This window comes from Sceloporus undulatus, chromosome 1, assembly GCF_019175285.1.
Source record: "Sceloporus undulatus isolate JIND9_A2432 ecotype Alabama chromosome 1, SceUnd_v1.1, whole genome shotgun sequence".
NCBI lineage: Eukaryota > Metazoa > Chordata > Lepidosauria > Squamata > Phrynosomatidae > Sceloporus > Sceloporus undulatus.
Window position 1 is genome coordinate 86100962 of NC_056522.1, and position 63555 is coordinate 86164516.

Genomic DNA, 63555 nt, shown 5'->3' on the forward strand with positions numbered 1-63555 from the left:
ATATATATATATATATATATATATATATATATATATATATATATATATATATATTGTGTGTTGGTGGAGAGGAAGTGATTTAAATGTTAATCTCTGTGTTGATCTGTTGTTGAATTTTTAATTTTTAATTAAAATAAATTATTTTTTTTAATTTAAATTTTATTTTTTTAATTAATTTTAATTTTAAATTCTAGTTTAACTTATATACAGGCACAGGAAGGAATTGTAAAAACTGACTTTGATATCTGATAATTGTGATAACTTTGTTATATGCTCAACAATATACATAATCCAGAAGGAGGGGGGACCATGTAAAGCATCAGTCTGGAAATAATTAGTGCACATATAAGATAGAGCTACATAGAAAATAAGAGAGTGGACTAAGTAAAAGGTATATTTATGACATTTTATTTGAGACCCTACTGAAGACAGGAAGGGAAAATGTTATGTCTAGCGTGACTGAATTAATGATGATATCCAAGGCTTCTAGATTAATAGTGACGTTGTTGTGCAAAAGGTGTTGTGTGTGTATGTATATATATATATATATATATATGCTTGTTTCTTGTATTTTTGGTTTGATTGTTTTATGTTCTGTTAAAAAAATTTAAAAATAAATTAAATTCAAAATTTAAATTAACAATAACATTTTAATTAAAATAATTAATTTTTTAAAAAATAAGTTTTTATTTTTAAAAAAAATGAATTTAAACTTTTAATTAAAATAATTTATTTATTTATTAAAATTATTTTAAAAATATTTTTAAATTTTAATTAAAATTTTAATTAAAATAATTTATTTATTTTCAAAAAATTATTTTTTATTTTTTAAACAAATAATTTTAAATCAAAATTCAAAACTTTGCTTAAAATAATTAATTTTTTTAAAAAGTAATTTTAAATGTAAACAACGACAACCTGGGGCCTCTCCTTTCTCTTCCCAGCTGAGTCTGGCCCCACTCTCACCAACGCAGGTGCAAAGAAGGCAGACGCTTGAGAAGCAGTGCTGTCACCCCCCCTCCATACACTCACTTGGTGCGCTCCACACACTCCTGAATCCCAGCACTGGACGGAACTACTGCACTCAAGAGGGGTGTCAAACCAACGCCATTATTATCCTTACTACTTTGGAACCACCCTCCTCCAGAGAGACAGCTTCACTGTAGCGTGAGTACGCCCCGCCCCGCGATGACGTAGTCGAGAGCTGATTGGACGAGATCGTAAACAGTAAAAAAAAGGATGGGAAGGAAAAGAAGAACAGAAGCCTGAATACAGAGGCGGAGGGGAAGCGTCATCATTGAGCGTGCTGCGTACGTGCGCGCGCCCTCCCGCCCGCCCGCGTCGCTGCAGCAGCTGCAGCCATGAGCGGGCCGTGCGCGCCCCCGCCGCTGCCGCCGTCGTTGTTTCCTCTGTGAGGGACGCCGAAGCTGCGTGAGTGTTTCCTTGGGTCTTTCCCTCCGTCTTCGTCCAGGCAGAGCCAAAGGGGGAGGCGCCGAGGGTCCCTCTCTCAGCCTCCCGAGACCCCTTTCCGCCCCCTCAGGTTTGAGAGCCACGGGGGCTGCATCCACACTGGAGAAATAACCCGGTTTGGCAGCGCTTTAACTCTTTGTCTCGCTCAGGGCTATGGAATTCTGGGAGTTGGAGTTGGTTGTGGGTCCCAAGCGTCCTCCCCCCCGGACGCGTCCTACATTTCAGCCTTCTGTCCAGGAGGAATTCCCAAACGCCCTCCATTTTGGGCAGGACAATAATAATAATAATAACAACAATAACTATATTAATAATAATAATGATGATGATGATGATGATGTATCTGAGCCCGCCTCTCTCCTGCAGATCAGGGCGACTTACATTCATAAAACATCTTACATGATCCATAACATTCATTAAACTACCAGTAACCCCAATCAAAGCCTCCCTATCCAGACAATCCATAACTTAAAATCAACACAATAACAGCTGTAGACGCTTTAAAGTGTGTTAAGTGTGCGTTAACACTTTCTAGGAGTGTGTTCGTTTATTTGATTTACATCCTGGAGGGACCCAAGGAGGATCATGGAAATATTAGGATGCTAACCATCGGCGTTAATGAGTTTTGTATCTTTTCAGTCCTGAATATTCTCTCTAGGCATTGAACTAATGACTGTGGTAACACTGTTTGCCATGAAAAGCGTGGAAGGAGGAAATGCATCTTCCTTCTGCGGACTCTGGATGAAGGCGCTTTCGGCCACACGTTCTGTTTCATTATTAGCTCTGTTTAAAAATAAACCCTGGTGCAACTTTGCCAGACCTACAGGTCATTCTAGTGATTCAGGTTGCAAAGCATTGACACTGAGGAGTAGAGTCAAGCTATAAAGGTTTGTAACAGAGGCCCCATGCAGGCTGCCAAAATAAAGCTGCTTCAGGTCACTGTCATACTGCTTGGGCTATGCTGCTGAAATGATGCACACGTCCTAAGAGTCTGGAAGTCTTTAGGACTGGAGCATGGCTTTCATCATTTAAACAGCAAGAGGGGAGGCACTGCTGCTCCTCTCCCTCCTCAGAGTTTCCTGAGCCCTTTGGCACCATTTTCCCTCCTCCTCAGGTTTGCGGGAGATCTTTGTCAGTAACCCTTTCCGCCCTCAACCCCCTTTCCCTTCTGAGGCTGAGAGAGTGTGACTCCCCCAAGGTCACCCAGTGCATTTCTGTAGCCAATTGGGGAATCGAACCCAGGTCTCCAGAGTCATAGTCCAACGCTCAAAGCACTGCACCAGTCTGGATCTAAATCTCTGTGTGTCCTCAGGGGGAAACAGTGCTAAAAATTTTGAAGGAAGGGGGAAAAGCTTGTGAGAAGTTGTAGAAAGGATAGGTAAAAGTAAATAATGAAATGTATATAGTTTGAGCGTTGCATTAATTTGATTTCCTGCTCAGCCATGGAGTCCCACTGGATGCCACACACTCTCAGCCTCAGAGAAAGGCAAAGGCAAACCCTCTCTAAACAAATCTTGCCAAGAAAACGCCATGCCTTGCGGTCACCATAAGTCAAAAGCAACTTGCAGGCACACAACAACAACAAATAAATGAACTTAAATACAACGCGAGTTACTTAACTTCATCAAGCAATATCTGTTGATAATGTACAGTATATTGTTCTGCTGTTAAATTAGAGAGAATGTCACAACTGGCTAGCAGACCTTAATGGACAAGTATTCATCCATAATTTGTGGGCCTTTTGCTTATTTACGGTATGTTTTTCCATTTCTGGAGTAAGCTGCTTAGTTTTATACTCTAGTATTCTACCCCAGATTTTTGGTCATTGCAAATAGATTTTGGTGTATACACAACATGGGAATAGGTTCACACATTCTACAAATAGCTTGAAATATATTTGCCAAGAGGCAAAACAGTCTAGGATTGCAAGCTTTTTGAGGTGTCCAGATCTCTTCCTCTTCATCAGGCAAGATATTACAAAAGGCGAGGGGACAGGATGAGTGGGAAGGGGGAAATGTTGGCAGACCTCTTCTCACCCGTTGTAGCTCAAGACTGAGACACTCATTTTCCATCTACATCAAGTCAGTTTTCCCCACTTCTTTGGCCCACTTCTTAGTCTGCCAAAATTAACACAGTAGTCTTGGAAACAGCTATGCTGCCAGCAAGCATATTTTAGTTCAAAGAAACATACTCCCAAGTTTTCAATGAGCTCTCACTTCGATGTTTGGGATGGGTTAAGAGAGGTTCTCACACACGATACACCTGTTTGCCATTGCAAACTGATGACTAAACTGGTTTGAAATTACAAGTTTGGCAAGATTATGAGAACAATTAAGCAAGCAATGACAAGTCTTAAGCTGATCTAGGTTTTCGGGTTCCAATCTTTAAATGAATCCCACAGTCTGTATTAGAAATAAAAGCATGAAAATAGAAAGAGGGCTATCTAATGGTACCTTTATTATTGACAAGCTATCAGAAAGGAAGGAAGAAGATCATACTAAGTTGAACTGGACTAGGCAAAAGACATACAAAGAGAAGAGAATGTGAAATGACAGAGTTCTGTACATTAAATGAATTCTTCCATAAAAATACACAATGAACCAATCTTTTTGTAATGTAGTCTCTACTGGTATGTGTTTAGTTGGGTTCTTGTTTCAGGGTTTAGAATTACAGGTTGAGTATCCCTTATCTAGGATTCCAAAATACTTAGAAACTGTCCGCATGAGTGGCTGAGATGGTGATATCTATGCTTTCTGGTGGTTCAGTGTACACAAAATTATTTAAAATATTGTGTATAAAATTGCCTCCAGGCAATTTATGTTTAAATTTGGGTCTCAATTCCAAAATGTCTCATTATGCATATGCAAATACTTCAAAATCTGAAAGAATCTGAAATCCAAAGCACTTCTGGTCCCAAACATTTCAGATAAGGAATACTCAACCTGTAACACATTTCAGGAATTCTGTTTGTAAGGCATTTTTAAAAAAACAATGATAGATATTTCTTAGGTAACATAATATTTACAGATTCCTTTTCTTTTAGGAGGGTTAAAAGTATTTCTTCTGTTTTAGGGAAATTTCCCTCTCTTTTTAAAAAAAACTGCCAGTAAAAAGTACTATTGTAGTGAACAATGTAGCTACTAACAAAATGAGTTATGAAAATGCCCTCACTTTAACAAGTTCTTTGTAACAAGTAACATACAAATTTGATTTTGGAAAGTAACTTTCCAAACTCTGCTTTCCTCCTGGTATGAAACTGATGGGGCCACCATAAGCTGACAGGAGACTGGAAAGCACATGCAAACACGTTTGCTCTCTTCTCACCTTCAACAATGCCTTCTCTCATTCTGTACAGAATAAAAGATGAGGTTTTGTCTTTTCAGATTTATCATCTGTTTGTCCCCAATCTTTTTCCATTTCAGAATCTTTAGTAATCTGCATTATCAGCAGGAGAAAATTGGTTTTGGTGAGGCTGTGATCTTCTGTCCATCCTGCACCAGTAACAGCCAATATGACTGTGACTTTTATTCATTTAGGTTCTACGGCTGGAAATATTTTCTGCAGTGAACTTTAACATGTTTGTAAATAATGTAGTCATGAGCTGATTGCCTACCAACTCTGAAAATAATACTTTTATTAAGTTTACAATAATAGAACAGATCATTGTGTCAAACCCCTTTTTATCTTTGACTTCTGTTTTAAATGGGTGTATAGAATACACACAGAGAGAGAGATTATCAGCTGTGACCATTCCCTGAGTTGTGTTTTCTTATCTTTCGCTGTGAATGAGCAGAAATGAGAAGAGCAACATGTAGAGTCACCATTGAACTGAACACACTGCAGAAACTAAGAATTATCTTGCATTTGTTTTAAGTGCAATTCCATGCTAAATCCCTCTTCCCTGGTAATGGGATTATTTTATTTAGGGCATAGCACTGACACCTGTAACATTTAAAGCTATCTGAAGAATGGTCTTCTAGTGAAATGCTAAGTGCTATCAATATAATATATTGTGTTCACAAAGAGTGGCACTTATAGAGCTTGAAAAGTTTTGAAAGACATAGAACATTCAGTGAACATAACTTAAATGAGTAGATCATTTCTAGCTTGTTGTTTGAAATCCAAGTTTTCTTAAGAAATCACAATCTGAGCAAGTACAACCTGCTTTTTTCTTATTTATGATCAACCGTCCTCTTAGTAAAATATTTATAGTAATATGTGTCGACCGCTCTACATATTTAACACCTTTCTAGACATTTAGCTGTGGCAGGACATCTTCTGCCAGTCAGTATCCTATTATATGTCTGTGTTCAAAAGCACCTGGTTGTGCTCTTACATGCTGTAATTCCAGCATGTAAAATTATTATATTTTTAGTAGCTCACAGTGCCACTAAATGAGAATCAGGAGACACAATATACATGGTAAAATGTGGCAATCTCTGGTAAAACAGCTTGAAAACTATAGGTACAAACTTTCCCTCCCCTGTGGAGAACAGTCATTGTAGAACAAAGCAGTGTCAGCTTTTCTGCATTTGTGCATATTTTCCATTAGAAAAACATACTTATTGGCAAAACAAAAAGTAATAACAGAAGAGATTACAGTGCCCTCAAATCCTTTCGAAGGATCAGCATAATAATAAAAGTAGAGGAAGCTAAGTCACATCTAATCATAATTATAGTTTAATTATTCTGTTACTCGGTTTATACTATCTTATTATTTGTGTTATGACAAATACACAGAAAATGTGCCAGATGTAGATTTTTAAATCGTCAAACCATTTAAAGGATGTTCTAAAAGAGAGAGAAAGAAAAATACAGCACCCTTCTCTTAACCTTTCTGTTATTTTAATAGCTGACATATTTCGCAGGTTGACTGTTTAGCTTTGTAGCTTTACTAGCTTACATTTCCCACATGTCTTTATTTTCACCCGCTCCAGCTTATGTTGACCATGAGTCTTGTCATGATAAGTGAGAATATAAAGCTGGCCCGTGAATATGCCTTGTTGGGTAATTATGATTCTGCAATGGTCTACTACCAAGGAGTACTTGATCAAATGAACAAATACCTCTCCTCTGTCAAAGATGTGTATCTGCAGCAGAAATGGCAACAGGTGAGTGCTTTTATTTTTACTGATTTTCTTGCTTTCACTTTCTGTAGAAGGATGTCAACAAAATGTTATTGATTATTCTTTCTCTTTTAACAGATACATTAAAGTTAGTAAAATGCATATTACTGTGGATACTTCTTAAATTATTTATAGTAGTGTAAAATAATTTTTATTTTATGAAATAAGCTGCCACTTGTTGCTAAAGAGGAAGCTATCTCTATTACAGTAACCCTAAAATAGACCCCAAAATAGTGATGCCCCACTTCATTAAACTGTGCTGTCACCACTTAATTAATACCTTAGAGGTGAAGCAGATGAGCGGCCTCTGGCAGCTACAGCTGTGATCAGGCCCCAATCAGCCTGGGACCACAGCAACTGGATGACTCAGTCTGAAAGTGGGTCGCTGCCGCAATCCCAAACGAGCCACTGCCAAGGAGCAGGTTTTTGCTGCTCTTTTTGCCGAGGCTTAAGCAGCCTCAGAACAACTTCTGGCCACTTGGGATGTGTGTCATCTGCACACCATGCCTCTGAAGCAGCTGGAAACTGCATCTTTTGACCCATCTGTTTTCAGCCTCAGTTGATTACTCAGATTACTGTTGTCTTGATGCATCTTAGTGAATCTGTAGATTTCACAAAAGTGTGTGAACTCTTCCTGGATTATTTCATTTCAGGCCACATGTTGTGGTTTTTAACACCCTTTCCTCCAGTTTTATTGAACTTTCACACAGAGAGACATAAGATTTCTGTTATAAAGATTCAAGTGTATATATCCTTAGAGTTTTTGAAGGAATAAACAGAGGAGCAGATGCTACCTTGCTGGAGTAGTTATTTTCCTTAGTACTAGTGGTCATGGTTCAAAACCACAAGATACAGCACATTTGCTTATGTTAAATAGATGAGGTTCTGATCCATGTATGGACTGGAATGCTCTTGGGAACCTGTCTGATGGAAAGTTTGAATATAAATGCAATAATTATTAACTGTTAGGTCTCAGTTAATGCAGGACATTCCTTCACTGACTTAGGTAAGGTTGGGAGCTGGTGGTAAATACCAATGGAGAATTTTGTCACACATCTTTCACTCCTGCTATAAACTTTAGACAGCAGAGATTGTTCTGGGATAACTGTATTAAAGAAAGCCTGGGTTATCTTTAATGGGAGCTTTGTGACTCCCAGATAACGTTGGCCTAGAGTTCACATTATCCTTGGCTACTTGAGGCTTATGGGAGTAGGAGTCCAACAACACTTGGATTGTCCAAAGGAAGTAAAGCTATGCCCTCTAATATAAAATAATACTTTCAGATTAACATACCTTTCCAAATACTGCACATTTCAGATTTTCTGAGGTAGGTTACAGCCATGAAGGCATTTGCTTGTAAATCCCTGGGATTTACAGGGCATGAGTACTTCAGGCTGCTACCTCAGGATTTTTTTGTGTTGCCTAAGACAAGAGGCAAATGTCTGGTTTCCACCAGTCTCTGTTTCCAGAGATGAGAATATATCCTTTAGTTTTTATCCCAGGAGGCATCTCTGTACACCTGGGTTTGGCAGTTGCAGCCATGTTGTGGAAATCCATAGGAGCTGCACTTTTTTTCCCTTGTGTGCCTTGTTTAGCCATGTTTTAATCGTTCTTTTCCTCTCAAATTCAAGTTTAAACCAGAGGAGGCAGTAGTGGTGCAGTAGCACTGCAGAGTCCTTCCCAGAAAAAGACATAGTCCTACACTGTTACCACAGCTGACTATGGCCTGTTACAGACTGCCAAAATAAAGCTGCTTTGGGTCTCTTTGGAGGTATGCTATTTAAATTATGCATGGGTCCTAAGAGTCTGGAGGTCGCGCCAAAGCCACACTCCATTCCTAAGCACTGGAGGGCAGCTTTGGTGCAGCTTCCGGATTCTTAGGATGCATGCATCATTTAAACAGCATATCTCCAAAGAGACCCCAAGCAGCTTTATTTTGGCAGTCTGGAACAGGCCTATGTTTTATAGAGCCAGGTATTTTCTTGAATGTCTGGCTCTGAGTCTGTAGAGCCATGCTCTGTAGGAGGGAGTGGAGTAAGTAGGAAAATTGTCAGTGCTGCAACACAGGCAATAGTCCTAATTGTCCAGCTTTTCCTACAGAACCTGCCTCTGAAGACACACAGAATTGGGGCATTCAGTGTGAGCTGGGTGCTGGTCGAAGTACAAAATACATTTGGCTGTAACTTCTTTAGCCTCCCACTTCTTGGGGTGGGTTTGGAGTAATAGGGATAATTGGCTTGAAATTGTGTTGGGTGTGGCACAAGAGCGCCAAACGGTATTTTCTCTTCCTTGGAAGTGTAGCCGTATTTTGCTGCTGAATTTCCAGTTTCAATGACAGAAACTCACTTTTGTTTTAATTGCTATTAGTTTGGCTTGCAGTGAATTTTGGGCACATTTTGCCCATGTTTGCGTACACCTTCCTGTAACTCATCTAGTCTGTGATTTCCATTTTGAGACTGAACTTTACTGCAGATCTCATGGTTTAAAACATATAGCCAATTTTGGACTTCAGTGCTTCTTCTCCTCTACCAACCCCCACCTCAAGTTGCCATCACCTAGCCTAATTACGAATTATGGAAAACTCAGAATCTTCCACTTTATTGTGGAATTATAATTAGTCCTAACAGTGATCTAGTCAACTTCCTACAAACAAGTTTTAAATCAACAGCTCTACATATAAGAGAGCCCCAGAAAACTTTTTCCATTATATATAGTCAGTGAAGAGATTTACTGTACATCTTAACTTGACAGATTTCCAAAAGTTAACAATATATGTTTCTATTTCTTGATTTTAATCAGGTTAAGCAAGAGATAAGTGTAGAAGCTAAGCATGTGAAGGATATCATGAAAACACTAGAAGGCTTTAAATTAGACAGCACTCCTTTGAAAGCTGCACAGCAAGAATTACCAGCACACGATGGTGAAGTCTGGTCATTGCCTGTACCTGCTGAACGTAGGTAAGAGACACTGAGAGCCTAAAGCAGATCTGGGATTACTTTAAAATGAGTGAGCTGCCACTGATGGTCTGGGGGCTGCTTTTGCTCCAATTCACATACCAGGCCTCCATGGCTGCCCCACTTTGCTTTTCCAACACTTGAAGTAACCAGAAGGGCACTTAAAGTTCTGGAAAAGGGCTATTACAAGCCTAAAACAAGTTTGGAAGTGGGGAGATAGCTGTAAATGGCCAGCTGTACCCTTGTAGGCCTCTGACTGCACAGCTGGCCATTTTTTGGCCAATTTATGTTTAGTGACGTCATGGGGGAATATGGCAGGCCACATATAGCCCATGGGGCACACACCTCCCCAATCTTTCATTAAAATAATTTACTGGTTGTGAATATAGCTTGGCAGTCTACCAATCCAGAATTACATGTTGCAACATAAGTGGTTTGCAACTGTAAATAAGTGTCAAGGCCCCTAGGCTGGTAACGTATTCATATGTGGTCTCAGCTGTGTGGAATTGTGAGCCATCTGTACAGATACCTAGAATATTACCGGGAAGGGTAATTCCTGTTTTTCCCCTCTTTATTTTTATGACAACAAATAATAAAAAGTTACGTCTACAGTAATAAAGTTATCTCATGTAGCATATTCCAATATTCTTAAGTTATTTTCTTCAACATTAATTAAGTATATGTTCAATTATATTGCATTAATACTTCCCTTAGTTAATCTGGTTTGTAAAAAATCTTTATTTTATTTATTTATTTTATAAATAAAAATATTAAGTAATTCCCAGGAGATCTCTAAAACTTCATAATGCAGACTATTCTGATTCTTGTGAATCTGGTTATGCTCTTGATTATATGTGAGAAGTTTCTGTATTTTAGGTTTAATGTTAAACATCTTAGTGTGCTTAATCCTTTTCTTCTATATTTTCCAATTAATCAGATCTTCACCAGGACCCAGGAAACGTCATTCTGCTCAGTGTAGTGACTGCAGGGTTCAAAACAACCGGGCAAGTGTAGCACCTAGAGTTCCTCAACGTCCCTCTTCCCGAAACACAAACGATAAAGGCAAAGTAGTCCGTGGCCGGGAAAAAAAGGATCCTCAAAATAAAGGAAAAGAGGAAAAAGTGAGTTTCATAAGTGTGAACCCAACATTTTAAATTCTTACAGATACTCTTCTTGCCATTTGGTACTCTCAGTATGCACTGTGAACATCCTAACAGTTAGAAGTATAAAGCTTGCACTGAGAAAGAAGCCTAACAAAGTTATTCTGTATTTGTCTACTTGGAAGTAAACCCCATAGAGATCCATCCCCCATAATCCTCAACTAGAAGGATCATTAGTCAGGGACTACAGCAATTACAGTGATTTGGTTGGTAGAGGAAAGAAATTTTGTAGGCTAAACCTGGGATGTCAGTAGGGGACTTGGACATAAATTCTATTGTTACTTTGACTAGAGTAGACCTGCTGAATCAATTACCTGTGTGTTGACTCATTATTGTCACTTTGTGCCTTCAAGTCATTTCCAATTTATAGTGACCATAAAGACAAACCTGTCATGAGGTTTCTTGGCATGTTTTGTTCAGAGGAGGTTTGCCATTGCCTTCCCCTGAGGCTGAGAGCATGTGACTTGCCCAGGGTCACCCAGTAGGTTTCATGGCTGAGCTGGGAATTGAAACCTGGTTTTCAGAGTCGTAGTACAAAACTTAAACTGTTATGCCATGCTGGATCATGTCTTAACTCTCCCTTTATCAATCCACTCGATGGATCTACTCTAGATAAAACTACCCAACAGGAACCTTAAGTGCTCCAAGATTATGATTTCAGAAAATCTTTCTGAGATACACCTGATATATAAGCAGTGAGTTGCCAAACTGTTTATAGTACATTCTGTGATGTAAGAAAAAAAGAGTCTATGTTGGGATACAGACCACCCAAAAAGGGTGGTCTGTCGGTGCCTTGCTTTGCTCTGCGAGGAAGCAGCAGCGGACAAACCACGTGGCTCCCTCACAGAGCAAAAAGAACCCGCAAAAAGTGGATTCTTTTCCTGGCGCACTTGTGACGCCCAAGTGCACCAATGGCACACTTGTGATGTCACAAGTGTGTCGCTAGGCATCTGTTGCGTAAAAAATGGTGGCGTCCGTTTGTCACGTGCTAGGGGTGAGGCACATATGGGCAGTTCGCCCTCGGCCAACCCCTTGCACGTCACGAGGGCGCACTTTAGGCCGGTCAGAATTGGGCCTATATTATTTAATTTTACTTCATTAGACAAAGATGTGGTAATAGTAAACAGAGAAGAACACATAAATACTTACACTTAAATGCTTCAGGTTGGCAGATTAAGGTGAAGAGACTTCAGTGGCTACAGATTACAGGGGGCAAATTAGCTTACAGTTGTAAACCGCTTAGACACTGCTTAGGCTGTATGAAGCAATTATATACTGTATATGAAGCTTGTTACTGACATTAATAATTTGGTAGGGGTCATAGCCAAACACTTTAGGATATAGGCCTGTCTTTCACAATGGTGAACGGGGCAGAGAGAGAACCTATATTTCATATGTTGACTATTTACCTATTTATAGGGCAAAAATGTAACCATTTATTTACAGGAAAGAAAGAAAAAGGAGTAAGCAACAATATTTTACAAGTTTGAGCTAGAAATAATAGAATCATAGATTTGGAAGAGACCACAAGGGCCATCCAGTCTAACCCTAAGATTGGTTTTTTGCTCCTCGAACACTTACTTCTTTGCATAGAACTTATAAGGTCTTTTTAAAGCAGAAGCTGGTCTGGACTAAAAGATATTCAAGACAATATATATACACACACTCTTAGCAGGTATAAGAACTTTCTGGAGAAGATGTGCGAACACAACAGGATTCTTGAGTCATTTATTTGAATGACTTTTGAGTTTCATTTTTAAAAGCGCAGTTTTACAGTAGCTTCTATTAATGTGTGCATAACCTGGATCTAATGCAAGTGGCCTGTCACTAGACTTTAAAGATTTAGCTGTGTTAGTCTATAGAATCAGTATGTAGAACAATCTTGTAGTATGTAGAGAGACCTTTGAGACTAACTGAAGATAAACATTAAAAAAATTCTACTTGCCTCCTGTTGACAAACTTGTGGTGCTTTTTGATTGTGTTCTAAACAGTCATTATCATAGGCAGATTTGGCATACATTGGTTTCTTCACAAAAGAATATGGATTTTATTCTGTATAATTCTCATATTTCTGTCCTAAATTAAATAACGTGTATCTTCATGTGGATATAAATCAGGCCTGGGGAAAGTGCAAGCCATGAGCTGCATGTCATACCTAGGGTCATTTCTGTAGCCTTCCCCCCCAACCCCAAAACATTTTTTTGGGAAAAATATTGACCCCAGTGGCCTTTAGGGACAGGAAAGTGACGGGAAATGACTTCCAGATCACTTCTGTTGAAAACAAAGGCTTTTTCTGGGGCCAAAACAATTCAAAGGACCCAAAATGTGGCAAAAGTTTCCTCATTCTCTAAAGGGATATTTTGAGGTCAAAATTTCTACTTGTATTCTAATTATACAAGTATTAAATAAAGTCTGGAAATTAGGTACATGTTTAATATAAAAATATTGTTTGTAATGCAGAATAAGTCCTCACCGGATATTTCAGAACCTGAGCCAAAAAAATTTGATAGTACCGGGTATGATAAAGACTTGGTAGAAGCTTTGGAAAGAGATATAATTTCCCAAAATCCCAATGTTCGATGGTAAGTGAAAGATATTTCTATCTTTTTTTTTAACTTAGGTGATCTGTATATAAACTGGAAAGGCTTCTCAGAAGAATACCTAGCATTTCACTAAAAAATAAATTGAGTTTGTTAACAAACTGCAGATCTTACAAAAGGAAGTGATCTTGTGGCATGAGCCAAAGCTTGTGAGATCTAGCATAGCAGGTCCAGATCAATTAAATAACTTTTCTCTCAGACCTGGAAATCCCTGCAAAGTTCAGCTGAGTCAAGCAAAAGGCTTTTATATCTAGAGAACAGGTTATCATATGAGCTATGTATCTATCTTACTGCCAAAATCAGTAGTATGGAGCCCTGGTGGCGCAGTGGTTAAATGTCTGTACTGCAGCCACTCATTCAAAACCAGAAGGTTGCGTGTTCAAGACCAGCAAAAGGGCTCAAGCCTGACTCAGGCTTTCATCTTTCCAAGGTCACTAAAATGAGTACCCAGATTGTTGGGGCAAATTAGCTTACAGTTGTAAACCGCTTAGGCACTGCTTATACGGTATGAAGTGGTATATAAATGAAGCTTGTTTGTGTTTGTTTGTTTAGTATAATTGTTCATTGGTGATTAAAATAGATAAAGAACAGCTTCACAAACAAGTTGTTAATTATCCACAAAATTTGTATCTGCCTGCCTGCCTGCCTGCACTTACTATGCGAATGATTTTTGACACATTAGTGGCTTGAAATAGATGGGAGGAGAATACTCTTACAGAAGCTTCCTTGCATGGAAGCTATCCTTCGTGGCAACACACAACATTCTGTGTGGATGTTTACATGATACCTACATTATTTCCTATGAACAGGGTGCTCGGAGGCATAATTATTGCAGAACTTAACCCAGTGATGTTTGACAGTTGTTAGGCCTACTAATCATCTAAATAAAGGCAGTTTTGGTTAGTCTAGAAATGTAGACTTTTAATAGAATATTCTTGGAAACCATAAAAGTGAAGCTAAGGCATGTCATACATTCCTGAAGCAAGATTTGTAATTAATTCTGTCGAAAAGATGATGCATTTACCCCAATAGGTTTCCCCCCTATAATTTTACATGAAATGGTTTTACATAACAAAAAATTAATTTATGCATTTTTCAATTACTTTTTGTGTAGCTTTTCTGTGGAGAAATTTGTGACCTGAAAGGGGACAAAAAATACTTTTTCGAGTTACTGATCCTTCCTTGCTTAATTCTTCATAAGTGATCATTACTTGTCACATACAAGCAGCTGATTGGTTTCTCTTTTTCTCCTGAATCTTTCTTGTAAAAAAAAATATTTGGATAGTAATACCAAAGCACGTTGCTCTTGAGAGCATCTTGAGAGTAAGCCCTATTGAATTCAGTCAGGTTTACTTTTGAATAAGTACACATATGATTGGACTGTATACACCTGGAATTTCCAAAAAGCAGGAGCTAATACAGTCAGTCCTCCTTAGCCACAGATTTTTTTATCCACAGATGCAAGCATCCATGGCTTGAAAGTATTCCAAAAAAGTATAAATCCCAATTGGCAAACCTTGATTTTCTATTTTATATAAGAGACACAATTTTGCTCTGCCATTGTATTTAATGGGACTTGAGTATCCACGGATTATGTTATCCACGGGGGATCCTGGAACCAAACTCCAACGGATAACAAGGTTGTACTGTACTTATTTGGCAAAACACTATTTTCTCAGCAGTGAAAGGCTGAACATCCTGAGATGGGTTGATCTTCCTTTTCACCCTGATGGGCAGGAATGATGCAGACCTTTGAGAAGCACCCTTTAGTGGGAGCAGCAACTGGTAATGCCAATCACCATTCATACCTCACATCCAATAGGTTGTGCTTTTCTCTTACTCCTCTGCTTCACAAGGGCTTTCTCACAACAATAGCAACAACAATGACATAAGCATCAAGAAGACACTCTATCTTTCTTCTGTGCACTCCCCCCCTCCTGTGAGAATGTCCTCTCACATGGGGAGGCCTTTTTATCCACTATGGCTCATTCGTTGTGGGCCGAAGAGGCTAGTCCAGGTATGTCCAAGGCTTTGCCTTCCTCAGAGAAGAGCCAACGGGGGAATCTGTGCAGGACTAGCAAGTGAGAGAAAATCCCTCCCTTCTGCAGTCTCTGCCCTGCCAAGGCTCAAGCCTGTTAGGAGACTAGGGAGAGACTGAGGATAAGATAGCAGGAGACCTGCTGCCAACACCAGAGACCCATAGGGAGGGAACTGTCCAGCATGTTGTTTCTTCCTTCAACCTGGGCAGAAAGGCAGTGGGTCAGGCAGTCCTTCAGCCTTGGAAGCAGGATAAGCCCCTGCAGCCCCTGTGTTGGATTAGGTGCAATTAAACCCCTATTTCCAGACAGCAGCCATTGGAGTCCTCAGCAAGGCAAAGCATGGAAGGGTAAATTCACTATTTCTTATGGGACTTGAGCATAGGCGGATTTTTTTCTTACGTGGGGGGATCCGAAATGGATCCTTCGCGTAAGGAGAGGGCCCACTGTAATTCTGAGTACAGTTTTTGTTAACACAAGGTGCATTTGTATGGACTTACTAGTATCTACAGGAAGTACATGTTAACATAATTTCTCCTTTACCTAACCTTGGCAATTTGTTGTTGTTGTGTGCCTTCAAATCATTTCCAGTTTATTGCAACCTTAAGGCCTATCACAGGGTTTTCTTGGCAATATTTCTTCAGAGGGTTCTCCAGAGTCATAGTCTCATGCTTAAACCACAACACCATGTTGCCTCTCACTATGGCAATAGCCTTATTTTATTTACAGGTACATAGATGATCCAGTACAGAAGTTCTCACTCTGACTAAAATATTTGTTGTACATCAGGATGCGGTGGCTCAAGTGGTTAAGACGCTGGCTTTGTTGATTGCAAGATGGGCAGATTGGCAGTTCGAGGCCTGGGAGCAGCATGATGGGGTGAGCTCCCACCACTAGTCCCAGCTTCTGCCAACGTAGCAGTTCAAAAGCATGCAAATACAAGTAGATAAATAGGCACCACTCCAGTGGGAAGGTAAACAGCATTTTGTGCAATCATGCTGGCCACATGATCTCAGAGTAGTTTCTGACAACGCTGGATCTTCGGCTTAGTAACAGAGAGGAGCACTGCCCTCTATGGTTGGACACGACTTGACAACCTTGTCAACAGGGAATACCTTCACCTTATCTTTACATCAAATATTAACATTAATTTAGATAGCAGTGGGGGTAACTATCTCCTCCTCAAAAGTGGTACTCCTCATTGCTTACAAGATGGAGTGTCTGCAGTTAATACAACCAATTGATAATGTGTTAGTTGGAATAATTTCCAGGTTTTGGATCAGATTTCATTCTGATTGGTAGCAGAATCCACCAGAATGTATTTTAGACAAGTAAGCAGTCCCAAGGTTCAGTGAGGCCCTGCATGGTTTTCTGTGAGCCAGTTACCCTTCTAATCCTTGCTATATGAAGAAATCGCTCACCCCCTTGACAGTGCTATTACATCAGCGGCTCTTGCCAATATGGCTCTTCTGGTGGACATCTGCCAGAAAACAGCCACCTGGAACTCACACACAAGTCAAGTTTGATTGCATTAGCCGACTAGGCTTTTGTACACCTGGAAGTCATTCTCCACTTTGTGAGGTGCTGGAAGTGGAGTGTCTTTGTCTCTGCTAAACTTCATACAACAAGAGGGTGATCAACAGGCTGTTGGTAATAGTTTATGCCTAAGATACCAGTTAAGCAAGATACCCCTGGTTAGTACTTGAATGGGAAACCACCAGCAAATACTAGATGCTGTTCACTATATTTCAGATGAAGGAACTTGCCTAAGTGTTCCTTGCCTAAGAAAACCCTGTGAAATTTATGAGGTCACCATAAATTGACAGGCAGTGTGAAGGTGCACACACGTGTGTCTGTGCATACATGCCCCTTTTCTCTCTCATACACACACATATATGACATCAGCAGTTTGTTTTCCCACTTTTAATTTTGGGAACTCTAGTATGCCCTATCTTAGGATGTTTAGCCTTTCACTGCTGGGAAAAGAAACATTGGTCTTACCTTTGATATGCTCATTTCTAGCAGTGAAAGATGAATGTCTTCCTCACCCACCATAGAGATTCTTCTCTTACTGCTGCTGCTGGCTTATTACACTGCTTGTTGTCAGCATGGTAAAGCCTCTTCTCTTCTTGTGCTATGCCTTCTTTTTGCTTTTATTCGTTTTATTTTCTTTGGAGTGTTAATTGATTATTTGACTGGCCTTGTCAGGAGTTGCTCCCACTAGAGTGCTCTCCTCAAAGTTCTGTACTGTTTCTGCCTATTGGGATGAGAGGGAAAAGCAAACCATCTCAGGATATTTATCTTTCACTGCTGTCACAAGTAAGACCAATGTTTCTTTCTCCATGGAACAGAATGTAAAAGTGTTCATGCTTTTTATTTTAATATTTATAATCTATATTTCTAAATACATTAAACAAAGAGGTTCATTTAGTCAAATAAGTCACTTATTTGCCCCTTGTTTATTTGTAAAAGCAGGTTTCAAGTCAATGGTTCTGTTCACATGGAGAACACTAAGTCAGGTCTGGATGAAATAAAGTTATTGTTCATGAGATTTATTCTTAGCTTAATAAGAACTAAGTTGCAATTAGCCAATTTATTCACCACTCCTTTCTTGCTGCTATGCAGGATGCTGAGCAATCAGAAAGTGTTTAGTTTGTAATCGGAATTCGGGAATGTAGTTTGTTGCTTCCTTTAAAGCAAGGATTGATGACCCAAAAGCAATCGTAGTTTAGAATCTGTTTTACACATTTACTTGGCAAAGGAGCAGCAAACAGTCCATATAAGCAAAGGAGACAAAAAGCAGCACACAGCTTGTACCTGGTATGCTAGGATTTATCAGATTCCTGACTAGTCATTCTGAGTGAATGTGGACAGTAACAGGTATACAGTCAGCCCTCTGTATTCACAGATTCAACCGTACATGGCTTGAAATTTTTAATATTTTTTTAAAAAAATATTAAATTCCAGAAAACAAACCTTGATTTTTGCCATTTTATATAAGGGGCACTATTTTACTACAGAACTGTACTTAATGGGACTTGAACGTCCATAGATTTTGGTATCCATGGGGGATTCTGGAACTAAACCCCAGTGGATACCAAGGGCTCACAGTATTATTCATTGTATACTGTAGCCCCCCGCGAAAATGGTGACGCGCAAATATTCAAGTCCCATTGAAAATAATGGCTTGTGCGCCCAAGGTGCACCCGGGCATGCACTGCAATTTTGTCCCTTCCTGCTTGTCCCTCCTGTAAAGAGTGAGATTGTGGACTCCCAACTCCACGAAAAGGGAGGGACAAGTGTAGTTTATAATGTTGGCATTGTTTTACACTTGAATATTTTAAATCAGGCTATTTTAAAGGCACATTTGATATAACTGAAATGTTTAAATAAAATAAGCATCACAGTTTGGTATGTTATTACCAGTAGAATTTTGAAGGAAGTTCCAGTTATTTTGTTTATAGGTGTCTATTCTGTTCATAGAACTTTAGCAATTTCTTTGCATAAGTGTCTTCTGCTTCTAAATAAATTACAGACCAAAATGCAAATATATTTTTGATAGAGTGTTGCCCTCCAAGAGTGAAAGTTGTTTCAGTACAAAATAATTTCATATTCCACTGTGGAGCTTCATAAAGAGTGGACTTTTTAGATGCAGGGAAATGATCTATTACTATCTAACTCACAATGTCTGTAAAACACTCAGATTACACAGTCAACCATTATTATTATTTTTTAATTCAGGGATGATATCGCTGATTTAGTGGATGCTAAAAAGTTACTCAAAGAAGCGGTAGTTTTGCCTATGTGGATGCCAGAATTCTTTAAGGGCATTAGAAGGCCTTGGAAGGTAATACCATTTTGACTACTTTTGAAGTATTACTTACGAGATTCTTGCCTCCAGTTTCAGAAATGTGATATGTTGATGAGCAATCTTTTGTTATTTATAACTGTATTCATTTATTTTACTATGATTTTTTTATTTTAGTAAGAAACAGTAATGGAATTATTCCATTTATTTCATATATTGAATTAAACAAGAGTTATTACCTAAAGTACTACATACATGCTAGAACAGTTGGATGTCTGCTAGTCCATTAGCTCCACTGATTTTTTTTCTCTCCTGAGCCTTTCACATTGATAAAAATCTGCTCCAGAGGATTTAATAGCCCTCCGGAGCAAAATTTCAGGATTTATAAGGAGCCTTTTGGGGGTGGGGTGGTAGTGGGTGGGGTGGAATTTCATTATTGTAGCTAAACCTATGTTATTAAAATATTTCTAATTTTATAGTGGGAAATGAATTCCAGAAATTTTAAACAAATGGCTTTCTCATTGCTTTTTTCTGTAACCTTTTCAATAGGGTGTTTTGATGGTTGGGCCTCCCGGCACTGGAAAAACTCTCCTTGCAAAAGCTGTAGCTACTGAATGCAAGACAACCTTTTTCAACATATCTTCATCAACGCTTACTTCAAAATACAGAGGAGAATCTGAAAAACTTGTTCGTCTGTTATTTGAAATGGTGATTTAGTTATTCTTTTACAATTTTGTAGAAGAATAATAGGTTTTAGCTAACCTAAAGTGTTTTTAAGAACTTGTGATTTCACATAAAATTTGCTGTGTTTTCACCCTATGGAAAAATACACTTCCTTTTTGTATCTTTGGCCCCATTCCCATTGGGCAAAAAAAAGTGGCTTATGTTGCTGCGATTCTGACTCAGATTTTTTTCCCGAGTCGTATTCGAATCTAGTCCCTCATTCCCATTACAAAAGGGTGCAAACGGACTCAGGGTTTTTTGACCCATGTTCTCGTTCCCATTGAAATTTTCTCGGTTGTAATTTAAAGCGGACTTTTTTTCTCCCCGTTCCCATTGCCCTTCCGGAACCTCTTTTTTTTTAAAAAAAAAAAGCAACTGTCAATCAAGAGCCTAGGCGTTTGACATCACAGCCAATCAATCGCTTAGGCACTTTTGCCCTCTGGGAAAGAGAGAAGGAGCCTCTATCCCTCCAAGTCCCTTTGTCCCCTCGCTCTCCTGTGTCTTCCCAGAATCCCTCTGAGAAAAGGGAAGGAGTCTCTATTCCCCCCAAGTCCCTTTGTCCCCTCGCTCTCCTGTGTCTTCCCAGAATCCCTCTGAGAAAAGGGAAGGAGTCTCTATTCCCCCCAAGTCCCTTTGCCCCCCTCGCTCTCCTGTGTCTTCCCAGAGCCCCTCTGGGAAAGAGGAAAGGATCTTCTATGCTCCCTGGGCTGCCTGGGGGGTGATCAAGCAGGCATGTAATGCAAAGCCAATCTGCTGCTCAGGCAGAGGGGAAAAAAAAAAGGTTAAAAATGGTGTTCAATGGGTCTCCTCACACATCAATTTATGAATGTGGAGCAGGAGAAGGTTGCAGGGGGCATAATGTGTTTACTGCATTTGGAGGTCAATGTAGCAATTTGCTATGTTTGGACACCTGTCAGCGCCTAAGCAATCAAAAGCTTAATTTTTTAAAAAAATTGTTTACACATGCGATCGCCTTACCCTGCTTCCCACTCCACCGGGGGAAAGGCTATGCGAACGGGGGGAAATGGCGCTGGTAATGCAGGAAAGAGAACAAAGTGGGTGACACCCCCAAGCCAACCCCTTGAGCACTGCTCTTCCCATCCCCAAGTTCCCGAATCAGACACCCTTTTCGTTCCCATTCATTTGCCCCGAATCAGACTCGGGAGGTGCAAGAAAAACCTCTAAAAATGTGCAGTCAAATTAACTCGGATTGTCCACCACTGATTCGGGTTTTTCCAGGAAAAATCAATTACATGGGGATCAAATCTGAACTCCAGTGGGAATGAAATCGGAACAATGAGGATCGAATGCGCGCTCAAATGGGAACGATGCCCCCATAATCCGCGTCTTGATCCGCTTTATAAGCCAGTGAGAATGGGGCCTAGGATACTTACATTGAACACAGGAAATATACCTTAATTATATCATGACAAATGATCAATTTTCCTTTTGTCTGTATTCATATTTTCACAGGATGCAATAAATGGGCATTTGTTGTTTAAGAAACCCCACTAAACATTTCTAAATGAGTATTTTATATTCTTGTGAGCTTCCTGTTTTAATTTTTGAAAACTGCTTCTATTTCAATAAACTTGAATCCAGTATGCACACAGATATAAATACATCTCTTGGGCACCTGTTTGGGGCGGGCTGTACCTGCCCCTTTCCCCGGTGTATCGGGGCCTCAGTGGCCAGAACGGCAGCCGCTGAGGCCCCGATCTGCCACTTTTCAGGCTGCGGGGAAGCGGCAAAACGCCGCTTCCCCGCAGCCTGAAAAGGGGTGTCCTTGGGGCTTCAAGCCCCAAAGACACCCCGCAGCAGCAGGGAGGGGGAGAAAGGGGCCGTTTGGCCCCTTTCTCCCTTGCTTCACTGGGCGCAGCCGTCTGAAAGCTGCGCCCAGTGAAGCAAAGTGGCGCCGCAAACCAGGAAGGAGCTCCGAAACGGAGCTCCTTCCTGGTTCGCGCTAAGGGCGCCCTAGGCGCTCTGGCATGGAGCAAGGACGTCACGTCCGTGCTGCCCCGTATAGAGGCGGCGCGGCCGTGACGTCCTGATGACGGCGGCCGTCTGGAACGGCCGCCGTCATTTTTTACGCACCTCCCTAACCCTAGTACGCACTCTGCGCGTACTTTCATGGCGGTCTGTAACCCGCCTTGGTTTCAGCAGAAGGCTAAGTATTGCATGATATATTAAGATAAGTTGATTGTACTCCCCACCTCTTATTGAACCTAATCTCATACTGAGTTGCCCTGTTATAATAAGTTATCATTTCTAGATTATTTGGCTTGAATGTTAATTAAACATGTAGAGAAATAATATATGCTGGTGGCTACTGAACTGCGCCTTTTGCTACAGGTCAGAAATCTGGTTTAAAAATGTATACCTGTACTAACATTCAAAAATTAAATTAATACAAATAAATTATATGTGTTAAAAGGCAAGTTTTTAAAATTAAATGTATTATTCAGTATACTACCATGAACATCAATTGAAACAAACTGATGTTCTTTGCTTATATTTACCAGGCTCGATTCTATGCACCAACAACAATATTCATAGATGAGATAGATTCAATCTGTAGCCGTCGAGGAACTTCTGAGGAGCATGAAGCTAGTCGAAGGGTGAAGGCAGAATTATTAGTTCAAATGGATGGTAAGCAAGCTTAGTTACACTTTGTAGGAATTTTGATAGTGTTATCATAGCAGCAGTTTTATATTTCTAAAATTTATAAATTGAACTCATATGTGTGCTTGTTGAATTTGTGCCTTGCTGTTCTTTAAGGAAGCTCAGTGACATTTTTGCTTCATTGTTAGGTTAGACTGAGAGATGTCCTAGGCTGCCTATTGCACCTACATTTGGATTCCATTGAGAGAGAGATAAGAATGGGACTCATAAATGGAAGGATACATAATAAAAGATGTAGAGCAGGGATAGTTATGTTGTTGAGTTCCAGATATTTCATGGCTGCAGTTAGCATGATCCTTGGCTGTCTGTGTTGGCTAGGCTGATGGACACTGTAGATAGGCCAAAAACATGTAGAGAGTCAACATGGGCCATCACAGTGTAGAGGAAAAAATACGTTAGTGGGCAGGGAGCTGGGTTTCTGACATGCCACTGATTTTCTCTTCACTTTTGAGTTTATTTTTAGTTAAATATTTGTAAAATATTTTAGATGCAATCTAGGTGACCTTTTAATTAAAAAAAAAGAAAGAAAATGTGCCTTTCTTTGGACTTCAGAATAAGTGGAGCTGTGTAGACAGATGCAGACTGAAATCCCCAATATCACTTTTGACATTACTTTTTAATCTTGTATCCTGAAAATGAAGCAGGAAAGTGCTATAAAACAACACACATTTTGAGACATTTTATTCAGCCAAAATATGGCTATCCACCTTAAGAACTATTTCAGATGTCTTATTTCTGTGTTAGATTGCTTCGTCAAGTGGGGGCAGTGGCGTTCCTGCACTAAGTGTCATCTGGTGTGGAGGGCAAAGGTTGTGGAGCCAAAAAAAGCACCTTCCTTCCCTCTCTCGCGCTAGTTTATTTGGAAGTAAAATGGTGTGTGAGAGGGAAGCAATGTGCCCAGAGCACCCTACGTCCCTCCCACGCACCAGTTTACTCGGGAGTAAACTGGCGTGCAGGAGGGAGGGGGTGCATTCAGCTGGGTGTCACTTGGTGTGGTCTGCACCCCCCACCTTACAATGAATGGGAGGAAGTGTTGTTGTGTGCTGCATGTGTCCTCAACTCCCCAACCCCCAAGAAGTGAAATTGGCCATTTTACTGCAGTAGGGGAAATGGGTTTCCATGTTTGAAACTTAAACAGGGTTTTTTCACCAAAAAGTGGAAGTCACTGTAATTATCATTATTATTTTTTCTGAACAAAAAGTGAAGGCCAGAAATGAGCATAGAGTGTTTTATTGGTTACTGTTCTTTTGCCCACTTACCTAAACTTGTCAGAATGCAGTTACAGAAGGGGTGATTGTAACGGGCCTCTGTAATCTTCATATTTAATTAGAAGTAATCCTCACTGGGCTCAGTGGGTCATACTCCTAGGTGTTTCGGATAAAAACTTAAATTAAGCAGCTAGAGGAGCAGCCTCATTAGGGACATTAGAGTGCCCTTCATTCAGACAGTTAAGCAAAAGCGTGAATGTGAGTAATCAAAATCTACATTGATGATAATGACTTGGAATTACTTTCAGAAATGTGGACCTGAACATGTAACCTTTTGTCTTTTCTTTAATTTTCTCTTTTTCTTCTGATTTAGGTGTTGGAGGGGCTTCTGAAAATGATGATCCTTCCAAAATGGTTATGGTACTGGCTGCTACCAATTTTCCATGGGATATCGATGAAGCTTTACGACGTAGGTTGGAGAAGAGAATTTACATTCCTTTACCATCAGGTATTTAGCCTTCATTTCAATAAAACCCAAACTTTTTTTTCTGTCCTGAATGTCGAATACCAAACTTGACTTGATTGTTGCCATTTGCAGTGGGCGCTTGGTATCCACTGTGGCTTAGTTGTAGAGCCTCCCATGGATTTCAAAATCATTCAAAATCAATTTCCATGATATACAGTGGTATAAACATGGTGTCCCTTACATAACACAGCAAAATATTGTTTTGCTTTTTGGAATTCATATATTTTTGGAATATTGTCAAGCTGTGGATAGTTGAATCCGTGAATAAAGAATGCCTGGATATGGAGGAGGGCCAACTGTATATGGGCTTGGACAAGGGGAAAAAAATGCTTCCAAGAGGAATCCAGACAAAATATGTTTTCAGGCAGTTGAATTGTCTGTGTCCCACAGGGCTTACGTGGACATTGGTACAGCTGAATTATGCCACTTAACAAAGACTCGAGCATGACAAAGAGTGTGTGCTTAGGAGCCTGTGTTTAAATCTTCAGTGTTTTAATTAAAATGAATATAGGAAACAACACAAACAGGTTCAGTTTAACCAAATTCTGCCTATTATGTAGTGCAGGAACTTAACTTTTTTTTTTCTTCATGCGTCTGTGTACTCATTTCAGCAAAAGGTAGAGAGGAACTTCTAAGAATAAACCTGCGAGAGTTGGAGCTTGCTGATGATGTTGACCTTGCCACTATAGCACAGAATATGGATGGTTATTCTGGGGCTGACATTACCAATGTGTGCAGGTATGTTGAGACTGCAGCACTTATAACACCATTTTCACTAAGCATGTGTGTTTGAAAACACTGTTGGGACACTTGTCACAATCCAGACGCTGCTTATGTAAAGCTGGGGGGGTGGGGAGGCAACCCTCAACAAATGTTAAACTGCAATTCTCATGACCCTTCATCATAGCTTATTCTAGTCAGAACAGACAGTGGTGTCCCCGCTCCTGGTGTCACCCAGTGCAGAGGGTAAGGCTTTTGGGCAGGGGATGGGGCTTCTGGGGGTAGCCAAAAGGATGCATTCCCCCCATCTCCGCTCCTGCTACTGTTGCAGCACTACTCCATTCAGAAGTAGAGCAACTCTGCGGCAGTAGGATCAAGAGGGCTCTCTCCTTCACTGCTGAACCGTCCTCCTCCTCAGGATTAGAGCGATACTGTGGCAGCAAGGTTGGGGAAGGGGCTGCATTTGTTGCTCTCCTTTGCTGCCATGGTGAAACCATGAGGGGTGCACTTCCCTCTCCTCACCCTGCAGCGGGAGGACGAAACCAGGTATCACCTCTTTTCTGGGATGTCACTGGTGCAGGCCACACTTCCCTAGTGACACCACTGAGAACAGATGAGATTTCTCATCCAACAACATCTACAGGGCAACAAGTTGCCCAAACTGATGCATAGGTATTAATTAATCAGGGTTGAAAACATTACTTTAAAATATTTTAGTTTTTTAAAATTAAATCTTTTTTTAAAAAAAAGCCAGATTTAAACATTATGAAAAAAAGTCAAAGTCAAAGATGTAATCATGAATCCTAGTTATATTTCTTGGGTAGGTTAGCATTTATAGGCATGGGAATTAACCTGAAAACCATTCAGGATAATTGGTGAAACCTACATTTGAATATTTAAGATTATATTAAACACTAATATACTTCAACTAAAAATGACATCTGAAAGATAATCTTCCTTACTAGTGGGGATTTAAATCATATCAATCTGGGATATCAAACTGAGATTTAAATCTTATCAGTCCTATAGTTAATCACTGGTTTAACTAGCTCTACTATCACAATTTACAGCAAAATATTTTTGTAGTGAAACAGCTTCCCAGGTGTACAATGTTAATTTTACCCTCTGACCTTTAGTGCTAGAGAAGCAGCCAGATTGGTGTGAAGGCTAGGCTGGTGGTCTGAAGAACATACTGCAAGGAAAGCAGTTATCTGGGTTGCCTGCCCAGGAGACCTCATGTACAAAAACTACTCTTCTCTCAATGCAGGAACCCCATGCTCCTTTCCAAACAACTCCTAGAAGCTGTTAAAGTAGTTAGCCCTGGTGCTTCCTTGGGTCCTTTCTCTGTAGAAAAGCCATAAGTGTGAAGCTACTTCTTTTCTTTAATACACTAGTCTCTCCCTATTCATTTCCTTGAAAATCTGTATCAGGGGTAGGCAACCTGCGGCCCGCGGGCCGGATGCGGCCCGGCGAGGCCTTGGGACCAGCCCCAGCCTGGTCCTGCTGCCGATTGCCACCGGGGGCTTTGGCCTCTCGCACGCAGGGGCAATTGTCTATAGAAGCCTCAGAAACATGCTTTTATATTAACATATTTTTAAAAATCAGCAAATTTTTTCACATGTCTTCCACTTCTTTTTAAAAAAGTGTCCACCATTTGAAAATTTTGTCCTACATTTGTCCTGGTTTATTTATTTATTTAAATTTTTTTTAAAAATATATATTTAATTATTTATTTTTTGGCTTCGGCCCCCCAGTTGTCCGAGGGACAGCAACCCGGCCCCCGGCTCAAAAAGGTTGCCTACCCCTGATCTGTATTTTGTTCATCTCTCCTTTTCCATCCTACATCTATTTATACCCAGTTTTGTTTTTCAGCTTTTACCTTTCTTTGCCTCTATTCCTTCAGTTCCTAATCTGCTTAACTTAGACCATCCTCCCTTTTAAATAATAATAAAAATAAAATTTTTATTTATATCCCGCCCTTCTTATAATCAGGGCGGCTTACAACAAGGTTAAAATACAATCCATACAAACAAGAAGACAAGAAGAATTAAAATGCAAATACAGCAAATCATACAAAAAATCACAAGAAAAAAAAGCCCCATAGCCCAACCTCTTGGCCACGGAAGAGGAGGGAGGCCCACAGGATTTTATTCGGGGAATGCCTGTTGGAACAGGAAGGTTTTTAAGTCCTTCCTGAATTGGGCCAGGGTGGTGGACGAGCGGAGCTCAGTGGGCAGCGTATTCCAAAGGGCTGGGCAGCCGTGGAGAATACTCCTCGTTTGTAGTGGCGGCTACCTAGCCAGGCACCTTCAGTATTGCTGCCCAGACGTTCTGAGGTGCGAGGCGGAATGTCGGGGAGAGGCGTGGTCCTTAGTATCCTGGGCCAAGCCATTTAGGGCTTATAGGTGATTACCAACGCCTATATGAGCTCGGAAGCGGATGGGCAGCCAGTGGGTCTTTCAAAACCGGTGTGTAATATGGCTGGTCCTGGGAGCACCATGACCAGCCGGGCTGCATGTTCTGCCACCATTTGGCTTCGAGTTTGGTATAGGGTTTCCCCATGAGTAAGTACATGCAGAAATCCAGTCTCAAGTTACAGAGCATGTACAACAGTTTCTAGGTCTCTGGGCAGGTATGGGCGCAGCTGGCAAATCAGCCAAAGCTGATGACAGGTGCTCTTGACCGTCGCATTCACCTTGTGTCATGTGAAGCGACGGTCAAGAAGCACCCCCAGATGCGCACGGAGTCCTTCACAGGGAGCGTGACCCCGTTCAGGACAGGTGGAACCACCGCCATTCTGGACAGGGAACCTCATCTAGTACATCCGTTTCTCTGGCTTTTGAGTCGGTTTTCCCTCATCCAGCCCATTACTGACTCTAAACAGGCCACGAGAGGAGAGACGCCATCCCCAGTCACTGCATCAGTCGGAGACATAGAGAAAATAATTTGGGTGTCATCAGCGTACTGATAACCCCGCGCCCCATGTCTCCAGATGATCTCTCCCAGCGGTTTCATGTAAATGTTAAATAGCATTCAGATTTTCTCTGCTTTCTGTGATCTTCTTTTCATTTTTATCCCTTTTATGCATGTCTCTGTTCTCAGTAATACACATTTCTCTCTAGTCTTCATTATCTGCCACATTTTTGCATTTTGTTTTTTGATTCTTACTTTTTCTTTACTGTCTTATCTAAGGCCCATTCTACCTAAACAATGTACTGGATTTTTCTAGTTGTTTTGCAGAGGTGTGCTTTTAATTTGTTGTAAGCTGCTTTGATTCTTGAACTCAGATTTTGATGCATCCTTGTGCTTAGCCATAGTCCTGTGGTGACGAACCTATGGCATGCATGTCGCCTCTGCCACACAAAGTCATTTCTGAGGGCACGCAGAGAGACGGGAGGATGGGGGAAGAGTAGGAACAGGTGTGCACCCGTTCCTCCTCTTCCTCCTACCCTCCCAGGCTTTCAGCTGTCCCCAGGGAAGTCCCTCCCCTGGAATTCCGCCCCCAAAAGGTGGAAGTCCCACCACATCCCAACCCGGAAGCCCTGTCGCTTGCCCAGAAGTCCCACCCCTGGCACCAGATAACACCTGACACAGTGTTCCACCTTTGGGTTTGGGCACTTGGTCTCTTAAGAGGTTTGCCATCACTGCCATAGTCTTTCCTCATCCACTTCAGTTGTTTTCTGCTTTCTTCCTCCTCTTCTTGGTGGTTTTCTTTTTCCAAACAGTATTTCATTAGTTGTCCAACAGGTCACTTCACATACTTGAATCCATACAGCATGTTGCAGAATAAAATCGGTCTCAAAGTGGAAATGCATCCTGTACTAACATGCCTACAGAACTCCCCTGCCTCCCCTTCTCTGTTTGATTTTCTAGATATTGCTTAAAGCACTAGCAAGATGCTGAATTCTTCTTTCTGCCTAAAAACAGTTTTGGCTTTCTGCTGATGGTTGGTTCAAAAGGGAGAACCTAGAAACCTTATAATAATCCCTATGATTTCTGTGTTTGATTTCTGCAAAGTAAAATTGTACGTTAAGCATGAACTTTAAAAAAATTGCATTTACTTTGGTAACTTGATTTAGCACACTGAACCCATAGCATAGCCATCTTCCAGCTTCCAGCCATGTGTTGAAAATTAGAACAGCTACTTTCCTGATTACCTGATTTGATTTCTTGATCATTTCAAGTGTTCATCTATAACTGCTAATAAGCAATTGTTTGGCATTATATATTCTCATTAAAGCAACACTTTCATATCAACAGGGATGCTTCACTAATGGCTATGAGAAGACGTATTGAAGGTCTGACACCAGAAGAAATCAGAAATCTTTCCAGAGATGAAATGCATATGCCAACAACAATGGAAGATTTTGAAATGGCTTTAAAGAAAGTTTCAAAATCAGTCTCTGCTGTGGACATAGAAAAATATGAGAAATGGATATTTGAATTTGGATCATGCTAAGCCTTCCTAGCTTGAGAAAGCTGCCTCAGGTCTTCAAACAATTCCAGAAGTAATGAAAAAGTAGTGCTCCTGGGCACTGAGTACTATTTTTTTAACTTTTGTAATTACACCAAAAAGCAATACACTTAATAATAAAGTTAATTTTTTAACCTGCAGCTCACTTTTTTCCTCTTGGACCAGTTGTCCCCACTGTACAACTGAATTTTAAAATGTTGTTGAACTTTAAAAAAAGCCTTTTGTTTGCAAGATGCTTACTAGATAAATTGAATAGGTTCTGGCAGCCTTACCACATAAGCTTTATTTCTATTTACTTTGTTTGTTGAAGTTTCAGCATGTGCCAAAACTTTCCATTTTTTTCACTGGTTGTAATTTCAAGAGATGTTTTATGAAATTCTTACATCAAAATCTCTTTGCTGCAGATCAAAATGTCTTTCACTCCTCTAGCCAGTCTGTGGTAAGAAATCGTCTCACAACAGTGTTTTATCATGGGGAAGAAAGATCTCTCATATCTGTTACCCAGCTACAGTATGCTTAGTTTTGTGTGGCTTATACTCAGTGTGTTCTCCCCTTGATGGGGCAAAGTGGGTATTTCTGCCAAGTGAGCAAACAATGGACTAAAGTGCTGAGTTGATGTAGTAAGCACTCTAATAAGGGAAGCTCAAGACAGTTCTTTCATGTAACCTGAAAGGTAGTTGGTCACCAAATTGTGGCAAAGGGAGATGAACTTGGATTTAATCCGAAGTGCTGCCCAGGTGTCTGCAAAATTAAGTCAAAGCTGTAGATTAGGTTGGCAAAGTATAACCAATGGGCTGCTTGCAGCTCTCCAGCAGTCACAATTTTAAGCTTGGAAGAGACCTTTCTTTAAAAAATGAAGGTGACTTCTGTTTATTTTCTGTTGTTTAAAAAAAAGGACCTCTCCTAGACCCAAAATGGCAAGGGAGGCCCTGAGTACATGATGAAAATATTCCCTATGCCCACTAGAGGGCAGTTGAAGGCACACAAAAAATTGGGGGTGTAGTTGCGGATGGCGCAACAAGATCTCCTGGGGGCTAACTCAGCCCCATCGCCTCCCACATTTGCCAACCCGGCTGTGCTAAAAGCTTAAGTTCCACAAATGCAAGTTTGACTTATGTAAGAAATAGTGTACTAGATATGTTTGACTACATTAAGAATGAATGTAATGATTCTTGTTGACCATTAAAAATATATAGTTAGTAAAGATACAAAAAAGGGACCAAGTTAATCAGTATTAGGGAACTTTTCTGTGAAAAAAAAATCTTTATAACATGTTGCAGTTTAGGAAAAGTTTTCCAATGAAGGTGTGGTGCAAGAAGTTTTATACAACTGTGTAGTAAGGCAAAAATGAATAAAGGTATTTCCCCCTCCATTCTAATAGTATAGGGGTAATTCAGTGACAATGGGTAGGCACTAGTCTACTACCTCTCCATGTAATTGTATAACTGCCACTTCTAGTATTAGGAGGGACAGGTACAAAAACAAAAGGAAATAACTACTTAGCGTGCATGGAAGTCCTTAGAGAATTTACTGCCAAAAGATGTGTTTATGGCTACAGGATTATATGGCTTTAAGAAGGGATTAAAAAGCTTTACATGGATCAGGTCTATCATTGGACCCCAACAATGACAATAGTATGCTGCTGAAAATCAGCTGTGTGCAAGAATGGGAAAAACCTGCAAGCCTTGCTTTTGGGATGCATTTGGTTGACTGTTATGGAAATGAGAACATGGGAACCAGATGTGTGTTTGCTCTGATCCATCAAGGACCTTTATTTGTTGTTGCTTTTTCTCTCTAACACATCATACATTACGTAAGAATCCCACTAAAATCAGTGTTAAGATGCTGAATACTTGGGCATTTAGCTGTAAGTGTACCACTATAAAAACTAAATGACACTTGATAAATGGAGTGGATGAGTTGGACCAACATTCACTCTTCAACAAATGGACAGGCTCCATCCATTTGCAGAAGTGAATCTGTGGGGAGCATGAATATATGTTCTGTGTGTGTATGTGTATACACACTAGAAAGGATGCTCAATCGGACACAGCTTAGGGAATGCCAATGCATATCAGAACACTTGCTTTGCAATTCACTAATATGCTTCTTAGCATCTCTGCTATGTAGCTAAGTACAGTATGCATAAAGTTATGTAATGTAAATCGTAATAGAGAATTCTGGTCTCTTCTTTATCTGAGGTAAATCTTGATTTTTCTAGGGCTTTAAAAAGTTTTACACACTTATCAGTAGATACTTCTTCATGCCATTTTTGGCCTTTTAAAAATGTTCCCCAAACCAGCTTTGAATCTGTTGCTGAGGCTTTAGGTTGCTATCTGATGCTGTGAATTTTATATTTTGTAATCCTTGCTATTCTGGGGTGATTATTTAAAAATATTGTTATCTGCCTTCAGGAAAACCAATGAGGAAGATGTGATCCTTCAAATGTTCAACTGCAAACCCCATTATATTGCCATTGGCTCTTCTAGCTAGGGAAGATGGAAGCTGTAGTCTAACAACTTCAGGTCTGCATGTTCTCCATTACTGGTCAAAAATTGCTGTGAAATTAAGTACCCCCTTGAATACATACTACTTACACCAGTTTTGCAGGCATTAGTTCTACTCCACATTCAGAAAGGAATCTCCAGTTTCAACAGGTAAGGATTTATTGTAAAGTTGTGCTTGTACAAATCTGTATGTAAAACCATTCCTAGTAAACCAACATCTTTTTATTGTGCTCTTGGTTGAGATACATTTATATTGCACTGCAACTTCAAGAAACACAGTTTTAGAAACACTTGCAACAATTTAGTGCAGAGAGGCCTTATTTTAGATGTGTGAATAAAGTGCTGGTAAGGTCAGATAGCTGTTTGGAACAAAAGTAGCAAAGTATTTAATAATTCATTTATTTTAAGGAGCAGAATGAAAGCTCTTCGGTTGACTTCTCCCATAAGGCACACTTAAGGACAGCAGGCCTCAACTAGCTCTCTTTTTTGTCACAAATGTGCATAATCCTGTTTGCATTTTTGCAAAATCCAGTGTTGACAGGACCTAATTACTTTCTGTTGCTATGTTGAGTTTAAGGCTGTTATGTTAAATCACATTTATGTGGAATCATCTTTCTCTCGGAATATTTCAAAGCAGAGGTTATTTGGATTGGCATGGCAGGTTTATGCAGCCACTGTAATTGGGATGACTAACTGTATATAGGAATAGAGAAATTACTTCACAGAAGTTAAAAGCTTACTGAAGTCCTTTTGTAAGGAAACAGTTACCTTTTCTGTCTTTTGTCAAGAATGATTGCAATAAAAAGAAATATGATTTAATTTGGGCCTCATACTTAAGTATCCTGAAGTACTGATAGTTCATAGGCTTAATATAGGGAAAGGTACACAATATATTAAGAATCAAGTGCCAAATATTAGGTGAACAAACTTAGTCAATTGCAACAATGGTGTTTTCAAATACATTTCTCCTCTATGTCTGTCTTCTCTGGCATTTCTGGAAGTAAACTGATTGCAGCCACAGGTATGATGTTGACATCAAGCTGAAGGACTCCCCTAAAGATGAGAAGTTGTCATTAAAGTCTAAGCTTCAGTCATGAAATGCCTCAATCCTACATCAACTCATCATAGAATAAATATCTGCATGTGGACTTATGTTGTGCTGAGCTATCTAGCTGAACTATATGTAGGCAATTGGTCATATATTTTCTAACTGAAAACTGGTGGCTTAGTTTGCACCCTGCCCCCACTGACCATCTTTCTTCCCAGTCCCTTTTCCTTGTGTGTCACAAGTTTTACAATGTAAGCCTAAGGACATGCTCTGTTTTATCCATCATATCAGGCCACTCTTAAGTCTTTTTTGATTAACAGGTGAAGAATGGATATATTAAATACAATTTAAAGTTATAGTAAAACTATCTGCATGAACTTAGCTAAAAGGTTCTGAAAATTTTATAAAACCTTCAAAGTTTGTCAAGAAAATAATGAAAGCAGTTAGCCAAACTATTTTAAATACCAATATAAAGATTAAATAATTAGAATACTGAAACATGAATTTTAAAGATGCAAAAAGTGAAACTGCAAAATTTTTAATCCTGTTTACTTGAAGATGTTAAATACATTTTTAAAAAATCCTCTTGAACGCAGTTTTCAACGTGGAATATACTAAAACTGTCTTATAGCATGTGGCATGCAATTGCAGGATATGGAGTACAAACACCCAGTTTTCCATATACAGCCAAATGCATCCATTTTTTAAAAAAGCAGGTCATCTGTTTCACAATACATGCTATTTGGGTCTTAAAGTGCAGGATGGTGTCACATAACATGTAAGTGGAAAACAGCCTACTTTTGGCTAGAAATTGTGATTGGCAGGAGAGATTCTGGTGGCCAGGTGCAGCCTGCAGTCACACAATTATACTTTTTCCAAAAGAAGCAGGCAAGATAACCCTCTATATAGAGATACATTGTGTGCATATCTTCAATAAAATTAAGCTGCTTGTTTTGAAAGATACAACCAAGTGGGACTGAGAATCTCCCTTCCACATTTGAAGAACTCTTTCCATGTACGTAAGGCTTCTGATCTAGCAGAGGAATTAGTGACGTTAGGGATGCTGTCTTTTACTGATTTTCCCCTTTGATAAGGGGCTGGGCAAAGGTAGATTGGAATTTAGCAATAACTCTGTGGATGATTTGTAGTTGATCCCAAGGGCTTCTGACTACTGTACTTGAATGAGAACACAGATTTCAAGGAGGCAAAACCTCTAGTCCTAGCTAGTGCTAACTGCTTGTGTCTCAGCCTCGGTATCAAGCCACAAGTAGTAATTTTGACCAGGTTTTTGTTCAACTCTGCTGGGCAGTTCTGGAGTGTTGCATCACAATCTCTTCCCTCTGGAGACTCACATCTATATTTGTATATATGCCACTGCAGAGTTAATGGGGTTCAGTAGATAGCTTACTGAAGTATCATTTGGTGTTTGGCTCTTGTTTGTAGACTTCTGCATTCTATGAAACAATAGATGCCAAAAGCCTGAAGTCTGCCTGGCCTATGGCCCTCCTTTCTCTCAGGGAAAAAGGGTCCTCTAGAACAGTGATAGGCGCAGCAGTAGGAAGGGAGCTAAACAAGGATTGCCTCCCAACAGGAATTGTGTGAGCAGAATTATGTTCAGAAACTTCTCTTAAAATGAATGTACACAAAGGGACTAACTGTGTGAATGAAACTGTAGTATTTAGCATGTTATAGCTTCTTTACCACAGTCTCAAATGTGTTGCAAGATCCCTTTGGATACTGATATTCCAGCCTAATATGGCTATGTCTTAGAATTCTACCCCCACTGAAAGCTAAAATGAAGGTGAATCTTAACAAATTTGTCTTAAGATTCTTTTATAAACTGGACGTGTTTCGGACCATTTGATTGTGTTTTGGGCTGCATCTGCAATGCAGAAATACAGTGGTGCCTCGGGTTACGAAAATAATTCGTTCCGCGGCCGCTTTCGTAACCCGAAAAGCCTTCGTAAGCCGAAAACCCATAGGCGCTAATGGGGAAAAAAGCCGCGGCTCTGCCGCGGCTCCATTTAAAATAGCGCCGGAGTTTTTTCGTAACCCGAAAAAACTTTCGTAACCCGAAACAATAAATCCCTATGGGATTTTTTCGTATCCTGAAAAAATTCGTAACCTGGGTATTTCGTATCCCGAGGTACCACTGTAATCCAGATTGACAGCACGGTAGCTGCCATGTCTCTTTGCTATGGAATTCTGAGAACTGTAATTTTGTGAGACATTTAGCCTTCTCTGTCAGAAAGCTCTGGTGCCACAACAAACTATAATTCCCAGAAATTCATAGCCTTGAGCCATGGCAGTTAAAGTGCTGTCAAACTGGATTATTTCTGCAGCGCAGATGCATCCTTGGTTATCTTAAATGAATAAGAACTTAGTTATTCCTTTCCATTTCTGGTTGATTAATTCAGACAACATCCCAAGTTTTTTCATACATTTGTTAAGCTTACAGAAATATTGTATTGGTTTATTCTGTTTGTATTTACACAAATTTGTGACGTATATGGTGTTTTAATATCGTTTTGCCTATGTACATGGAAGTTCCTTTCTTTTGCTTCCTGCTTTTCTTTTACCAGTTACCACCCTTGCTATTTTCTTCTACTGTGTCTCTGGAACTATGAAGACACGAGAATAAGACAGACACATTTAGAACACACAGAAAAATGACCTTAAAATATTAAAGTACACTTACATTCAATTTCCTTTCCCACTTACGATAGCAATAATCTTGGCAGAACTACATTTACAAAACTGCAATGTGCTTCATAAAATTTGTAGCAGAGGAAGTATTCTGCATTTGTTAATAAACAAAATCAAACACATATCCCAGAAATAGGTTTGCTTCTAGAGGAATATATAGGAATATAATAAGGTACTTACCTGGGTTCACATGCAGGACAGAAAAATGTTAAGACTTTTAGGATTAAAGCTGCTCCTATAACTCCCACCACAACGACTTCCATAAAGTTAAAGAACACTGGGAAGGACTTAAGCCAGAATTTGCACAGCTCTTTCCTCAGGTCTTCCACCCACTGGCACATTACCTGAAGGAGTAACAAAACTGCCACTGAAGTTCAACATTTATAATCACAGGTGGGAAATATCTGTCTCCTTTCAAGGCTACGTCTGCAACCTCCCCAACTCATCACCTTTAATTAAATTGCATTTTGCAAAGCACCATATACCTTGCTTTGGACAACAAAACTGAAGCATTTTGGAAGGGTCTGCTGCAGGCTACATGGGTCCCAAGCATGTAAAAATGTCCCCCCAAGCCACTGGCAGTTGCTCATGAGCTGGGTTTTGCACAGAGTGGTAGCTATACAAGGAGGTACTGGATATCTCCTTCCACAATTACCTTAAAAGTATATACACTGGTGTAATAGGAAGATATGCCAACATCGAGAATACAGTGGGTCCTCGCCTTATGCGGGGATCCGTTCCGTATCCCTCCGAGTAAGGCGAATTCCGCCTATGCTCAAGCCCCATTGTAAACAATGGGGCTCGTGCATGGCGGTGCGGGGCGCAACGGGCGCGCGCGCCCATTCAATTGAATGGGACGCGCCGCCCCTTCCGCACCGCGGCTTGAGTGCGTATGCTCAAGCCGCGTAAGGCGCGCCTGCATATGACGCAAGCGCGCTGTACAAACATCCAAGATTTCACTTGGAATCAGTGCTCTTTGCTTACAATTTTTGTTAGGATACTTTTGATTGTTGGATTAGTTCTCCATTTTCTTGGTTATCAAATTTCTACCCTGTTTTCTACTGGAGTAGGGGTGTAAAAAATGCAGCCTTCCAGATGTTGGACTACAAGTCCCATCAGCCCTTGCCATCACAGCCAATAGTAAGGAATGTTGGAAATGACAATTTTAAGGGTTGCGTGATTCCAGCCCTGAGATCAAGCAAAGAAGCATGAGCCCATTCACTTTCCTTCCCTTTGTATGTTCAATGGCCACATGGAATAGGAAAGAGAAGGAACATGTCTACAGCTCAGGTCCACAACCTTTAGGGAATTCAGCTAAATGTGTAAAAGGAGACTGGAAGACTTTTGTGTCCTGAGAAATCAGAATATGCAATCCAGGCACCTGCCATTCTAAACTCCAGCTGAGGGCTTCTGCAGACAACAGTGAGGAGACAAGCTCCACATGCTGAGATGATCAGCTGTTTATTCAGTATTTTGACCAACTTATAGAACGTGGAGTTTCTCTCTTCATTGTTTTCTGCTTTTCAGTGTACTTTCAGTATTTTTTTCATGGTTTATACTTCTGACTCATTGTCCATTTCTAGCATTTAAGAGGTGCCACATGCAGCCCTTGGCCTTCCTTACTAATTTGGAGAAAGTGCTATTCTTGCAGGAAAATATTCTAAAATCAAGAGTGACTGATTTCCCTCCTGCAAATCAGCATGAGTTAACATGATTTGTATACAAAACATGCCAGGTTCAATCCATGATATTTTAAGGTGTGGGATATGTTTTGGGCCATCTCCTGTCTGTAGATGGAACTGAGCTAGAAAAAACAATGATCTGACTTGGTATCACACAGTGTACCAACAGTACTAAGTACTCCCATTTTCTCCCTCCTGCATCTTTTAGCCACCTGAAGGGTCTGCAAGTGTTCCATTTCACCAAAAGAAGGACAGTGACAGAAAATATACCTTGTAGGATGATGGAGGATCTGTTCTTAGAGGTGTCTCTGGCAATTTGCCGTGCACAGTCTCTTCATCTATTGTAGTTTCTACTTGTCTCAGAAGGTAGTGACTGGTTGTTTGTAATGGACTTTCAATATCTGCTTAAGAAAAATTTAAAAGGACAGGGGATTGTTACGTTCTATTTTATGCTTTTATTATCCAGCACTGCATTGATTTAAAACCACTCAATGGTCAGAAATTAGCCTGACACCCCATCCCCATTTGTAAAAATAATTACGTGATTAAATTTTCACCTTTCTGGTACATAGAGTCTAAGAAGCATTACAGGAAAATGTAAAATCCAAGAGCAGAAAATAAATTTGAATTATAATAACCACCTCTATAAGAGAAACCAAGATATTGATGATAAACATAACCAGATACCTTTTCCTGCTATGTTTGGAAGTGTAAATAAGACATCATTGTCCCTGGGGATAGAATACAGCATGCTTTCTTTCAGAGGAACAGTGTAATTTGTATGCCTAAGGACTTGTACATCTTTTACCAATATGTCTATTTCAGTCACTTCATCTTGCTGAACCTGCAAAAGAGAAATGTTAATGATATGAGCAACCCCTTTGGAGAACAAGTGATGGAGACTGTTCTGAGGTGATGAAAACAAAGAGGAAGTATATATATGGTGTATAGAATTTGAAGATGAGAAGCTGGTTTGATTTAACAAAGAAACAGGCAATTTTAATCTTTTGTCCAGTCCCATTTGGAGAAGCAATTAAAAGAGAAGGAGAAGTGATATAATATCCTTTCCTGAAGAACAACCCATTCTCCTCCTGTGTCACCAACCTCGTTTCACCTATACCACTACTACTTCTCTCTTAATTGTTTCTTCAAATATTCATTATCAGAGAAGTGTACTATTCCCTTCCATCATAAACAGGCTAAAAACCTGTTCTCTATTTGGATGAGCATAAGGAAAGAAAAACAAACAGTGAAGTGCTAACTCAGAGAATTGTGTGTGTGGGGGGGGGGGGGGATGGAATAATGAAAGGGGAAAAAATCTAGCTGAATTCTGCATCAAATGTGAATTTCCACAGTGGCATGGGTTGAATTATCAGTTTCAGTGGAAGAACTCAGTTCCCACTTTTTGTGAGTGAAGATAATAACAACAGGGTAATAATCAAGGATGCTTGTTACATGCCTTCATATCATTTGTGACTTATGGTGACTCTTAAGATAATCCTATCACAGGGCTTTCTTGGCAAGATTTGTTCAGAGGGGGTTTGCCTTTGACTTCCTCTGGGGTTGAGAAAGTGTGACTTGCCCAAGGTCACCCAGTGGGTTTCCATGGCTGTGTGAGAGTTCAAACCCTGGTCTCTCAGTGTCTGAGTCCAACACTAAAACCAGTACCATGCTGGCTCTCGTAAATACCAATTAACCATTAAGAGAGACATAACTAAAAGTTAGTTACATAACTAAGTAGCATGTTTGCCCAATCCTCCAAATCTGGTCTCACTGGACAGCAGCAGGTGCTAGCTGTCACCATGTACTCAGCTTATTCCCCTGCAAGCTTTTTCGCTATAGCCTCAAGAGAATGTTCCTTGGTTGTCATAACCAATACTGCACTACCATATTACACTTAATCTCCTGTGATTTTGGAAACTGAATAAGGTGAATCTGATTAGTACTCCAGGTAGGGCTGGGAAAGAATCCAAAATGAAACCCTGGACAGCCACTGCTGTCAGTCAGAGTTGACAATATTGGGCTAGACTCATGATCTAACTCTGACACAGTCTAAGGCAGCTTTTCATTTTCCTGCGGTATAACTAGGACATCTGTCCAAACATGTCTTGCTTTAGACTTTACAGCAAATCTCATTTGCAGTTCTACTGTTCAGTCTTTATGTAGTTTGTGGCTTGTAGCCTTCAATGCATTTTACAGAAGCCAATTGAACTACAATGATGGACGCGAGTGGTGACTCATGCTTCATAAAACTATAGCCTTTATTGTGAAATGAAGAAGTTTATGAATTCTGTGAAGTGCATTTAACTGGAAGTAAATGACTGGATCAAAGAGTGGTTTCTAAATAAATGTGGTAATGAGTGGCTATTTTTGTTGTTGTTTCAGCTTCAGCTAGTTATGTTTAAGATGCTGGATGGTTTCCCCTAAAATGAGAAGAAAAAGAATCAAGAGCCACATGAAAGAGCAATGGCAGAAGGGATGCCACACAAGAGTGTTCATTGACTAACTACTGGAACAAAAATTAGAGCATCGTCACATATTAATTATTTTTATATTGCAATTATTTATTACCACTAGTCCGAAGCTTACTTTTGCAAAGCTAAAGTACAAATTGTAAAATGGGAGAGGAGTGTTTCCCAGCCAGAATGCTACTATCTGGGCCTTAAATAAAATGCAGAGATTTGTTAATGAAGAGGAAGATATTAAAATGCTGTTCCTGCCATAAACTTGTCACTTTAGTAGGCTTCCAGGTTTTGAACTTGGAATACTGGTAACAGCAAAATCAACAATTATTGGTTCATTGAACATTTGAAATGAGAGACTTGGTGTCTTAACTAAGGAGTTTAATTACTGCTTCCTTGTGGGATTACACTTAGTCCCCTGCACTTGTCAATGTCTTGCATTAAACAATGGGAGTGCTAAAAAGTAGCACAACACACAATTACTGTATAACTGGTAAACTTTAAACATAATACACAATTGGGCATAGCAGGTTCTCCCATGCTGTGATGCATCCTAAGCAAGTCAAAAAGTTATTGAAACTAATTTTCAGAACAATGGATTCTGAGTCTTTCACATCAGTAGATTTTTCTTCTTGTTGTAGAGTGCCGTTTTGAATTATCTTTGCAATCAAGAGATAGAGGAAGGAAGGGAAAGGAGGAAATGCTTTTTTGAGTTTTTGATTACAATAACCATTTCATTTAGTACAGCAGTGGCTTTGCTAATAAAATTTAATTACAGCTGAAAAGAGGTATATTCCGGAAATCACTTCTAACACCGAGTATACATGTATTGTGCTCCATACTGAATGCATCTGTTTTTAAGAATGTCAAAAGTTCTATGAAAATGATAGTTACATCGTAATGGGAATTGCAAGCCTCACTTGCATAATTTATTAGCAATTCATTATTTATATCATAAAATCAAACCTTACATTATACTTCCACTCAAGAGAAGCTACTTCATATTCAGTAATCCAACCTGAAAAGATTATTTTACTATATTTATACATTATTCTACATTTACTCCCTTCCTCCCAGAGAGCCATGGGTGGCTTGATGGTCAACAAATAACCAGAGCTTGGATATATATTTCTTACATGTTACAACATGTTACTCCTATTTTGTTAAAAATATTAAAAGCAATTTTAAAAGTTGTCATTTAAATTTTAGACAGCAACGACATCAATAGAGTCAGTAAATATGTTTAATATTGTTTAAGTTTGTTTCTCAAGGCAGGGGTAATTTGGGGGTGGATATTTTTAGTAATTTCAATTGATTTTTAAAAATTTAAAGTAAATGATACTAACACATTATCAACAATTAACATTTCATTACTTTCATTCTATATATATATATATATATAATATCTATTTCATTATTATATAAATTTCATTTTTTATTAAAACAATGGTAATGAATTGATCTTTGAATTAATATTAATGGCAACCTATCAACATTAACACTAACATTTCCAAGCTCCACACAGAGGAAATGTTAGATGAAGAATTAAAACATTTGTTTCTGTTAAATGCTCGCAAAACCAAGCAGATACCATCATCCAGCAGAAATCTTTTTTCCTGTTCAAAATGTGGATCATCTACTGCAGAACTCCTTCACTAAACAACTACAATTGATGAAAACAGATCCAAGAATCAACAGCTCATATGAATATAGAAATCCTTGTAAGGTAGTTGAAAGGTTGTGTGCCATCTTCTTTCAATTACTTAATTACTGTATATACCCATGTACAAGTCTACAAATTTTAGTCAAAAAATTGACCCCAAAAACTGAGTCAACTTATCCACGTTTAATGTAAGTACTGCACTTTAACTCTTATTTAAAAAGGAAACATATCCTGGTGAAAGGCAAGAGTATAATCTGACCTGAAAGTACTGACCCCTCTCTGTATTCTCATCCATCTAACCTTTAATGTAAGTACATTTATGCCTTCTGGAATTTTATGTTATTTGGCATAGTTTTCCTTTGCTTTTTTCTTTACATCCTTTGTTACATGCCCCTAATTTTACCGTCGATTTATCCACGAGTGATATTAAAATCCATAATTTTGGCCCCCAAACCTGCCCTCGACTTATACATGAGGCTGACTTATACCTACGGTAAATTGTTAATTTAAAAATAAAATATATTAAGGACACAAGGGTCTACATTCAAACAAAGTATGTAGTAGCATATGTAGACAGACAGGCAGACAGCACAATAAATGGTTTGGTAGCCAAAGGCAGAGAACTAAGCTGCATGTTCACACTGAAGGTGAAACAGGCTCCAGAGAATTTATTACCAAGGCAGCAAATACAATGGTATAATGAAATATACTTTACCTGCTTCCCATCAATTTCTGTCACTTCCTCCTGAACAACAATCAACTGCAAGTTGGAGCTGGATGCCATTGGCCATGCATGGACCATAATGCGAACACTTACAGTTCCTAATCGCTGCTCGTCTGAGTTTCCATTCACCACTATGAATAAACAATTCTGTATGAAATAGGGGTCATGTGGAGAGACATTATCTCTAAAAACGAGCCACACACAAAAAGGTGACTGATGAATGGCAGACGACATCTGGCACAAGAAGGCAATGTGGTATGGAAACTCTGCTTGTTGCTTTCAAGAGAAATGGTCAAAGAACCCAATGACCTGCAGAAGCTTTAGTGGATCCAAATCATTTTCTCCATATGTCCATCTTGGGATCTGACATTACACAATGGGACTTTTCCTCCCTTCATGGAGATTCTACACCCTGACTCCACCCCACAGCCGGCCCAAAATGGTGGTCTGTACAGGGCCTAAGTAGGCATGATACTCTATACATGGGAGTGGGGGAAAACATAATGTTCTCTATTGTAGTGCTACTCAAAGTGGTGGTCCCTGGACTGATGCTGGTACTGAACCACTGATTGGCAGTCCCTGGCAACAGAAATTGTTGTAGCCAATGGACACAATTATGATCCATTCACTGGTCTCCCTGAAGGAATCCATGTTTTGTTATTAATGCATAATGTTTTAGATTTTCAAAAGCCAATTTCAAAAACACATTAGGAGATCGTTTAGAGAAGAGGTGATCATAAAGAGGGGATGATCTCAGAAGCTAACAATACCAGCTATAACTGGAATATCGGGAGACTATTCATGAAAAGTTCCTCAATGGCATGTAATTGCTCTGGCTTCATTAATTATATACAATGCTGCCTGCGCACACAGATTGGGATGTTTCTGTTCAATGCAAGGTAAATGAATGCAAAGGAAGCAATAAAATTTTTCCTGTGAATAGCAACAGCAATTATTGATTAATACTTCAACCTTTCAAGAAAACCTTCACTCCTAGCATAAATAGATACAATTTAAACTGAGAAAACTTCAAGAAAAAAAGTGTTTTGCAGACTACTCTCACAAGCCTGTATTATTCTTTCTTCTACAGCAACAAATTTGAACATATGCCAGCTTAAAAGAGGAGACAGACAGGACTTATCAGGGTGGAGTCACATCCTTGCATTTATACTGCCCATTCTCTTGCACAAATGTTTTGCCTTCTACAAATAAATTAACTGAACAGGAACCTTGCTAAAGACTTCTATAAATCTAGGATCTGAACTCAATTTATGTTTTGTTATAGACAGAATATGTGAGCACTGTGAGTGAGAACCAAAAAAGACATTCACTTTTGACTTTCCTCTGTTTAAAACATATTAATCCTGGTATCAATGATTAATTTTTTCTAACATAACATAACGTGCAAAGAATATAAAGCCACATATTTATTTTACCACTTTTTCATGAGCTGCAAACTGCACTAAAGCAACCAGGAATTGAACATACTTACATATTAAAGTCTGACATTTTATCCGTGCAACTCCTGTTCTCAGCGGAAAATCATTTACATACACCTGTCCATTAACATAGGTGATATTAAGGACAACCTAAAGAAAACAAGAGACTCATGTACATTTTGAAAAGCAAGAGGAAGTGTAAATTTTCTTTATTTTACACAATAATGGCAGCAATAGTCAGAATTTGGATATAAAATTAAGAACTTATCTACTGAGTGCATTTTAATTACACAGTCAACCCTCCCGATTTGCGGGTGATTCATTCTGGACCCTCTCACAAATATTCAAAGCCCATTAGTTAAAATGGATGCATGCTCCTTCATGTGGTGCTGTGAGCACGCCTCAAGCACACACATCTATTCAATCTAACCTCCAGGAAGTGTGTTCCAGCACCTGGGAGCAGCCACTGAAAAAGCCCTCCCATGAGATAATATAAATCTAATTGTATTATTATGAACTGCTTTTTAAAAACATTGTGGTTGAAAATTAATAATAATAATAATAATAATAATAATAATAATAATAATAATATCAGCTGCTTTTGTGGCAAAGTGACAAAAAAGATACCATCTAGCCTTTATAGGCTACGCAAGACACTATGGGAGAGTATGTATCCAACTATAAGACAGTATGTATACAACTATTCGTTCAAAGGAATGCCTAGTTTAGAGCTATTGCAAGACTCTTGCAAAGATTTATAAAGTATTTATTTAACTTATTTATTGCTTTTCTAACTTCCACAACTCTAAAAGCAGTACACAACAAAAGTGGATGAAACAGGTTTTTTGTTTAAATAGAATGAAAAAAGCAGATTATCTTTTCTTAAAAACAACAACAAAAGCTAATGGCTGGAATCCTATTGGGTAGTTACCAAGAGTTACACACCCATGATTATTTCAGCTTCACGGTCCCTATGTATCCCTTCTGCTCTCATTTATGGAATACACAGGGATTGTAAAAGTGCCCTGATCCCCACTTACAAGACAAAAGCCACTGTGTTCAAAAGGGGTCTGTGCCCCTGTCACTTTGTAAGAAACTGCCCAATATCCTCATCTCTTTCCTCTTGTAAGCAGTCTTTGCTGCAAATGGAGATTGTGACATGGACCCTGTTTCTGCCTGTCACAGCAAAGATCACTCACATGAGGGTATGGCAGGGGAAAAGACCTTATTGATCTCTGTGGTTAATGACCAGTAAGTGGGGAGGGATGGAGGTTCAACCAGGATTCACCACCTAGCTATGTAACTACCATGGTTATATAACAAGATATGTGTGTATGGGATTCCACCTGATTTTCTTTAAGAACAGATTTAAAGCAGTCCTAAAAGTCAATTGCTAGACCAGTTTTAAAGTCAATGGCCATATGAAAATATAGTTTGGTGCCTGCTGGAAGCTCAACAGAAGTCGACTTTGGACTATTACAATGTTCAACACCAGCCTAATAAATATTCATTTTTTACTGAAGAACCACAATTTAGAAATAAAGTAGGGTGTGCTAAAGCAAATACAGGAAGTCTGACATACCTGTTCTTCCTGAATATTCCCATTGTCTCCCAGCATATTAACGGTAATTTTGATGCTTTCCTGCAGGAGTATAAGGAAAGAGTTGTGAAAGAAATGTTATATAGATTTCTTGATAAGGAGTCACAAAGAAGACAAGGGTTCCTTCCATACTATGAAATTTTAGTGCTGTTATTCCACTTTAACTGTCATAGTTACATTCTATGGAATAATGGGATTTGTAGTCAAGGAAGGGGCATTTAGAATCCTCAGCCAGAGAGCTCTGGTGCCTCACCGAACTACAAACTCCAGGATTCCACTGGAAGCAGCCATGGCAGTTAAAGTACCATAGTGCTATAGTTGTATAGTGTGAAAGGGGCTCAGGATGGGTGATCTGTAGATCAAAGGTTGGGAGCCCAAAAATTGAATTCAAATTAAGAAAAGTGACTGGAGTTCTGCATACCAGTGTTGGGCATGACCAGTGACTTAAACCACAGGAGAAGCATTTTAACCTTTTAGAGTAGGGGCAAGAACAGTACAAATTTGGAAACTGCAAAAATATGTCCTGGGGGAAGGGATGGGGTTTTCCCTCCAGGAGGACCAGACTCAGTGTGAGGTTTCGTATCCCTACTAAAGAGGTCCATATGTAGCTGTGGGTCAGAAACAGTGCTTGGACATCTCACAGAGAAAGTCACTTGGTGCTGTGTGTCATTTGGGAGAACCCAAAGTTTATCTTGGGATGTCAGAACTCTAGCTCTTTCATCCAAGTGGGTCATGTTTGCAAACAAAGTCACCTTATCTTCAAGCTACCTTTTCACCCAACTAGAGGCTCTCAATGTTTGAGAAATTAGCTTCAGGTAGGAACCTGATCACAAAAATAATCCGCAAGGAAATGATTAAACAGAATGTTCCTTGTTCCATTCCTGTTCCGGCAGTAAAATCCATGATATTCCCTCCTACCTAGTCCCACACTGCTTTTCTGTTTAAAAATATGTATTAGGAGACTAATCACAGGTTCCTCTCCTCACACAAAGTCTGGTCCATTCATTTTGAATATAGCCATAATCTAGGGGAAATGAAGTACTCAGATCAATCCTGCTGATACAAGATTAGAAAAGCATGGGAGGTGGCTCTGGATGCTAGAAGAGGAAGAGAAAACAAAGTTTGGAACTAAACCATGTTTATTTTCCTATACAGTACTTTTTTATTTTTCGTAAGACGTTTATGTGACATCAGACTGTGATTGTTTTTACACATTTAATTTTCCAATGATAACAAAAGTTATACAAGGATATAGCCGTGTTAGTCTGTAGAGTCAATACGTAGTGAGATCTTGTAGCACCTTTGAGACATTTAAATACTTCTGAAAGAGGTGCCTATATTAGTCTGTTGCAGACTTATATGTCAAGGAGACCTGTGGCATCTGAAACATTAACAGATTCATTAACCAGTTTTGACATTTCAGTTGCTTTGAATAAGTTTACATCTCAAAAATGGGCTATATCCATTATTATATTCTGCTCAATTCAATAGAAAATAAACATAGATGAGACATAAATTCTACTGTGGACAACACTGTGTTATGGGCATGAAGTTCTCCTTGTGTAGGAGATTTGTTTAAAGAAACAGCAACATTCAGACATTTGTGGTCCTCTTCACTTAAATGAAAATTTTCACAGAAGGTGTTTAAAAAATACCAGAAAGGAGTACAGGAACACTTGAGGAAAATATCAGTACTGTATTACCAGTAGGTGCCACATTACATTCTTTTGTAATGTGGCACTAAAACACTAAATTTATTTAGAACTTGTGGAAGTTACTTTTTTGGATCGTAATTCCCATGGTCTGCCAGCCAGCACTGCCTCTGGATGGAGGATTCTGGAAGCATTAGTCCAATACAGTAACTTTTACAAGCTGTGTATGTATGCATCAGTGGTGACTGGTCTCTTTCCCTTGTGACTTCCTAGAATTCACTGCCTAGTACTGTACATTCTACATATGCTACATGATTAGGTTAAAGTGTTTCCTGGTTACACTTTATTTAACCAAAGCTCCCTGTGCCTTTGCATTATAATTCTGTGTATTAGATTCCACAATGTTTCCTTTGTGACTTAAAGGCAAAGAATGGCCAGCCTCATGTCAACAAGGGAGAGGGGAAGGAGAGGGCAGCTGTCAAGTCTATTCCCGCTCAGAAAAAACTGCAACAGCGGTAAATTCTGTGTTGCGTAAGTTATTTGGAAAGATGCAGAGATTGTGAAACAGTGGATATGTAGGAGGATTGCCTCAAAAGCAAATAAGTGTGCATGCCATTTCTTCATTTTAAAAAAATTGGCCTTTCATTTTTTTATTCCTTCCAACAGTTTTTCAGAATGAGCTGTTTCTAAAAACAATATACTCTGAAAGTATAGTAGGTTCTACTGACCAAATAAACCCCTCTGATATGTCAAGCTTTTACAGCGCATGAAAGAAAAAGATGTGCAAAATTTGCTCTTGTGGAATTAGCGGAGGTGATGCCACGCTGGACAACAGTTCCCACTCTCCATTAACTCCTACAGGTCCAGCAAGTTAGAAGGAACATATGCCAGGAGAGAGATGTTGCCTGAACCTTTTTTAGTTGCTTCTCCAAGATGCCAAGCCAAGGATCAAAATTTATTACCAACAACAAAAGAGTTTGCTAGCTATCTCCTTTACAGAGAGAGTGGACAGATGTTGGGCCACAACATTCAGTTAATTCACAACATTACTATCTGGTTAAGCTAAATGCTAACTACAGTCAACCAGGCAAGAAGCCTAGTGACAAGTAGAGAAAGGTGGCTAAAAGGTTTTGGCTCTAGTCCAAGAGGAGGTAGATCAGATGATAGTCACAGATAGTTTAGGCAATGTTGATGTGCTTCCCTTGATCTACTGAAGAGGGCAAGTTGCTCTGGCACTACACTTAGGGCATAATGCACTCAATCCCTGTCCTACACACCTGTCTACACACTGCAGGTATACAGCCCCACTGTACTTCGTTCAGAATATCCAAGCCACGCAAGGCCTGGCACCACACAGCACTATGCAAATCTGCATAAATAAAAACATCAACAGGCAAAGCATCCCTATGTCTAAAAAGGTCATGTCACTCATCTGCATACTTTAACATCATGCGGTCATATGTATAGCTCTGGTACATCATGCTCAGACTTCTCAGGGCACTTGGCAAAGCCATCTAAGAAAAGGTACCACAAAATGCCAAGCCATCTACAGTAACAGAGGGATAGGCTGGACACATCCCTATTCCCTGCAGGTTGAATTCAGATACATTGCCATAAGGAAGGAGACCAAGGAAACCATACAGACCAATCCTATGTGGTTAGTGTGTGTGTGTGTGTGTGTATCTCCAAGGTATGGGAAACCCTATAGACTAATCCTAATGTGGTTCATATATATATATATATATATATATATATATATATATATATATATATCTCCAAGGTAAAGGAAGCCATATAGACTAATGCTATAGTCCTCTTCTGATTTCTTGACTGTGTCTTTCCTTCTGGTCAGCGTTTGATGCAAGGCGTAGGAAGAAGCCACCACAAAGCCCTCTCTCCCCCAGCCTCGCAAAGGGCCCTGGAGCTCCCCCTTTCAGGCGGGCTCCTTCTCCGAGGAGGCGGCGGCGGCGACCCTTAAAGCCTGCCTGCCTGCCTGCCTCTGCTCGGGGGCTGGGAGAGGCTCCCTGGGCGGCCTGGCTGGGCCTCCGTCTTCCCGGGCCCCGCTAGCTACCTGGCTGACGACGGCGTCGGTGGGGGTCTCCTGGGCGGCCAGAGGGCGGGGGGCCATCAGGAGAAGGAGCCCCGACAACAGCCACAGGGCCCCGCCAGGCCCCCTCGCCACTGGCCCTGGCCCTGGCCCTGGCCCTGGCGCCGCCGCCGCCGCCTCCATCTTGGGAGCCAGCCGGGGTTAAGACTAAGGAGTGGAACAACATCACAATCAGCCAGAGGGAAGCAGGGAGGAGGAGGAGCCTGGCGGGAAGGAAGGAGCATGGGCTTACATTGCTAGCTGTGTTTCTACCTCCAAGGTGACCAGCTGTCCTCCTTTTTCTAGGACCTGGCCTACATTTCAGTCTCCCTGTCCAGGGGCAGTTCCCAAATGCCCTCCATTTTGAGCATGGCTAAGAAGCATGGGCTGACATTTCTAGGAGGGTTTTTACCTCAGGGTGACCAGAGGTCCTCTTTTCCCCCAGGATCTGCCCGACATTTCAGCCTTCTGTTTGGGAGGGAATCCAAAATGTCCTCCATTTAGAGTAGAACTAAGAAGCATGAATGTTATTTCTATGTCCTCCATTTTTCCTGAATGTCCTACCATTTTTGTGGTGCTCTGTCCTTCCTTGTGTTTAGGGCGAGCGAGGGTGACCACAGGTCCTCCTTTTCCAGGACATGCTCTACATTTTAATCTTCTGTCCAGCAGGAATTCCAAAATGTCCATCATTTGGACCATGACTAGGAAGTATGAATTATATATTTATAGTAGTGTTTTTAGCTTTTATTGGGTAATGCACTACATTTTACTGGTCGGTCCTTCATTTATGGTCCCTTGCAGTTAGGACATCTCCCTGATTCAGTCCATCTGCCTTGTCCTTCAAAGCCATCATCCCTGTGGCTTTAGAAATCCATATTGGAAACTCCATACAAATACCTGGTCCTGTAAAGCAAGCAACATTTGACGCTGCAAACCTATGCAACCATTGCCAGAGTAAAATAAAACTGGAGAAGACTCTCACAGTCTTAATGGTTGTGGGAATTTCATCACACATTGCTTTTTACCAAGGATGCAACCGCACTGCAGAACTAAAGCAGTTTGAGACCACCTTAACTGCCATATCTCTATCCTACAGAATTCTAGGCTTTGTAGTTTAGTGAGGCATCAAAAACCTCTCTGACAAGCCAGGCTGAATACCTCACCAAACTACAAATCCCATGATTCCACAGGGCGCTACCAATACATTTGTTGAATAATGTGTTACCTTTAATGACAAAACATGGTAGCTCTGACATCAGAGAGAGCATGGGCTACATACCATGAGAGAGCTTTATTTCATAATGGGAGGCCCACAGTGTTATATTAAAAGCAAACATACAAGATGTAAATTATACATGGATACAGGTATATCAAGTACGAACTTTATTTTTCTAAGTTTATCTGTAGAAAAAGAAGGTGCTCCCAGATCATTACACACTTGGTGACATTAGGATTGGTGACAAGCCATGGATCTCCTCCCATAAGTAGACTATACAGAATCCTTAGTGTTATTTTTTGTACTAATGCTACTCATAAATCATAATTCCTGTATATCACTGAATGTAATGGCACTAGTAGTGACATAAACAACTAGCAAATTTAAAAATTACACCTTTAAATTACAATATAATGCGCACAACCTAAATGTATTTACTTTACATTGGTCTTAACGTTATCACATCGCCCAGTTGTGGACGTTGGATTTTGTGCTGTTCCCACAGAACAGTGCAAAGACCCTTTGTATGGATGGGAGGAGGAGGTGGGAATGTCCAATGCTGACAGTAAACCTGACCCAAACTCACAAAACACAATAAGCAAATGCACCAGGTATTATTCTAAACTTCCAATACATAAATACAGTTTTGCAAAGCAAAATAATGGTATAATATACAGAGTCTTAGCAGTGCTCTCTCTAATACACACAAACCATGCTCTGAAACAAGACCTATGCAGGTCCCATCACATGCTTTGCCAGGTCAGCTTGGCCTTAGTTTTTTGTGGGTTTTTTGGGCTATGTGGCCATGTTCTAGAAGAGTTTATTCCTGACATCTCTGGCTGGCATCTTCAGAGACGAAACGTCAGGAATAAGCTCTTCTAGAACATGGCCACATAGACCAAAAAACTATGGATGCCGGCCATGACATCCCATCAGCTTGACCTGTTCTTGGATAGTAAAAAGCCAGAAAATAAAGTTCTTTCTGTGTGTGTAAATGAAGATTGTCCTTTTCCAAAGGAGATAGACCGGGAGCCTTACACGATTGTAGTACTCTTGAGTTTACTTCAACTGCCATGGCCTGCAGCATCTTAAAGAAACCTGGGGTTTCTAATTTGGGGAGGGAGGTAGTAGAAGAGCATTCTGGCTCAGGATTCTGCATTGTTATTTGTCATGAAGTTGCCATTGACCTAGGAATGATAAGAGTCCTCAGCTGTCCTGCTCAGGTCTTGCAAACTCAAGGCAACCATGCCCTCCTTGGTTGAGTCTACCCACTTATAATACAGCCTTCCTTTTTTCCTATTGCCTTCTCCTTTACCACGCATTATTATCTTTTCTAATGAATCATATGTCCAAAGTATGACAGTCTCAATTGAGTCATCTTGGTTTCTAATGAAAGTTCAGGCTTGATTTGCTCTTGAACCCATTTATATTCAAATAGGATCCAATTACAAGAAAAGAGATTCCACCTAAGCATTAGGAAGGACGTCTTGACTGTAAGAGCTGTTCATCAGTAGCATAGATGGTCTCAAAGGGTGTTGGGCTCCTCATCTTCGTTGTTGTTCTTATGTGCCTCCAAGTCACTTTTGACTCATGGCTACACTAAGGTGAGTCTACCATAGGGTTTTCTTGGAAAATTTCTTCAGAGGGGGTTTGCCATTGCCATCCTCTGTGGCTGAGAGAGTGTGACTTGCCCAAGGTCAGCCTGTGAGTTTTTTTATACTAGAGCAGGCAATCGAACCCTGATACAGCAATGCCAGTATAGCCCATTATTCCCCTCTAGTGGTGGTGACTGTGACTGAAAGCAAGCGTCTTACTTGAGCTTCCCCTCCACAACTGCAAATGGGGAAAGTAAAGACTGACTCCGATTTTCAACTAAAAAGCCTCTGGCCACGCAAACCACTCCTCAGCTGCTGCAAGTGTTGTTGCTGTTGTTAACTACTCTCGAGTTGGCCCTGACCCATGGAGACCCTGTGGATAAGACATCTCCAAAAACCCCTGTCCTCCACTGCTCTGCTCAGGTCCTGCAAATTCAGGCCTGTGACCTAATTGAATCTACCCATGTGGAGTGCGGCCTTCCTCTCTTTCTACTACCTTTCCCAGCACTATTGTCTTTTCTAATGAGCCCTGCCTTTTCACGATGCAGCCAAAGTATAACAGACTCAATTTGATCATCTTGGCTTTTAGGGTTATTTCAGGGTTGTCAGGGGTTATACAGAGAGCCCTTGGTATCTGTGGAGGGCCCTTGGTATCCAGGACCCCCCATGGACACCAAAATCCATGGATGCTCAAGTATTATTAAATACAATGGACAAGCAAAATGGTGTCCCTTGTAGAAAATGGCAACAGGAAGATTTAGTTTTTTTGGATTAAAAAAATGTTTTCAACCTGTAGGTGGTTGAATCCATGGATAAAGAATCTGTGGATAAGGAGGGCTGTTTGTAGTTGTAGACTACCTCAGGACTTATCTACCTAGTAGGAAAAACAGAAGGGCAAAATAAAGCAGCTTCCAGATGCTTTAAAGGCAGGGCATTTATATGACGCACACTTCCAAAATAGGTGGAAAGTGAAATGAAGCCACCTCCAGTGCTAAAACCAGAGTAAAAAAGAAGCATACTCCAGCTTAGCTCAGAAAATGTGCATCTTCCCTGTTGCATATAAACATCTCAATGCGAGTGCGAGGCTGCAGCAAAGCAAACAAATGAAAGTGTGACAACTCCAATGGATGTACAGTAATTACAATTTACAGAAACCAGACAGTCCAATGCGTGGGATGGGGTGAAAGGGAGAGGTATAGGGGGCCTTGATGATTGTGATTTACCAATGTATTACTTGCACTCCAATGCCCTGTATGGATGGAGCATCATACGTTTGTATGTTTCATTTTGTGACCAGAGGGGCGGCCAATACTTCTGCAGTGCAGATGCAGCCTTGCTCTCTGGTTTTGTCCTCATGCTCCCCTCAAACATTTGATTCATTTAGCCTGGAGAAGAGAAAGTTAAGAGGTGATATGGTAGCCTTGTTTGAATATTTGAAGGGGTGTCATATTGAGGAGGCAGCAAGCTTGGTTTCTGCTGCTCCAGAGAATAGGGCCCAGAGCAATGGAATCAAGCTATAGGAAAGGAAAGGAGATTGCACCTTAACATTAGGAGGAACTTCCTGACGGTAAGAGCTGTTTGACAGTGGTGGAGTCTTCTTCTTTGGAGTCTCCTTCTCTGGAGGTCTTTAAACAGAGGCTGGATGGCCATCTATCGGTGTGTGTGTGTTTTGATTGTGAGTTCCTGCATGGCAGGAGGTTGGTCTCTTCCAACTCTAGTATAATTCTATGAACTACCACTGTAAGATTAAGATCCTTGTGAGTCTCCTAACTTGTATGCTGCCTGTAAGGAGTGGCTAGACACTGCATGAAAAATAATACTGTTTGCTAATTTTGGTATTAAAGAGAGATTAAAGCCCATTTAAAGCATCTCTCAAATAAACAAAAAATGGTGAGTAATTGTTCAAATGATTATTATATGCAATTGTGCAAATAAAGCAATATCGGAAATGCACTGTTGCTGAAATCCTGTAAGTAAAAAGATACGCATTAATGCTTCTTTGGGATCACTTTAATGGTAGGTTTTATTGTAATTACATGATTTTTCCGGGCTATTCGGAGGACAAACTCTCAATCTCCTTTGTGTGATAAACTCCTATGATGTGCCATCTAGCCTGCTCAAAACCCCACTTCTTCTTGTCATTATTATTGTGAAAGCTGGACAGTGAAGAAACAAGATAGTAGATAATAATCATGAAAGGAAATTTGGAAAAATATTATTCTATATGATCTCGTCAGCCAGAATCATATATGCACAAAGGTGGAAAGAAACTGAGATCTCTGACATACATGAATGGAAAATGAAGATATATGACTGTATGGAAAATGAGAAATTAACATCTTTTTTGAGAAACTTACCAGCTGAAAAATTTGACAAAGATTTGGGTAGAATGTATAAATACTTGAATTCAACATAAATATGATATATAAAATGTAGATGTACTATATCCAGACAAATTAATGTAAGGAACATGATGTCTTATAATCCAATGCTACTGGCAATGAGTTTGACAAGGTGAAGGATGCAGAGAGATGAAATACCTATGGAATCTTATCAGTCTTTAAGGGATCAACCTATAAATGAGACAGAGGTACTTAGGAAACCAACCAAAGTGTACGAAGTAGAAGATCCATATTTGTTATTGTTTTCTTTTAAGAGGCTCCTGAAATCGGGTAGGGAGGATTTTGCGTTTTATAGATTTCATTTGTTTCATGTGGGATGGACGTGGTTTATGTCAACAGATGTCTAAGATTGTCTATGAATGTTATGTTTGTGATGTTTTAGGCTGATGTCTAGGTTGATGTTTTGACAATAAAAAAAACTTTTTTTAAAAAAAGAGAAAAGCAACAAGATAGGAAGAAACCCAATGCCTTGGAGACGTGGCGCTGGAGAAGAGTGCTGAGGATCCCGCGGAGGGCCAAAAGGACGAACAAACAGAAGACGGATCAAGTCAGAAACCTCCCTAGAAGCCAAGAGGACAGGACTTTTTAGACGACTTTGGACACATCTTGAGAAGGAAGGACTCATTGGGAAAGACGATAGTGCTGGGAAGGTGGAGGGAAGTAGGAAGAGAGGAAGGCCACATGCCAGGTGCATGGACTCTATTAAGGGGGTCCTGGGTGTGAGTTTTGCAGGACCTAAGCAGGGCAGTGGAGGACAGAGGATCTTGGAGGTGTCTCATCCATAGGGTCACCATGAGTTGAGATCAACTTGAAGGCAGTTCACAACAACAACAACAACAGGGAGCTGGGTATGTTTAGCCTGGAGAAGAGCCGTATTTGAAGGGGTGTCACAATGAGCAAGCTTGTTTTCTGCCGCTCCAGAGACTAGGACATGGAGCAATGGATTCAAGCTTCAGGAAGAGAGATTCCACCTCAACATTTGGGAGATCATCCTGAGAGTGAGGGGTGTCTGACAGTGGAAGACACTCCTCCCTCAGAGAGTGGTGGAGTCCCCCTCCTTGGAGGTCTTTAAACAGAGGCTGGGTGGCCATTGTCACAAAGGATGCTTTGATTGAGAGTTCCTGCATGGCAGAAAGGGGTTGGACTGGATCAGGGCTCTTAGGGTCTCTTCCAACTCCCCCACTGGCCTTGAGCCAAAAGAGTTAAAGCGGCACCAAACCGGGTTAACTCTCCAGTGTGGATGCAGCCCAAGCATGGATCCAAAACAACCCAGTTTGAGACTGCTTTAACTGCCCTGGCTCAGTGCTAGGGAATCATGGGGGCTGTAGTTTATTATTACACCACCACCAGAGTTTCTCTGACAGAGAAAGCGCAATGTCTGCCAAACACTACGGTTCCCAGGATTCCCTAGCCCTGAGCCAGGGCAGTTAAAGCGGTCTCAGAGCAGATGAAGTGCGGATGGAGGCCGGGTAAGCCTCGCCTCTGGGCCTCTCCTCGAGTACAAATCCCCCAGAGCGGCTTCCCGCCCAGCTGCTCACTATGCGCTGCGAAACCGGGTTATTTCAGCAGTGCGGCGGAAGCATGTGAGGACGAGAGAAAGGGATGCTGGGATTGCGAGGGAGGGGGCGGGCGCTTCCCTCCTTCCTTCCGGGGGAAGAAGTGCCTAGTGATCTGGGCGGGAAGCGAGGCGAGGCGGCGGGCGCCATGGCGGTGCTGCTGGAGACCACTCTGGGGGACCTGGTGGTGGACTTGTACGCCGAGGAGAGGCCCAGAGGTGAGCCTCCCCGGAGGCCTTCCCCGGCGCCCGCTTGGGTCAGGGAGCCCTAGGAACTGCAGTCTTTGCAGACACTGAGCCTTCTCTGCCCGAGAGAGCTCTGGCGGTGGAGCCACAAGAGACTACAGTCCCCATGATTCCCTAGCACCGAGCCAAGGCAGTTAAAGCAGACTCAAACTGGGTTGTTTTAGATCCAGTGCATTTGGGATCCATTCTTGGGTTGCGTCCAGACTGGAGAATTAACCCGGTTTGGCACCGTTTTAATTCTTCTCTGGCTCAAGGCTATGGAATTCTGGGAGCAGAGCTCCGCTCTGGGACCCACAACAAACTCCATCTCCCAGAATCCCATAGCCTTGAGCCAGGGCAGTTAAAGCGGTGCCATGCCAGGTTATTATTTCTCCAGTGTGGATGCAGCCCTAGACAGACTCCGCCGCCACTTCCCCCCTTCAAGCTCACTGTGGAGCTTATCACACCAGGGCCGATTCTGGCATTAAAGAGAGACTAAAGCGCATTTAGAGACATTAAAGCACAACAAAGGGGAAACGGTGTGCAGTTGCATGAATGGTTGTCGCAAGCAATGTTGGAAGTGCGTTGTCACCAAAATCCCAAAAGTAAAAAGATGCGTGTTAATGCTTCTTTGGGAGCACGTTAATGGCGCATATTGTGCAATGTGTGAAACCGTTATGCGTAACTACGCAGTTTTCCCAGGATATATACGAGATAAACTCCTTTGCGTGATAAACTCCCATCTCTCAACTGGCAAATTCCAACTGTCTGATTCTGTCATGGAGGAGGAGGAGGAGGAGGAGGGGATTCCTTCTGGACAGGCCCAGCTGCAAACCTTCCCCTCTTTTATGGCCCCCCGTTGGCCCTATAGACAGTATGGTCAGTTGTCAGGAGGTATACAGAGGGCCCTTGGTATCCAGGACCCCCCACAGACACCAAAATCCATGGATGCTCAAGTCCCATTAAATACAATGGACAAGTAAAATGACATCCCTTGTATAAAATGACAATAGTAAAATTTGTTTGTTTGGATTTTAAAATGTTTTCAAGCCATGAGTGGTTGAATCCATGGATAAAGAATCCGTGGATAAGGAGGGCTGATGGTAATTGTAGACTATGGGCCAAAACACACTGGAGAAATAATCCAGATTGGGACCACTTCAACTGCCCTGGCTCAAGGCCAGGGAATCCTGGGAACTGTAGTGTTGTGAAGCATTTAGCTTTCTCTGTCAGAGAGCTCTGGTGCCACAACAGCAAACTACAATTCCCAGGATTCCCTAGCACTGAGCCTGGGCAGTTAAAGAGGTCTCAAACTGGATTATTTCTCCAGTGTGTTTTGGCCCTTCCTCAGGGCTTATCTACCCAGTAGGAAAAACTACTGGGTAGAAACAAGGACAAAATAAAGCAGCTTCCGGCATTTATATGGCGCACACTTCCAGAACAGGTGGAAAGTGAAATGAAGCCACCTCCAGTGCTAAAACCAGAGTAAAAAAGAAGCATACTCCGGCTTAGCTCAGAAAATGTGCATCTTCCCTGCTGCATATAAACATCTTGATGCGAGTGTGAGGCTGCAGCAAAGCAGACAGATGAAAGTGCAACAACTCCAATGGATGTAATAACATACACAGACCAGGCAGTCCAACGCCAGGGATGGGATGAAGGGGACAAGTATGGGGGGCCTTGATGATTGTACTTTACCAATGTATCAATTGCAGTCCAGTTCCCCAATTCCTTGTACGGGTGGAGCATTGTATCTTTCACTTTGTGGACAGAAGGGCAGCCATCCAATGGAATGGCCTCTGGGTGGACATGGGAGGTACTTGGACATCACAGGTGGTGATAGTGTGCATACATGCTGAGGAAGCAACCAAAAATAATACCCAGCAGCATGGCTTGACACTGCACCATGCAGTCAGGCCTTGCGTATTCAACCTTGCTGTATTCGGACTGCATCCACACTGCAAAAATAATCTAGTTTGACACCACTTTTTAAAGAAATTAATTGGGATGAATTTTTCTTAGGAATATACAACATGTTTCAATTGTTTTAATTTTTTTACAGCATGTCTAAATTTTCTGAAGCTATGCAAGATCAAGTACTACAATTACTGCCTTATACATAACATACAGGTAAGCATTTTAAACTTTTTTTCTCCTAGGCATTTAAGGAACAATCCTTTTAAAATACGTGTCATAAATGTGTTATAAATATGAATATTGGAAATGACAGTAGGAGATATGCGTGTGTGCCCCTCTCTGCTTGTCACTTCATTTATGAAATGAGAATAATAGCACAATACAGTTATTATCAGGGCAAACAATGAAGACTGTGAAATGCATTGCAAAAAGGAACATCCAGTTCATATTGATAAATAATATAAGGGTACCTTTATATCTTATACTGTTTCAGAGAGACTTTATTGTACAAACTGGAGACCCACAGGGAACTGGCCGTGGAGGTGAATCCATCTTTTGGTGAGTGTCATTTAAGCTCTGATCATGTGCATATCTAGTTGGAAACAAGTCCCTTTCATTGCAATGGGATTTTGACCGTTTTAAATGTGCATTTGTTTTGGCTATCCATTAGTTAACTAAGGTCCAAAACACACTGTAGAAATAATCCAGTTTAAGACCACTTTATCTGCCGTGGCTCAGTGCTAGGGAATTCTGAGAACTGTAGTTTATTGTGGCACCAAAGCTCTCTGGCAAAGAAGGATAAATGTCTCAAAAAAGCTACAGTTTCCAGAATTCCTTAGCATTGAACCAAGGTCTCAAATTGGATTATTTCTGCAGTGTGTTTTGGACCTAAGTTTCATATGAAGCACTGGTATATTTCAACTGGGCTGTCCTAGCGTTTCCCCTGAAAACAAGAAGTTCTTTTTACTTGATGAGTTACATTAGTTTAATCAAAACAGAAGTGGAGAACTTCAGAGGGACCAGAGGCCATTTCCCACCAACTCCCCCCAAACCATCTCACCCCACTCCTCGGGAAAAAAAACCACTTCATTTAAAACGGAGGGGGGTAAGGAAGGAGGATGCATTCCAAAAGCAGCCACTTTCCGCATGCCTCAGCACATCAAATGGCAGTTTTCCATCTGCTCTTTCCATGAAGAATTGTCCTAGGCCTTGTATATGAGTTGACATGTGTTCAGTTACAAATGTGTGTGGTGGTGATGGAGCAGTCAGAAATGGCTGCCTGTCTACTAGTGGAAATGCTCCACAAAATCAGAAGTCCTCTGTTGATCAAAAGTGCTATTCTGTCCACAAATTCAAGATCCAACCAGGAATATTTGAAGAGTGGCTAAAAACAAATCTCTTTGCTTAATGCAGAAATTGAGCAATAACTTGAAAAATGATCGTATGGGTAGATGTTCACAACATGTAGCTATAAATGTTCCAAAGTCAGCAACTTTTATTTTATTTCTCATTGGTAGAATATAACTTTTCAACAGTTTTATAACTGTTAATCTCCATGTGTATGTTCCAGCAAATTGTATGGGGACCAAGCTAGATTTTTTTGAAGCAGAAAAAGTGCCAAGAATTAAACACAAGAAAAAAGGGACAGTGTCAATGGTGAACAATGGCAGTGACCAGCACGGATCTCAGGTAAGTCCACATTATTGTGATAAATAAAACATTATGATGAAAGGAAGCTGAAAGTTTCTCTTTGGTACCAGAGTCTTGTCCCTGTATTTCCATCTATGTTAACTGTCCTCTTAACATAGGAGCCCTGGTGGCGCAGTGGTTAAATGCCTGTACTGCAGCCACTCACTCTAAACCACAAGGTTGCGAGTTCAAAACCTAAAATATGTACCCAGATTGTTGGGGGGGAAATTAGCTTACAGTTGTAAACCGCTTAGACACTGCTTAGATGGTATGAAGTGGTATATAAATGAAGCTTGTTTGTTTCCTCTTGTTAGGTGAGTTAGGAAATTAGAAGGCTGTCTGTAAGGAAATAAAGGCCTGCCAGAGTCCATGCTATTTTCCAAACGTGGTTGTAGATGTTTGATTATGCATTTGAGTGATCTGAACCGTGGACTGTAAATGAGAATTACTGGTAGATAATTGTGAAAAAATGTGTAGATCTCAAGAGCAAATGACATCACAGTTCTAATCTGCAACATTATATTGCCTTTTGACATTCTTAGGCTGGCATCCTATTAATGACAAATTCTAGTGGAAGACCAATATGAACTCTTTGGGGGGGGGAGTCATTTCAGGGATTGCTATTCTCTTCCTCCCTCTGCAGTGATCTAGCCCCCTCAACTCACTGTTTTGTTGTGATGATTCAGTGGCTAATGGAGATCTGTGATAGCCTCTTCCCCCATGGCCATTCAGCGGAGAAGCATTAGACTGAGTCTGCATAGCCAGACACACAATGATTACAGCATCTGCCAGGATCTCTGCCGGACCCAGGGGATCTCAGCAGAAGATGTCATTGTTCTGAAGGAGGCTATGGAGACATAGCCAGATTATTTTCTGATTTCTCCCCTCCACTTCTCACCAGCCACTGAATGACTGCTGTCTGGGTGTGGGTGTGCTGCAATAGCTAAACAGTTAGTATGTATGAAGGGAGTAGTAATACTATTTCTGATGCTATGGTTTCTTCAGATTAAGTATATCTTGATAAGTGTCATTTAGCTGTGTCAAAAACATATGACTCCACTCACTGTGAATAACAGCCAGTGTTATTCGCTGTTATTCAGTTCTTCTTCTCTCTTACAGACCACAGCAGCAATGGGCTGTTTTATTGAAAGTTGCTAAGAATACACAGAATGTGCTAAAGACTAAATTTATAACATTTTACAACATTTTTATATTAGCTCCTCTGAGATTGTGGATAGTGTGTGACAAACCATAAGAAAAAATGCAGTGATAAAGCAGTGAATAAAATCTATAAAATTAATGTCCAACAGATTAATATACTACCACAGTGTATTGCCTCTAGTGCTTGTCAAGAAAATAAGCAAATTGATCCCAAATGAAATATAAATTACATGGAGGTCTTCACCATTCTCCTAATTCTAAAACATATTTCTGTCTTTAGTTTCTTATTACTACAGGTGAAAACTTAGATTACCTAGATGGCGTGCATACAGTGTTTGGTGAAGTAACAGAAGGCATGGATGTCTTGATGAAAATTAATGAGGCCTTCGTTGACAAGGATTTCGTTCCCTATCAAGACATCAGGTTTGACTTTATTGTAAAATATAGAAAGCCACACAAAGTAACAAGATGTCAGAAGTTTCCACTTGAACAAATAAAAGTCCAGCATTGTGTCCAGCATGCTGTTCCTCTTAGTGGTCTGCCAGTTGCATCTGGGAAGTCCAGTAGTAAGACATGGGAGGCTATAGGTTTTCCCACATTTTCCTTCCAGGAACCTGTATCTGCACACTTCTTTTCATTCTGGACTTTCCTTTGGTTATCATGCTTAAAAATTTGGATTGATCTGTACCTTTGAACTTAGGCCTGTTACAGACTGCCAAAATAAAGCTGCTTCAGGTCTCTTTGGAGGCATGCTATTTAAATGATGCATGCACCCTAAGAATCCGGAAGCTGCACCAAAGCTTCACTCCAGTGCTTAGGAATGGAGTGTGGCTTTGGCGCGACCTCCGGACTCTTAGGGCCCATGCATCATTTAAATAGCATACCTCCAAAGAGACCCAAAGCAGCTTTATTTTGGCAGTCTGTAACAGGCCCTAGTTTTCAAAGTCCTTGAAACAGTGGTCAACTCTGCATTTTAGTGAATTCCATACATTAATTATGTGTTTTTCATTAAGTATTTTCTTTTGTCTGTCATGAACTTACTGCAATAAATTGCATAGTAAAGTTCTGTTTGTGAGTGACTTGCACCCTTCCCAGTTAATTTGCCTATATTTGCTTATAGTTTATTTGATGATGGGTGGATGGGTGTTTTTTTTAATATGTCAACAAATGTATCTGCTTCATAAATAAAAGGTGATGTGATAATAAAATGAATCTACACTTCTTATATTTCCTATTTAGAGTAAACCATACAGTGATCTTAGATGATCCATTTGATGATCCCCCTGGCTTGACAATACCAGATCATTCACCAGAGCCTACAAAGGAACAGTTGGATGTGAGTGTTGCTATTAACATCTTGTGACACCAAGGGGAGGGGAGGTGAGGGGAGAAGGGAAGAGAAAGCTTAAGTGCATGTCCATATCATTTCCCATGAGAGATAGAGATGTAACACCAAAGATGGAAGAAGAACTGGTTGTCAGTCTACCTGTCTGCCTTTTCAGATGTTTAAGAGTATTTGTTTTCATTATGAAGGTGGAGGGATCAAAAATTATCTTGTGCTCATACTATTTAGATAACTGATAATCCTGGAAATGACAAGATAAGGACCTTTTAAATGAAGGGAGCTTTATCTAGAAGGTCCTTATATTGTTGTTTCCAGTATGCATTATCCATGAGAAAAACCTAAACCTATCCTGACACATGGGAGTTTATCGCACAGGCCCCTGGAACAGGCCTGGTGCGTTACAAAAGGGAGTGTGATGGGAACGGAAGGCGGCATAGAATGCAGTTTACCTCACAGGAAATCACCATTGCCGCCGGAAGTTTCCATTGTGTTACTGATGCGTCCGCCAGGAGGCAATTTTCAGGAACTCTTTAGAAGCATTCCTGAAAATCGCCCACTCTGGGACGCATCTGGAACGCGATGGGAACTTCCGGTGGCGGCATTCTCCTGTGCAATAAACTGTGTTCTATGCCTCTTTCTGTTCCCATCACACCCTCTTTTGTAACGCACCAGGCCCATTCCAGGGGCCTGTACGATAAGACCCATGATTTTTTGTGAGTGTGTGGTTGGAAGATGTGGTCCTCCAAGGTGGGCTGCTAATGCCTCTCACAGTTGCCCACTCTTGGTTTAGTATTATCAGTCAAAAGGCAGCCTACACCTCTTCTGTCTTTTCCTCTTTGACAGACTTTTTGTGGGAGGAGGGGAAGCATAAATCAGAAGCTGGTTGCAAGTGGAAAGTGAGAATTGGCTCATAATTAATGTAGTAGAAGGGACTTTAAATGGTAGTGTTGTTTTATCTTTTAAACTGTTTTAACTCGATGCTTTTAATACAATTGTTTAATTTTTTTAAAACTTTTGTATTAATAGGGGTATGCTTTACCTGTACTTTGTTTTCAATTCAATGTTAGCAGCCCTGTGTCCTGTGCAAGGAGCATGGCAGGATACAAATAAAATGAAACAAATAAACAGTGCATGGACTATCAACAGTGTAATATTTATGGGGGTGAAGCACAGTTTTGTCCACTTTACTGTGTAGGTATCTGATTAAAATGAAGTGCATTTACAGTTACACTGCTCCCTCGGGTTACGAAATTAATTCGTTCCGCGGCCGCTTTCGTAACCCGAAAAGCCTTCGTAAGCCGAATTGCCATAGGCGCTAATGGGGAAAAGCCGCGTTTCGTGCGAAAAAGCGCCGAAAAGCACCAAAAATTTTTTTCGTAACCCGAAAAAACATTCGT

The 63555-nt window shown here is 40.5% G+C and overlaps 3 protein-coding genes across 4 annotated transcripts in view; 2 read left to right on the forward strand and 1 right to left on the reverse strand.

Annotated features, from left to right (window-relative positions):
• Window positions 1–1277: 1277 nt before the first annotated feature.
• KATNA1 (katanin catalytic subunit A1) lies at window positions 1278–29624 on the forward strand. The gene is made up of 11 exons (XM_042456084.1): window positions 1278–1431; window positions 6405–6578; window positions 9393–9550; window positions 10485–10668; window positions 13168–13289; window positions 19085–19190; window positions 19701–19859; window positions 22397–22523; window positions 24138–24272; window positions 24902–25028; window positions 29271–29624. Exons 2-11 carry the CDS (start codon window positions 6408–6410, stop codon window positions 29467–29469), a joined length of 1488 nt encoding a protein of 495 aa, XP_042312018.1. The 5' UTR covers window positions 1278–1431; window positions 6405–6407; the 3' UTR covers window positions 29470–29624.
• A 2508-nt stretch (window positions 29625–32132) lies between these two features.
• GINM1 (glycoprotein integral membrane 1) lies at window positions 32133–49232 on the reverse strand. 2 transcript variants are annotated; one of them, XM_042456096.1, is made up of 8 exons: window positions 49039–49232; window positions 45298–45357; window positions 43769–43865; window positions 42268–42407; window positions 38115–38271; window positions 37698–37831; window positions 35926–36089; window positions 32133–33044 (listed from the first exon to the last, which is right to left on the reverse strand). In XM_042456096.1, the coding sequence occupies exons 1-8, from the start codon at window positions 49195–49197 to the stop codon at window positions 32945–32947; spliced, it is 1011 nt and encodes a 336-aa protein (XP_042312030.1). In that variant the 5' UTR covers window positions 49198–49232; the 3' UTR covers window positions 32133–32944. The 2 variants fall into 2 exon arrangements, with proteins under 2 accessions (XP_042312030.1, XP_042312038.1); XM_042456104.1 differs by having other exon boundaries at window positions 37698–37828; window positions 49039–49231.
• Window positions 49233–55910: 6678 nt separating this feature from the next.
• The window catches only part of PPIL4 (peptidylprolyl isomerase like 4), a 27114-nt gene continuing 19469 nt past the window's right edge, over window positions 55911–63555 (forward strand). Inside the window, 7 exon segments of the mRNA XM_042441306.1 lie at window positions 55911–56040; window positions 58109–58176; window positions 58457–58521; window positions 59534–59555; window positions 59557–59652; window positions 61094–61236; window positions 62053–62149. Of these exon segments, the coding sequence (XP_042297240.1) occupies window positions 55971–56040; window positions 58109–58176; window positions 58457–58521; window positions 59534–59555; window positions 59557–59652; window positions 61094–61236; window positions 62053–62149 (561 nt within the window). The 5' untranslated portion in view covers window positions 55911–55970.

Excerpts from the sequence above, each read along its gene's own strand:
- GINM1 (XM_042456096.1), bottom strand. The coding sequence starts at position 49,197 with ATGGAGGCGGCGGCGGCGGCGCCAGGGCCAGGGCCAGGGCCAGGGCCA. Across the intron at positions 45,358-49,038 it reads CCGACGCCGTCGTCAGCCAG|GAAAGCATCAAAATTACCGT; the intron begins GTAGCTAGCGGG and ends ATACTCCTGCAG. Across the intron at positions 33,045-35,925 it reads TGTCCTGCATGTGAACCCAG|GGGAGTCCTTCAGCTTGATG; the intron begins GTAAGTACCTTA and ends TCTCATCTTTAG.
- KATNA1 (XM_042456084.1), top strand. The coding sequence starts at position 6,408 with ATGTTGACCATGAGTCTTGTCATGATAAGTGAGAATATAAAGCTGGCC. Across the intron at positions 13,290-19,084 it reads CAAAATCCCAATGTTCGATG|GGATGATATCGCTGATTTAG; the intron begins GTAAGTGAAAGA and ends TTTTTAATTCAG. Across the intron at positions 24,273-24,901 it reads TTACATTCCTTTACCATCAG|CAAAAGGTAGAGAGGAACTT; the intron begins GTATTTAGCCTT and ends TACTCATTTCAG.